General features: G+C 42.7%; 3 protein-coding genes across 4 annotated transcripts; all 3 read left to right on the top strand.

The window, feature by feature from the left end:
• Positions 1–1090: 1090 nt before the first annotated feature.
• On the top strand, positions 1091–16311 carry HOXA3 (homeobox A3). The gene is made up of 3 exons (XM_081080236.1): positions 1091–1173; positions 12486–13131; positions 14517–16311. Exons 2-3 carry the CDS (start codon positions 12606–12608, stop codon positions 15320–15322), a joined length of 1332 nt encoding a protein of 443 aa, XP_080936362.1. The 5' UTR covers positions 1091–1173; positions 12486–12605; the 3' UTR covers positions 15323–16311.
• A 4298-nt stretch (positions 16312–20609) lies between these two features.
• Positions 20610–24006, top strand: HOXA2 (homeobox A2). Its single transcript, XM_081080237.1, has 2 exons — positions 20610–21368; positions 22013–24006. The coding sequence occupies exons 1-2, from the start codon at positions 20987–20989 to the stop codon at positions 22750–22752; spliced, it is 1122 nt and encodes a 373-aa protein (XP_080936363.1). The 5' UTR covers positions 20610–20986; the 3' UTR covers positions 22753–24006.
• A 3195-nt stretch (positions 24007–27201) lies between these two features.
• HOXA1 (homeobox A1) lies at positions 27202–30005 on the top strand. 2 transcript variants are annotated; one of them, XM_081079392.1, is made up of 3 exons: positions 27305–27660; positions 27861–27955; positions 28478–30005. In XM_081079392.1, exons 1-2 carry the CDS (start codon positions 27307–27309, stop codon positions 27918–27920), a joined length of 414 nt encoding a protein of 137 aa, XP_080935518.1. In that variant the 5' UTR covers positions 27305–27306; the 3' UTR covers positions 27921–27955; positions 28478–30005. The 2 variants fall into 2 exon arrangements, with proteins under 2 accessions (XP_080935517.1, XP_080935518.1); XM_081079391.1 differs by having other exon boundaries at positions 27202–27955; positions 28478–29999.
• Positions 30006–71490: the final 41485 nt, after the last annotated feature.

Consider the following 71490-nt stretch of genomic DNA (forward strand, 5'->3'; position numbering starts at 1 on the left):
CCCTCTCTTGGCGCTATCAGCAGGATTGCTTGGGTGCGGGACACACTTCCAGGGCTGCTTTGGGGCTGGCTGGAGTCTGAGGAGGCCATGCGAGTTTGGGTGAAGGGGTTGTAGGGGAGGGATAGGGAGGGCTGTGGGAACAATCCATCCGGCAGAGGCCCAGCCCAGCGGATAACTTCTTCTCCCAGCCAGGGCCCATCCCTCAGGACTATTCTTTGCCTCTTCCCCAATGTCTTCCCCCCACGTCCCCAGTTGGCTGACCATTTTTGCTAGAGAGCAAGAGGGGGTTGCAAATATCTTGAGGGACCAGGTGGCAGCAGAATTAGGGCGTCAAGCGGCTTGTCATCACTGCACAAGGCGAGGCTGGATAGGACCCCCAGATCCAGTATTGTCCCATGCCCGAATCCTCCCCAGTTTCCCCTTATTTCCAGCAGCCATAGTTGGCCTGCTGTGAGGGACTGGGCGCTGCCGTAGTCCTGCCAGCCCAGTGGGACGGTGAAGTGACGAACCTAAGGCTTGAATGAAGCAGAAGACAAAACCTCTCAAGGCTGCTCCCGGCCCATGGGCTGAGCCGGGCTCTGATTTCGCGCCAAACAGAAATGAACACTATTAGTGAGGTTTCAGGAGAGTCCGTGATTGAATGCTCCCGGACAAGGCATCCCTTTGTTAGCAAAAGAAAATAAAGCGTGCATTCACATTCCCCTAGTTGAGGTGTTGAGGAGCTCTCCCAGCAGAGCCGGCACCAACATCGAAGCCCCTTCCACCTTCCTATCCGGCTCCGCCTCGTCCATTTTCTTCCTCTTTCCCTCCTTCCCACCCCCTACATAAAGAAAGAAAAAGAAGAGTGTGGGTGCGGAGATGGAGTATGTATTTATTTTACAAAAATAAATCACCATCTTCAGGCCATTTGTAGACTGAAACCTTTGGAGCAATGAGCGCGCCGCATGGACGAACGCCCTGGCGACTCCTCCGTGCCCGCGTCACCCCGGGGGCCACCCTGGCGCCCGCGCCGACCGCGCTTTCAACTCCGGTCCTCCAACTCCTTTCCTCCGCAGCCACCGTTCACCCTCTGCTGTTTATTTGTCCGCAGCGCGCCTGGACACCGGAAAAGGCGATTCCCTGAGCTCTCGGAGTTGGAGACAATTTGGGGTTCAGTCTTAAACATCTCTCCAGGTAAGCGCAGCGTCCAAACTCATCACCGCGCGGAGCTTTGCTCCCGGCTTTGGGGAGGAGTTTGCTCTGCCGGGTGGCTGCAGCCCTTTGAAAGAGGTTCTGGTCAATTTTTAACTTCGGAAGAGTTTGGAGTTGGATTCTCCTCAGCTGCACGCTCCGCGAATGCGGGGTTTCAGGCAGACAAAGACGGGCCGCAAAGCCGGCGTGGTGCAGGAGGGGCTGTCGCAGAGACCAAAGATGTGTGTGCTTGGGGGGTGGGTGTGTCAGAAGGGTGTATTTGTTTCTTCCGGCAAGTTCCAAACAAACCACTACAAGGAACAGCAGGGCAAAAGCAAGTAGAGGCCACGGGCACTGCGGCCGCTGCGTGGGCCGCTCTCCTTGTCCACTATTCGCCGCGCCTTCGGAGACTGTGAGCTGGGAAATTGTGGTCAGTCCCAGCTCTGCGTTGAGGAAACTTGTCTCGTCGCTTGCAGTTTTTCCTTGGCATGAGGGAAGTTGCTGTATTTTCCAAAATGTAGACCGTCACAGGCCGTGGGGCTCCTGGGTTCCTTTAGCCAGGCTAATCCGCTGTTCTTCCTATGAGAAAAGCACAGTTTTTCTATCTCCACGTTTTCTTTTCCTATTTTGAACAAGAGGAAAGTCTTTAAAATTCTTTTCAAGTTCTGGCTTAATTTGTTCTCTTAGTTTGGGATGCAGGGAGGTAATTACTGTGGTTTATTACCTTGTAAAAGAACCATAAATTTCGTGCTTATTTGGGGGAGGGTCTGCTGGATTAGCTTTCAGAAGCTTAGTATGAAGGAATGGGTTTGCTTTGTTCTTTCAAGGGTTACTTATTTTAAAAAGTTTTCTGATTCCCTTTCCTATTCCCTAGGCCTCAGTCTTCCCTAAAATTTGCTTCCCCAATAGATATCAGGTTGTTAATTAGTTGCAACATGCTATTCACTGATGCTCTAAGGCTGATAGGGTGTTCTGGATACAATTATTATTTTATTAGATAGGAAGTAAAAAGAGTAATAATAAAGTTGGGTTGCTTTCAGCTACTGTACATCTTTATATCAAGTATAGATGGAGCATTTCATGAATTTGCAACTCAGTGTGTACATATGATTTGCATCTCAGCACACAAAAGAAGCACTGCATATGTAAACAGTTGCAGGAGTTTGAGACCATGTGTATAAAATGATATATACATTCATATGTATCCAGAAAACGGAGCCCATTTGTACTGCAGTTGTACCCACAGGAAATATCTCATGTTAAATAATGATCTAGAACCTACACACACACACACACACACACACACACACACACACACACACACCAGGCGAAGAGAGCCTTACTGATGTAGAGTGGAAAAACCGCTGGCGTTAACTAAGGGGAGAAAAATGTTAAGTGTATTTTTGACAGAGAAATCAGATTGCAGTGTTTGAATACAGATATATCTAATCTGCCAACAGCCTTGCAAATATTGACTAAAGCTCTGTATCCTGGGTCACCTGCTCTTTTGGAGACAACTTTCCGCCTATTTTGGCTCTGGAGGTATGGAACCAGGGCCTGTGTCCGCAGCCCTGGCTGGCCAGGTTGGGGGCTGGGGGAGTGAGGAGAGCAGGCCTGGCAGCTGGGTTTCCCAGCCTGGGCCTACATACTTGAGCATCTCTATTCTTGTTCTCTGGAATGGAACTATAAAAGGCCCAGAGCCTTGCTCCAGGAAGGCGGATTTCAGAGTGGTGAAGGAGGACTCTCAGCTGCTGGTTCCCTGGTGGCTTGCCCAGACCAAGGTCTCTCTTAGGAAAGCCATTTTCACCTCCAAAGTTAAATTTCTTTTGATTCACCTCCAAAGTTAAATTTCTTTTGACTTCCTCAGATTTTTTTTCTTCACATCTCACCAAGTCACCTCATCCCACCCCAAGTCGTGAACGTTAATTGTTAAACAGCAGTTGGAGCATTAACTGGGCTGTTAATAGCAGCATGGAGGCTCCTGCCTAGAGATGGGATGCCTCTGGGCCTTGCTGGCGTTAAGGCATTTCTCTGAAGCACTACCAAAGACTTCTCTCATTGATTTATGGCCTTGGGAATTTCGATTTGCTCCAGACTGTTCTGAGAGTTCTGAAGGGGGCCCCTTCTCATCTTTGAGTAGAAGAAGCCTCTACAGAAACTTTGGTTGGGGGTGGTATGTGGAGTTTGCCAGCAATTCAGGACAATAATTCTAGGTCCTTTCTAGGCTATCTGGAGAGCTCAGTGTGAAATATTTGGTGGTGGGGGTGGGGGTGAGGGTGGTTAAAGGAGCAGAGGACAGTGTATTAGTGATCTGAGTCCTTGAGGGGACTAGAGAGTGCTATTTAGAAACTAGTCTTTGCTCCTGTCCCCCAGCCCCTACCCCCAAACCTGAGAGAAATAGGCTTTCACTTTGGGTTCTCACTTTCCAGCTTGTGGCTTAGGTCAGAGCTGGGAAAGCTGACATAGTTTCTCTCCCAGGTATACCACAGACAGAACCTTATTGAAATATTGCCACCAGCTTAGGCAGGGACTCAATTCCAAGGGATTAGGTCTCCTCTTCTTTTATTACCCTTCTGATTTGGATACCCCCATGTCCCGGCCCCCTTACTGAGGGCCTTACGGTCTTACCAGGCCTCTTCTGTTCCCCTGCAGGGGAGGCGGGCAAGGAGGGGAAGAATCATGCATAGCCTCCTAAAGCAGCTACAAGTGAGTCCTCATAGTGAGAGAGGCCTAGCCAGCTGAAGACCTACTCTCTCCAGGAAAAAAAAAATATGGCATGAGGATCCACTACCTCCGAGCACTTTCAAAATTCAGAAACTAAAACCTGAAAAGAAGAACTTTTCAGACAGCTGGTGAGAGGGTGAAGTGTTGAAATCAGTGTCACTAAGCAGAAGGCAGGAGTGGGGGTGGGGGTGCTTATTTGTTTCAGCTAGGTTCCTCCTGAGCAGAGTTGGTCCAGTTTAGTTTCTGCTGCTGGCCACAAAGTTTTCTTAGGGGAGGTGCACAGACCAGTCAGCAGAGAGGGTCCCAGGTTGTCTTGTAGGTTAATTCAAGGGATGCCAGCCAAGGTTCTTTTTTTTTTCTCCCTCTCTTGCAGAGACACTTAGATCATTTCCCCTTACATTTTTCATCATTAGAAACCTATAATTTTGTGTATCACTCAGCTATGCACTGAGGAAATGCATAAGTGCAGGTTTGGCCAGGGCACTGGGTCCTTCCAGGTTTTGTAAAACCCTGAACCCACCACTCTAGAGCCAAGCACTGCTTTCCTGGGGGACTCCCTTCACATAAAACCAACTGGACGTGGAGGAGGTGCTTTAGCCTTTTGTCAGGTAATCGTGGGCTCTTTGGGGTTTCTTCAGTGGCTGTGGTGTATGGTGTGGGTGTTAGCAAACTCCACACAATGGCAGGCAATGAGGGCGTCGACTGACTAGGCTAATCATTACTGGGTTTTCTTCTGGAAGCACGGCCCGGGCTTTGCCTTTTGATGTATTTGCCAGAGGGCCAGAGAAGACTGTAGTGTGTGGGTGTGCTGGGTTCAGCTGGTCCCTGAGTGAACCAGGGACTGTAAGAAAAGTTATGTGCACTCTACGAATGGGGACAGCATTGTTGTTTCCTTGTGTTTGGATAGAGTGTAAAGAAATATAAGCGGAGATAACTGGTCTTGTGTGGCACATGTTGTGTGTGCGTGGGGGGAGTGAAATGCCCCCAGTGTCCTATTGCCCTGGACCAAACTCTTCCCTGCTGCTGGTCAACGTCCCCTACTTCCCCTCCCCCAAAGCTCAATGTTCTGCTTGGAAACCTAGTTCCTTCAGTGATTCCCTATTTCAAATAAAAGGATTTAAGTTGACGTATGACCACGTGAGCACATAATACAGCGCATTATTGTGGCATTTGGAGCGGAGACCCGGACGGCTTCGCCTGTGATTACGTTTTCTAGATCCTCTACAGAGCGAGAGCTTTTTCCCCCACCCCCACGCACCCACCTCCTCCTTCTTCTTCCCCTTCTCCGTAGAGCGCTCTTCTAGCGGGTTGCAGTTTTCAGTGCTCATGGAGCGGTTCTGGGCCAGCTAGCCGATGGGACTCGAGGCCGCACCAGGAGGATGGAATTTATTTTAAGGTATTTCCGTTGATTGTTCCTATCTAGAGTGAGTTATGGCTGTGAGAGACAAAGGTCAGGCCAGGAGACCCTGGTTCAGGGACCGGACCCCAGCCACTCTCTTCCTTTGTTTCTCCTTTAGAACCGAAACCGTTTGAAACATTCTCCAGTAGCGCCTCAGACTGAGTTTAATTCCCTGGAAAGTGTTGGGAGGTGTAAAGGAAAGGGCACTTGAGGGCTACTCGGTGGGCCTGGTGGCCTCCAGCACTAGGGTGGCTTTGTCCACTATAGCAGGGCTTGAGTCTCCGGAGCTGAGCCCCAGGCAGAGGGAGGGTTGTGAAGTGCCCTCACAGGCTAACGTGGTGGGCACTGGGCGACACTGCCTGGAGGAGATGGGAGCTGGGTGAAAAAGGGGAATCACTCCCCGTGTTCTCTGTTTGCTGGCCAGGGGTGGAAGCTAGGGCTGACCTGGGCAGCCAGAGCAGCTGGGAGAGGGAAATCAATGAGTGTGCAGATATGCTGCCATTTTATTGATGCTTTGGGCCACTTTGTTCAGTGCTGGGTTGCAGGACTCGCTTTCTCACACATGGGACGTAAGGAGCTAGACCCGGAGGACGCGCCTTTGTTTCCTTGAGCACCCTCTGCCCGGCAGGGGTGGAGGGCAGCTCAGATCTAGGAGAGGCTTGGGGAGGGGGTGAGCATGCTGGGTGCCCAGAAGCTCAGTTATTCTAACATTCGGGAGACCGAGGAAAGAGGGAGCCTGTGGTGGGTTGGGGCTTCATAATACGCGTGGTCTGGCCACCCCCTTGTATGGCCCCAGCCGGCTTGGAGAGTTGGAGAACTGGCCGGTGCACCCTGGGCTGGAGAAAAGTCTGGAGGCAGAGTCTGCAGGAAACAGAGGCAGACTTTTCTCCAGCTTCAGAGCTCCAGAAATGGTGCTGTAGCCAGAATAGAGGAAGATGAGAGTTAAACTGTGTGCTTCCAAATTACTGGGAAAGCCCTAGCTAATTGGGCTTTGGGGACTCAGTACTTACTCCTGGGAAGGAGGGAAATTCCCTGAAAAGATGAAGGAAACTTTGCTTTCCTCTGCTCTTGAAGCAATCGGAGCAGACGAAAGGGGTGCCTACCAGGAGTCGGAAAGAAGATTTGCTCCATGACTTTTTTTTCCCAAATTGTATTTCTTTCTGTACTTGAAAAAAAATCAAATCAGGCTTCCCCTACTAGAGTGCAATTTACTTCCCCAGAATGGAAGGGTTGCTCTGTCCTCCCCCTTTGCCAGCCTCGGCACTAACAGTGTTTAACTGAGGCAGTTTCAAGTGCTCTAAAACACCCCTTGGAAATAAAATGTAAGCTTTAATTGCTGTTCAATTACTTGTCAGCATTTCATTTGATTTATGACCCAGTTCTGGCGCATTTTTGACCCAGTTAAAGACTCATAAATAATATAGTTTTGCTAGAAAGAATGAGAGAGGGAATAGAGGTTTGTTAAAGGCATCTTTTTATTGTCGCTTCAGCACCAGCAAGCGGAATAAATATCTAAGGAGGACTCTCCAGCTGGTTCTGTATAAAACTGTGCACAGTGAAAAGAAGCCAACAGTCACATTTATAGGGCGCCGGTTGGCTTTTCCTTCAAGGAAAGCTCTAAAGCCACTCTATTATAGCTAAACTATAGCTATAAAAAAGACTTCATCCCCTTTTACCCCAAAACGTCAGCTTCACCCTCACAGTCAAGTGTATTCCGTCCCCGTTCTGGGATTTTGATGCCTCTTCTTGCCAACATTTATTCTTCACCTTCGCCCTTGGCTACACAGCCAGCCAGCCCCCCAGCCATTGAGGCCCTCTGCGACATATTCACAATAAAACCCCTGAGAAGGTTAGAACGGCACCAGCGCACCTTCGTTGTTGCAAATATTCTTCTAATGCTGAGAAAATGTTTTCTTGTAGTCCCTATGGGCGAGAGATCGGGAAATACAGGGGCTTGGGGGAGCCAAAGGGTCGTTTCCGCAAAGAAAACCTCAGTGGTTTTGGTGGAGCCGGGTGCATGGCTGCGGGAGTTGCCTAGAAAGGGCACGGGGGCAGCGGCGGGTAATTTCTCACAGTGAAAATCGACAGGCGGCTTTTTTCTCTTAAAAAACAATAACAAACAAAAAAACCTTCAGCTATTACAAATTATTATTATTTTTTAAATCAGCTTGCCTGCTTTGCCCCAAAAGCCAGCCCTCTGGATTTCGGCAGAGAGGCCTGAACCCCGGCAGTCTGCGTGTCAGGGCGCCAGACCCCAGCCCTGAGGCTGGAGCACGGCTTCTGCCCGCTGCAGCTTGCCGCCCAGAAGCCACCTAGTCGGGCGGGCGGAAGCCCCAGCCCCAGCTCCCGCCCCAGCTTTCCCACGGCCCCCCGGTTCGGCGGGTCCAGGCCCCGAATTTTGCCCAGCACGGTCTCCGTGCTGGTGGAAAGGTGTGCGCCCCAGGCGCTCCAACCCTCACCTCGGCGCCCTCGGCCCTCTCGGCCCTGGCCGTCCCCTTCCCTGGTAGGTTCTCACGGAGAGCTGGCAGCCCCTGCAGCTGGCTTAGCTGCGAAGGCGGTGAGAGTAGCGTCAGCAGTTTGGAGGAGAAAGTGCGGGTTGATTATTGACCCACGCCTTCTTCAAATGCCACAGCCGACCCACCCGGTTTGAAGAGAAAATGCCGCGGAGCGGAGTTTTGCTCCGGCTCTTGCCTCCTACGCGGCCCCGTCCCCCTTTCAAGTTTCGCTGCCGCAATATGCCATAAGGAGCAAGTGTTTGCTGTTTTGTGCTCTGTTTACAGCTTTGGGGCGCCGAGTCATAAATCTTGCCCAGCCATAAATGACAAAAACCATTGGTATGCATGAGGCCACCCTGGCCGGGAGTGCTTTTTGATTTCTCCCTTTTCCCTTGGCTTTGTTTTTGCTCTAAGGTGACACTTTGGCTCCCTGACAGTTTAAACATACTACTTATATTTTTAACACCTTCCTTTGAGAAGGACCAGCCGTTGACACCTTGGAATTACACGAAAGCTCCATTTCTCTCTTTTTGCCACACACATACCCTTACAGAATTCGCTTCTGAATCTCAGGAGTTGAAGGAAGCGCCAGGAGAGAGAAAAGGCCATCCTCCTTAAAGCTGTGGAAATATTACCGGGCACACGCAGGCCTTTCCTTTGCTCAGGGTCCCTGTATACCACTAATTGGGGGTGGGGGGGAATACCGTGGATATCGGTGGGTGTTGGGGCCAGAGCTTCACTGGTCTTTCCCGTGAGTGAGCTGTGTGTTTGTGTACTGTGGATTCCGCACACAAGAGCTGGAGGACCTGGGCTTCTAGGCACCCTTCGGTGTACCTGAGCCCAGAGCACCCCCATTTCACTGTCCGACCACGGTGCGGCTCCCCCAGGCTCCTCTCCTCCTGGCTGCCAGGATTTCAGGGTTTCTGCCTAAAAACAACCAAAGGCAGCCCCTCCTGCTCTTGGGGAGATCTCTCCGAAAGGAGGCCCTATCCCAGCCTCCCCCCACCCCCAAGAGTGGCTTCGAGGTTCTTGGATTGCGGGTGGCAGGTGAGGTCAACTGCCCAAAGTCCTGGGAAATCTCCTTTCCTGGTTCTCCATCCCCTGGACCCTCGACTGGAAATATCCGGGGCAGAGGGTTACGTTGTTTCTCAAACGGATTCCTAAGAAATAGAGCCCGGCAAGAGATCCCCTTTGTGAAAGCCGTTTGTCCTCATTAGCATAATTTTCCTGGACTTTAGTGACGCCCAGGAGCAAGGAGAGGGAGGGCATTGAGGGTTGGGGGGAGGCTGCCCTCCTCCCGCCGCCACTGAGCTCTCCCTTCGCTCCTGTCCCTCCCCTCACCTCAGCCCCATCCCCCACGCCGGCCCGCGCTTCCCCGGCAGCCTCGGCCTCCCCTCCCGCCCGCCCCCAGCACCCCCCAACGCACCCCCGACCAGCCAATGCTCCTCGTGTAATATTCATAAGAAACATACCCAAGTCGGTGCCACTAGCCCAGGCAGAGCCCCGCGCAGCGCTAACGCTTATCTCCCAGCCGCGGCTGCTGCCCTCGGGAAGGGCAGGGGGCGGGGGTGTGGGGGAGGGGTGGGTGGGTGGGGTGGGTGGGAGGGGGGGTCCAAGCCGCCCCAGTCCGCCCTGGGCGAGCAGTGCCGGAGCAGCGAGGCGGCCACGCTCTGCGCCGCGGCGTCCGGACCTCGGGGTCTCCCTCCCGCCCGCCGTCTCGGCTGATGCTGAGGGTCGGTGCCCATCCCGCGCCGAGGGGACCCGGCCGGGCCGCGGAGCCGGGCCGGGGGCCAGAGCCCGAGCCGGAGGCTGCGCTCGCGGCGCTCGTCAGAAGTTAAGGTAAGCAGGGCCACAACCGGCCGCTCTCTGCGCTGAATGGCGGAGTTTACGTCTCGGTGATTTATGGCCGCAGACTTAAATCTCGGTTCAAGAAGAGTTCACAAGCCGGAGCTTCCTTCCCGGCAGTGACTGATACCCTTACACTTCGAGTTCAGGCCGCTTTCCCATCCCCGCCCCCACCTCCTCCCTCTCCCCTAGCCCAGCCGCAACTTTTCTGGGTCGGGGAGGACTAGAGGGGTGGGCAAGGGGACGCGGGGGCTCTTACCCGATGTTCCCGCTTAAACTCGGGGCGAGAGCAGGCTGAGGAAGGTGCGGGAGTGGAAAGACGGAGCGGTTTCTGAAGGAAGGAGGTTGAATTTGGGCATATCTTCCAGAGAGACAATAGGGCTTGCTTCCTGCACTCAATTTAGCCTCCTCAACTCTCTTTCAGCCCTTGCTTGCACCTGGGGGTTATTGTCCGGAAATGGGTCTCTTTGGAGGAATCTCCTTCCATCCCCAACCCTTGTTTGGGGGTGCAAAGCAAAGTTTCCTGGCTGGCAAATCTCCAACTTCTTTACTAGGTTGCAAACTTTGGGGGCTGGTTGGGGGGGGCGATTGTGTGGGTTCCCAGGTGGTTATCAGCTGACCTCAAACAATAGGAAGCACTTTGGTGGGATCTCCAAAGTGAATTCATATTTTAAGTTTATGAGGGTTGTTGTTTGCTCTTTGATTTTTAAAGATTTTTGTTATTTTACAAGACAATGCACAACTTGATGAAAAAAGACTTAGGTAAACAGCAGGCCAGTGTAGCTTGTGATAATGGATTAGCAAGTCACTTGAAATACTGCACGTTCAAAATCAACTTAATTTTGTTTTATCTAATATCTCGCTGTTCAAGTGTCTGGAGTAATTTTCTTAACCTGTCGTTTTATTTTACACAAGCCTAGTATCTTAAAAATTTATAATGGCAGACATTAACACTGCCAAACGTAATAGGAACTGTTTGCAATGAAAGAACAGGAAACTGAAACGTTTTAAGTGCTATTCAGTTTTAAATTTTATTTTATCCTTTATTTACTTTTTATCATGGTGTGTGTAGCTTCCTATCTATTTCCAAACGAGAAACAATACTCCAGGGCTCAAGATCATGCACAATAACTCCGGATGAGGGATGCTGTAATTTTTAATTGAGGTTCTGGAAAATTAATTGTGCCTGTTTTCCAGATGTTGGTCAGATTGTTGGTTTCATAATGAAATCCAAAGGAGTCCATTATTAAAAACAAAATTACAGTATAACCATCCACTGGTAGATACTTATGTCATTTTTTCTAGTTAACAAAGTGTCTGCTATTCCTGGAAAACTTGAATAACTCCAGAACTCAAATACACATAGTTGGGGTGTGAAGTGTAAATCATTTTCTTCATGAATTTGTCATTGTAATTTTGTTAAATGGTCCAAGAGACTAGCATTCTCTCTGTGTCTTTGAATATATGAACTCACACGGAACTTTTCGAAGTGAAACCAGAGTTTGACCATACAGAAGTTGAAAACAAAAATAAAACATAGATTTCACTTCTGCAAACTGCTTTCTAAATAAAAAAAACATATTTGAGAAGGCTTTCCATTGCTTTTTAGATTTCCAAGGTTGCCCTTCACTTGGTGTTTCTGAAGCAGGTAAATAGGCCAAGTAACAAATATCAACAACAACAACAACAGCAGCACACAAAGATCAGAGAACTCTGGCAAGATTTTATGGCTTGTGCTTCCATCCCTCGTCCGGAGCCAAATGACCCCCATACATCAAATTACATAGCAGTTTCTAAGACAGAACCTATTATCGTTAAGTTGGAAGGAGAGTTCAAGCCGTGGTCATGGAGATGAACGCTGGTTTTTCAGGTTCCTGGTGGGTTGTTTTTTTCTCTAATCCATCATGTTTTAACAGGTAGAATTTGATAGTTGCCCTTAATAACAGCACCTCAGAAAGTCCAAGGCAGGAGGGTCTGGAGACCTTTTGTAACAGGGGAAAAGAGGTGGGAGAGGCTTGCTGGAACATGCCTAAGAAATAGGAAAAGAAGAGGAGTAAAAAAGCTGTCCAGGATTTGAGTTTGACTTGCTGGAGAAGGTGTTGTTGGTCCCTCCTCACTCAGGATGTTCCATCTAAAGTTTTTTCTGTCCCCGTCTAAGCTGCAAAAGGTCCATTTGGAATCTACCCCCTGCACAAGGGTAGACTAACTGCTTAACAAGCTCAGCTTCTGAAACCCAGTAGGGTCCAGTAGGGCAATTGCGTGAAAAAAATTGTGCATACCTCTCTTGGATTCTGGAAGGTCCAAGAAGGGGCTGGATGGGAAGTTGTCCCGTGTCTAGGGCCCTTTTGACAAATATCAGTCCTAAAGCTAGGACTGGAGAAAAAATTGGCGACTCAAGCTCCCCTTTGCCTCCTTGGCCCTTCCCCAAAATCTCCAGAGGGAAGGAGTTGCGGGACCCTGTTGGACGAGGCCAAGGAGCGGAGGCGAAGGGACACCCCGAGTTTCTTTTTCCTTGGAAAAGAAGGATCCCAACCCGGTTCCTTTCTAGCCCATCAAGCCTTTCTTCTTTTGAACTTCAGCTCCCGAGACCCGGCTTCCAGCCCTCACTCACTCTTCTCCTCTCTCCCCGGAAAACCCCCCAACTCCAGACGCAAGTTAAGCAAATATTTGTAGCCGTCAGTAAATTCCAGCGGCTTTTTATAGCGGGGCTCTCTGCGCCCGGGGCCAAGTCGTGCTGCTAAATATTGCTGACCACTTTTTCTTTTATGGCTTTCATGTCACTTAGCTATTGAGAGTAAGATGGATTTGCGCGGAGCCCTCACAGCGCTACGCTTCTCGCCCCCACCCCCCAGGTCTGCGCGGGGCAGCCATTGGCGGCGGAGCGTCACGTGACCGCGGGGGCGTGCCAATGTGCGCCCTCACGGGTGTCAAGACCCTGTCAGAGAGTGCGATCAAGATCGTGAAACAACGCGATGCAAAAAGCGACCTACTACGACAGCTCAGCGATCTACGGTGGCTACCCCTACCAGGCAGCCAACGGGTTCGCTTATAATGCCAGCCAGCAGCCGTACCCAGCATCAGTGGCACTGGGCGCCGACGGCGAGTACCACCGACCCGCCTGTTCACTCCAGTCACCCGCTAGCGCTGGGGGGCACCCCAAGGCGCACGAGCTGAGCGAGGCATGTCTGCACACCCTGAGCGGCCCGCCCAGCCAGCCTCCAGGCCTGGGAGAGCCACCCCTGGCCCCACCACCACCCCAGGCCGCGCCCCCGACCCCACAGCAGCCGCAACCACCACCACAACCCCCTGCACCAGCTCCTGCCGCGCCCCCGCCCCCTTCTTCAGTCTCCCCCCCTCAGAATGCCAGCAGCAACCCTACCCCCGCCAACGCGGCCAAGAGCCCCCTACTCAACTCGCCCACTGTGGCCAAACAAATCTTCCCCTGGATGAAGGAGTCTCGGCAGAACACAAAGCAGAAAACCAGCGGCTCCAGCTCAGGTAAAGGGGTGCCTTCTGGAGGAGGGTCCTCTGGCCTGGCTCCCAGTCCTCCAAGCCACCTCCAGCCATAGCCAGCACCGTCTAAGATTGCTGGAACATTTCCAAGAATTCACCTCTTCTCTTTCCACCCTACAAAGGGTTCCAGAGTCTTTGCAACTAGGGAGGTGACAGGAGTCTGTGTGCCCAGGAAACCTCAGAGAGACCTGATGGAAGTCTCTCTGGACTTCTTAAAGAGCAAGTGGGGCCTAGTGAATTTGGAATCCACTCTTGGAGTTAGGAACTTTTGGGCAGAGCAAACTTGAGCTCCACTTTTTTTATTTTTAGTACACCTTATTTCTAATGAAATAGTGACACCCATCCCACACTGAAATGTAGCAGAATAAAAGCAGGCCTAATCACCCTCCAAATCAGAATCAATGCTTTGCTTATAATTAGAGCCTATTTTTAATTTTTTTGCTCCAGTAGATGGAGTGGCTGCCTTACCTCTGGGTAGGCCCTACTCAGACTATAATGAAGACAGCCAGAGATCTCCTGGGGGAGGGGATTGGGACTTGTCATCCTAATAGGAAACACATGGGCTTCCTGGAACTGGCCTCTAGTGGAGGACAGGCCCTGAGTCTTGGGCTTCCCAGTATCTTGGTTACCCTTGTCCCTGGCTTCTCCAGTTACCAGTGCTCTATTCTGATCCTGAGCATCAGGGACCTTCCTGGGCCAGGCTTTGGGGGGCCAGAGAGGACCGGAGAGCACAAGATTAGTGGGCAAAGGTGGGACAGGTTGCTTGATGACATGGATAACCCTAATTAATAGGACCCAGCATCAGAGGCCTGGGCCTCCCCACCAGAAACGGGTACTTTTGATAGGATCTCTTCCTTTGAGAAGAGAAGGCCTTCCAGATTGGGGCTTCCACTCCACCCATCTCCATTGGGGAGATTAAATAAGTGGCCAGTGGAAGCAACTGTCCAATTTTTCAGACAGAGAGGGAACGGTGTACTGAGCATATCTTAGGTGGTCTACATTCCAGTTACTAGCAAGGGAATGAAGATGGTGAAGATCTGACCACAGGGAGCTTGTAGTCTGCTAGGACTGAGTCAGAGAGTGACTGGCTCCAGGAAGGAAATGCACACCAGGAAAGCAAATGGGGTGTTAGATTTTTCTGTCCTTTGCCCCCCTGGAGGAGCCTATGATTTACAATGTAACTGGATGAGGGGCTAACTACCTAGGACAGGACAGAGGCCAGCACCCAGTTCCCCCTCCCCTTTTCTGGGCCCTGACAAATGGAGGACTCTTTGGGGCCTGGAGCAAGGAGGGGCCTCGCTGGGTCAGGGGCTGGGCGGGGCTGCGGGCAGACCCTGACGCCGCTCTTCCTCTCTCTCCTGTCCTGACAGGGGAGAGCTGCGCCGGCGACAAGAGTCCGCCTGGGCAGGCATCCTCCAAGCGGGCGCGCACGGCCTACACGAGCGCTCAGCTGGTGGAGCTGGAGAAGGAATTCCACTTCAACCGCTACCTGTGCCGGCCGCGCCGGGTGGAGATGGCCAACCTGCTGAACCTCACCGAGCGCCAGATCAAGATCTGGTTCCAGAATCGCCGCATGAAGTACAAGAAGGATCAGAAGGGAAAAGGCATGCTGACGTCATCAGGGGGCCAATCCCCAAGTCGAAGCCCCGTGCCTCCTGGCGCTGGTGGCTATCTGAATTCTATGCATTCGCTGGTCAACAGTGTCCCCTACGAGCCCCAGTCGCCCCCATCTTTCTCCAAGCCCCCCCAGGGTGCCTACGGGTTGCCCCCCGCCTCCTACCCTGCACCCCTGCCCACCTGCGCGCCCCCACCGCCCCCACAGAAGCGCTACACAACGGCGGGGGCAGGGGCGGGGGGCACACCCGACTATGACCCGCACGCGCATGGCCTGCAGGGCAGCGGCAGCTATGGGACCCCACACTTACAGGGAAGCCCCGTCTTCGTAGGGGGCAGCTATGTGGAGCCCATGAGCAACTCTGGGCCGGCCCTTTTTGGCCTAACTCACCTCCCCCACGCCGCCTCGGCTGCCATGGACTACGGGGGTGCTGGGCCGCTGGGCAGCGGTCACCATCACGGGCCCGGGCCAGGGGAGCCTCACCCCACCTACACGGACCTTACCGCCCACCATCCTTCTCAGGGAAGAATTCAGGAAGCCCCCAAGCTCACCCACCTGTGATGGTGGGCTTGGGGCTGCGCGCCAGGAGAGTCCCCCCACCCCCACCTTTCTTCACCGTTTGCTTTTTTTTGTTTTAAGGTTTTCCTGCCCCTCCCTTTTCTCTCTGTCTCTCTGTCTCTCTGTCTCTCTGTCTCTCTGTCTCTCTCTCTCTCTCTCTCTCTCTCTCTCTCTCTCTCTCTCTCTGTCTCTCTCGTCCACCCTCCTTTCCCTCCCCCCACCGTTTTGTTTTCTTTGGTAACGCGTTTTTATAGTTTTTGTGACGTAGCAATCTTGGTTGCTGGAATGGCTGTCAGTATCAGTAGCGATATTTATCTCCTCCTGCCCCTCGCTCGGCCGCTGGCCCTGCACCCTTTACCTTCTCTACTCTTTGATCAGAAACAGGGTATATGAACAAATTTTCTAGCCGAGTTCTTCAATGTGAATTTGTTCGTACATTATGGCTCCCGAGGGGAAGCGATTACTTTTTTTTTAAATTTTAGTGTTTTTTTTATTGCACTTCTTGTAAAGAGCGAGAAAAAAAATCAAAGGCGCTTTGAAACAGGGCTCCCTGTGCAAGGATGACTAAGTGTACGTCTTTCCGTGTGTGTATGCTGGTGAACAGTCAGATTTATTTATATTTTTTTTGCAAGCATTGAATAATCTAAGTTTTAAATATTATTTATCCCCATCCGTTCGTATTTATATTAAAGAAATTCTGTACCCTGATTGTTCAGAAGGTTTCTTGGGCCTTTTGTTCAATAGTGTATTGGCGTACATAGGAAATTTTTTTTTATTTGAAAGGGAAATGTAATTCCTTTATAAAAACGGTAATGATGCAATAATACCAGAGAGGATCCAGCTTTCGAAAACAGTGATTTAAGTTTGTAACATCCGGCGAAACTGAAGAAAACCTGTAAACGAGAAAAAGACTAGATTTGTTTTGAGAGTTCTACATTCCTTGCTGCTCACACTGAGAAACAAAACAAAAAAAAAATAAAGTTTTTATTCTGAATAATATCCGCGTTCGGAAGAGGTTCTTTGGCCGAAGATGGGGGTCTGCATGGAAGTGAGGCGGAGGCGAACTGGCGGAGCAGGCCGCGGCCACCCTGCAGCTCCAGCTGGGGCCTGGCCGGGCGGCTCGTCCGGGAACACGGCGAATTCTCGGTAAAGCAGCCGGAGCTCCTGGCGGCCGCAGCTTTGGAGACGCCGAGCGGCCAGCCCGCTGGGCTGCCTGGTTCCCAGCTGCCACGGAGGCCGGCAGCGGGCGCAGGGGCTGCGGAGAGCTGAGAGCGGGAGACACAAAGGCAGCCCGGCCGAGGCGCGGCGGGGGGCGCACAGGTGCCGGACGGCCCCGCCAGGACCAAGGCAGGGCGGTCTTCTGGTCCACGACCTTCCTCCGGTGAAAGCGAACCAGCCAACGCCTTAACCCGGGGAATCGCCAGCCTCGCGGAGGATGTTGAACACTTTCTAGAAGCAACTGGGCTCTCCGCGGATGCTTCGAGGCGAGGAAGAGACTGAACTGCTCACCCAGGTCTACAGCACAAGCAGCACTGAGCTCCGAGGAGCCTCCGTGAACCTTCTCTGGAGGGCTGGAGTCCTAGCTTCGGCTTCCTCTCGGAATTTAGGATTTGCCATTCTCTGGATTTATTTCCTCTCCTTCTTCCCTCCCCGCTTTCCTTTTATGGCCCCAGGGGGAGGAGAAGAGAACAAGGAGATTAATATCTTTCTAATACAAATGCAATTTTATAAGTACTTCTTCCATTTGATGCTACAGTAGCTAAACATTACATTTCTACTCCTGGATTTAAGATAGGGCTGCCTACGGGCTGGCTGGCAGAGGCGAAGGCAGGCGCAGGAAAGGGAAATTTTTTCATCTCCAGCGGAACCAAATTCAGAAAGTGCAAACCTCAGAACTGCATCCCCACCAGCATCCTTCCCCCTGCCAAAGCTGGAAGTGAGGAACCACCTGCACCTGGGGATCAGGAGCAACCCATGTGAGAAAGAAATCCCCCTTCTCCCTGGATTGTATCTTTCTGATGCAGAGATGGAAAATGTCGCCATTTTGTTTTCAATCCAAAATATCCATCTTCATGGCCCCTATCTTCCCCCTGAGAAGCTCCCTCAGACGATCTTTAGAAACAGGCACTGGAGCCATTTCTGGGTACCTGCTGGGTATGCAGGAGCTGCTTTTAGGAAACCTCCTCACGTTTTAAGCAAATGAAAAGGGCTAGGAAAATGCAAAGCCAGGCAGCTTTAAAGATCTGGGTGTTTTCTCTCACAGCCAGAGGTGCTTCCGCCACATGTATCCTGGGGCTCCTGGTGTGTGTGTGTGTGTGTGTGTATACATACATATATACATATGTATGTATACACACATATATATACATAAGAATATATATATTCTTTTTTAAAGAGTTTGGGATGTGGAAGATGTATATTTGCTCCCTATCCCACGCCAAGCTCCCTGCTGAAATATGGCGCACCTCAGAAATGCAGAGGCTGGAAAACCAGTCTTTGTGAGGACTGCAGCTTCCGCCCTTCTGGTTGTTCACATCTGAACTGAGCAAGCTGAGCAGATTCAGGAGTCTTCTTTTAAGTAATAGTTTTAGAGAAGTGCATAAAATTACCTGGAAAAATAAGCAACACTGAGGTTGGGGGAGAGGGAGAGAGGAGAGAAGAGAGGGAGGGGGGAGAGAGAGAGAGAGAGAGAGAGAGAGAGAGAGAGAGAGAGAGAGAGAGAGAGATCCATCCATTCAGAGAGGAAAATTTCCCAACAATACCATTTCTAAAATTTACTCTTTAGCTGACCAGTTTGGAGGCTCGGAGGCTTCCTCTTTCCCTCAGGGCGGAGATTTTTAAATAAGATTCCAGTATGATTTCCCACATCTTGCCAGTCAAGGCATACATTTTGGCTTTCAAAGAAAAAAATATTGATCTCACCCCCAGCTTCCTAGATGTTAAAAAGAAATCCTTATTAAAATATCTCCTGAGTTAAACCAATAGATTTGGGCAAGATTTCAGTGTTGAATGGTCAAAGAAAAGGGTTTTCTTCCAGATGGTATTTGAATTAAGGCCGCTGAGGCAGCAGAAAGCTCTCACCCACGCAGCCCCTGACAAAGCCGCGGAGATATGGGAGCAGCACAGCGCTGCTCCTTCTCTGTAACTCCCCCTCCCCTTAGTCCCTCAATATTTTCTGGTAAAACCAAATGCCAAAAGCTGCCATCCCGGAGTCCGCAAAGCACCTTTCTTAAAAGCAGCCTTATAACTCTTTACTCTGCCAAAAAATATCTTTAAAAAGATATTTTCCTTGTTTACTTGCGTTTCCTGCTCTCCTCTTTGCTCGGCCACATTTGATCTTGGAAAGAGCTCGAAGCTGAAATGTGTTCTTAAAGGCCAGAAGCTGTCAAGGCTTTTGGTGAACAAGATTGATCGCGCCCAGACTTCCTTCAGAGCTTTGTTTGGAATAAAAGCAAGAAAACTGAAAAACCTCACATTTTCCAAAATAGCATCTCTATCTGTAAGGCGATGCTCTGGGCTAGTCAACGATGGAGGCCACTTTATATTTAATTTCCAACCCACGAGCCCTTTGATGCTGGCCTCAGAGATGGAGTCCTATCCTTGTGCCCTGCTCGGCCTTTCTTGTTTTCTACGTAGGTTTTTCTCCCCCGCCAACCTCTCTCTCCCTGGCCGTCAGGATGATTTATTTTTCTGCCACCGATGCCTGCCAGCCTGGGGAGTCTGATCACTTGGTCCATTTCAAAGGAAGCAAAAGCGAATCATCATTCTCGGGGTTTTGGGGAAAAGAGATACCTTCAGGTTTCTCTCTCAGCCTCCTTCCCTCTTTATGGCTTGGTGGATTTTTAAAAAGTTATTGTTTGGTACCCAAAGGTGTTATCTTTTGAACCCTCCAGCACAGTCCAAGATGCGCTCAGTCTCAAGTCTCCGAATGGAAAAAAAAGAGAGCGTGAACAGAGAAAGAGAACCTTTATGATTCATTCTTGGGTCACCCTGTCTCATCCGCAGTGCTGCTTCCCACAACAGAACCCGAGTGCAAACATCCTTGGTGACCAAGGAGCGGGAAGGTGCGGGAGACAATTCGGGCTGCCAGGGAGCACTCACTGCATCTGAATCAACAAGCCCCAAATCAGAGACACGAGGAGAAGAAGAGGAGGAGGAGAGAGAGAGAGAGAGAGAGAGAGAGAGAGAGAGAGAGAGAGAGAGAGAGAGAGAGGAACAAGCGCCTTCTCCCTCCTGCTAACTTCCAACAGACTTCCTGGAAATCAGAAATACTCACCGCACCCGAGCCCTACGGGTATGAAACCCAGAATGCCAGGAGCCGCACACGCCCGCTCGGGTCGGCATTTCTTTGGCTGGCCGCCGCCCTGGCTACAGGGATTTGGACACATGGCCCTGGGTGGTTGTCTCGCTTGGCACATGCATCTATTTCTCTCGAGCCACTCCTGAAAAGTTGATGGCGCAGGAAGGTCGGGAAGCTTCGAGAGCCGCCTCCCGTTTTCCGCTTCCCTCTGGAGCCAGACGCATAACTGCCATGGAAAAGCCGGCTAACAATGGGCCGGGGTCCGGGTCCGGGGGGCGCGGACTCATAGCAGGGCTTTGGGAAGGGGGTGAGGGTCGGGGGATGAGGGAAGGAGAGGTGGACAGAGGAGATAGGGAGGGGGAGAGGGGAGAATAGAAAAAAAAGGAAAAGTAGGAAAGACAGACAGAGGAAGGAAGATAGATCAGTTCTGAGATCCAGGAACTGGTTTTGGAAAAGGCGGAGGAGGATAAAGGAAATAAGGGGGGGGGGGAAGAATCCAATCTCTCTCTCTCTCTCTCTCTCTCTCTCTCTCTCTCTCTCTCTCTCTCTCTCTCTCTCTCCTCTCCTCTCCTCTCCTCTCTCCTCTCCTCTCTTCTCCTCTCCTCTCTCTCTTCTCCCTGTGTCATCTCTCCTCTCCCTCTGCTCCTTCCTCCTGCCTTAGCAGAACTTATGTGGCTGGGATACGGGCACTCGGGTGTCAAAACTTTGAAGATTAATGGATTACTTTGTTAATGACTGCAGGCGTCAGACTGAGGTGCTTAAATGATTTGTGAGGTGCGAGGCGTCTTCCCGACAGTCCCAAACAATGCGCGGAGTGTGCGGGGGAGGCAGAGGGCAGCCGCCGGCGGGACCAGCAGCAGGGCTCACACTCGCACACTCTCACACTCGCACACGCATTCTCAGGCGCACACACCAGGTCCTTGCTGATCGGAAGGCAGGCAAGCACCCTCGCCCCCACGCACTCCCGGGCATCCCCACCCACACCCACATATATGTATTTTTGCCATGAAAAAAGTGTAAATAAAGCCTCTCTGGCCCCCAATGAGGCGTTCCTTCCCGACTTTTTTGGATCAATCAAACAGACAGTGGCTTCTTTTGATTAAAGCCCAAATTGTCATTGGGCAGAAGCAATCATGTGACAGCCAATTCGGTCCAATTTCAACCTTGTCTCCATGAATTCAATAGTTTAATAGTAGCGCGGTCCCCATACGGCTGTAATCAGTGAATTAGAAAAAAAACACCCCAGCAGCGATCTTCTATGATAGATTTTTTTTCCCTCCGCACTCGCCTTTTTCCTGGGCCTCGCCCCCCCAAAGCCCCTCCAGAAGAGGGAACTTTTTCTCCGAGGGGGCTCCAAGGAGAAGGCCATGAATTACGAATTTGAGCGAGAGATTGGTTTTATCAATAGCCAGCCGTCGCTCGCTGAGTGCCTGACATCTTTTCCCCCTGTCGCTGATACATTTCAAAGTTCATCAATCAAGACCTCGACGCTTTCACACTCGACACTGATTCCTCCTCCTTTTGAGCAGACCATTCCCAGCCTGAACCCGGGCAGTCACCCTCGCCACGGCGCTGGCGGCCGCCCCAAGCCGAGCCCCGCGGGCAGCCGCGGAAGCCCAGTGCCCGCCGGCACCCTGCAGCCGCCCGAGTACCCCTGGATGAAGGAGAAGAAGGCGGCCAAGAAAACCGCGCTGCCGCCCGCCTCGGCCGCCGCCGCCGCCACCGGCCCTGCCTGCCTCAGCCACAAAGGTCAGTCCGAAGACTTGGCCCCAGGTCCCGGGACCCTCTTTCCCTTCGGGGCTGCCCCAGAGCGGTTCTGGGGAGGGGGAGGGGAGCGTGGGCTGGGAGAGAAGGCGGAGAGGGAGAGATGCTTGGCTGCCTTCCCTTCCCCTGTGGGCTCACAAGTGGGTTTGATGGAGAGAAAAGGCATCCTGCGCTCCACAATGAGACATATATATTTTTAAGAAGAGGGGGGGAAACTTTCCCTAACTTGTGTAATGTGGGATGATTTATTTGAGTTGGAACTGACCTCCTCTTGTCTAGTTGTCCTAGAGTTTGGCTTTTTGACAGTAATGAAGAGTGATAGATCGCTCTTGCTCAGCTAAGCAGCTGATGCATTAATTATAAATTGTGGTGTGGGTAATATAAAGTTTGCTCCCGGATGGAGAGGTTGGGGGGAGCTCCAGGCAGGAATCGGATGGAGGTGGAAGAGATGGGGTCTTCCCGGGCTGGGCTCCCAGGAAAGGCAGCACAATAGCTCTCCTGCATCCAGGGGCGGCCATTTTGTTGCCGTTGATCTTTTCTGCTATATTTATTCTCCAGTGGAATAACCCCGCTCGGACCCCTCCACCTCCAACTGTGCGTGTGTCTCTTGTTGGTTTCCCTTTCCGCAGAATCCCTGGAAATCGCCGATGGCAGCGGAGGGGGCTCCAGGCGCCTGAGAACTGCTTACACCAACACGCAGCTTTTAGAGCTGGAAAAAGAATTTCATTTCAACAAGTACCTCTGCAGACCCCGAAGGGTGGAAATTGCAGCGCTGCTGGATTTGACTGAAAGACAAGTGAAAGTGTGGTTTCAGAACCGCAGGATGAAGCACAAGAGGCAGACCCAGTGCAAGGAGAACCAAAACAGCGAAGGGAAATTTAAAAGCCTGGAAGACTCTGAGAAAGTGGACGACGACGAGGAAGAGAAGTCGCTCTTTGAGCAAGCCCTCAGCGTCTCCGGGGCCCTTCTGGAGAGGGAAGGTTACACTTTTCAGCAAAATGCCCTCTCTCAGCAGCAGGCTCCCAATGGACACAATGGCGACTCCCAAAGTTTCCCAGTTTCGCCTTTAACCAGCAATGAGAAAAATCTGAAACATTTTCAGCACCAGTCACCCACTGTTCCTAACTGCTTGTCAACAATGGGCCAGAACTGTGGCTCTGGCCTAAACAATGACAGTCCCGAGGCCCTCGAGGTCCCCTCTTTGCAGGACTTTAACGTTTTTTCCACAGATTCCTGCCTGCAGCTTTCAGATGCAGTCTCGCCCAGTTTGCCAGGTTCCCTCGACAGTCCCGTAGATATTTCAGCTGACAGCTTTGACTTTTTTACAGACACACTCACCACAATCGACCTGCAGCATCTGAATTACTAAAAACATTAAAGCAAAACAAAGCATCACAAAACAAAAACCCCTTTGACCAGGTGGTTTTGCCTTCTTTTATTCTGAGTTGATTTTTATTTTATTTTCTTCTTGACCTACTCTCTCCCTCCTCTAAATGTTGAAGATTTTCTGTTTAGTGATTCCCCTGACCCAGTTTCAGAGGCATCTTTTACAGATTATTTTGGAGTTTTAGTTGTTTGAAATCTAATCCAACAACCCTCTATGTGATTTACTGAAAGCAATATGAGGCCTGCAAGAAAGTGATCATATAATTGTATCTTCACTTTCTTTTTATTTTTGTATTACATTAGGATGCATTGTCATGCGTATTTTTGGTAGAATAAATTCTCCTTTGCTATAAGTAGCTTTCTTATTTTTTTCTACCCCTCTTTCTCAAGGCTCCTAACGGTTTCTTTTTCTTCTTTTAGTCTAACTTGGTAAATAAAATTCTGGTCACAATTCATCTTCTTTTTCAATTTTAATATATTTATTAAGGGGGCATGTTCAAAATCTTCAATAGACAGCAACAAAAAGAAAGAAAGCCAGAAAATGGTGAGGGCTTTTGAAAAGTGTTTTTTTTTTTTTTATTTAAGGGAATGGATTTGTTTTTTCAGTGTAGAGGTTCAAGCCATAGATTTAAATTGGTAATAGAAACAGGATTGGGAAGCCTCAGAGTTGGGCCAAGCCCAAGCTTTTGATAGTGGAGAAATAAAGTGCCTATAGAAACCCCTAACTCCAGGAAGAAGGAACGCGGAGTTTCTTTAACAAGCTACCAATCTCCAGGTCAATAACTAAGTTATCAAGAATTCATTTATTTATACACATTTGTTTCAAACATCTACATTGCAACCCCTCCCCCACAAATCCCCGAACATTTTCAGTGTGGTTGATTAGTTTCCCAGCTGCTGATGGCTCCAGGCAAACAGACCTAAAAGATAGAGAAAAACAAAAATAAAACAAAATGATGGTTACTAGCCGGAAAATGCACTTCAGAAAGGGTTCTTTCCAATCCTCTGGTTCAGTCATTGTAGGATTTTTTTTTTAAGGGTCAGAAAAATCAATATTTCATTCTTAAATCTGTTTACATGGCAAATAATGGATCATTAAAGCTTTGAAGTCAGGTTAGCAAGTTGAGATTTAAAATGGAGTATTTCTGCACCCTAGGTTATAAATTAATCCAGTTTCTAGAAAGAGAGATAAAGCACTTTAAATGAAATATCAATAAAATGTGATCTAGGATATGTTACTGGGTTGTTCTGTTTTTTCCCCCCCTCCTTATGTCTCCCCATATTTATTTTTCCCTTCCTGAGCTCTGTTCTGACGGCTACTTACCGTGAGAAAACGCAGCGTGTAAGCAACATGTGTGGGGGGCGGGTTGATTTAAGAACCCAGCTCTTAATAGCAAAGGCTTGGAAGTTACAATGAAATCATGGTCTTTCTCCAAGGGTTTGCTATCTACCTTCCCCCACCCTTTTACCCCTAAATTCCAGCAGCGGCGGAGGCGTGTGAGGACCCTGGCGGGTCTCCTGCCCCGGGCGCGGCGCGGAGCAGGGCGGCCCGGCAGCGGCCAGGGCTGAGCCGCTGTTTGCGATTCGTCCTACGCTCATAAATCAAACGCTTTCTATGAATGAGAATGTCATCAAAGAGATCAATTGCAGGAACACATGCACAAATAAAAATCCTCTTACGTATTTGCCGGGGATCCCCGTCCGAAAGCATTAAGTTAGAAGGCGTTTAGTCATAACTCATTTTTATTGCTCTTTTAAAACAACAGCTTGGCTGAGCCGCGTATGCCAGGAACAGCTCGCGGCCTCCGCAGCGGCGTTTTGTCTCCTCGCTCCTTCCTTCTCTAGTAGAAGAGCCCCGAAAGAGGCGCTTGGAGCCCAGCAAGCCGCTTGCAGGAGATCATTTAAATAGTGTCCAAGCTCGCTTTCCACCCACTCTCCCCGGGCGTTTAAAGGGACTTTAGCTCGAGTCGTAGGGCGCTGGCCTACTTGCCCAGAGGACCGAGGGTCTCCTACCGGGCAGAACGAGCCCCAGGATTTCGTGGGGGTGGGGAGCTACGGAAGCCTGCGGGCTCGAGGCCAGGGAGGCCGCCTTTGTGAGCACCGGGAGAGCAGCGCTCAGGGCGGCCGGCCGGGGCGGAGCGGGCTCAGCTGCGAGAGCCCGGCCTGCGGGGAGAGGGTGGGTGGGCAGCCGGTTCAAGTGCCTGCCTGTGTGCCCGTGCAAGCTTGTGATCCCAAGAAATACACCCACCCCTGCTGGCCCTGAAAAGAGCCCGGAAGGGAGGAAGAGAGGAGAGCAGAGGTCGAGAACTAGCGGAGGAAGGACAGCGGTGGTGGCGGGGTTGGCTTTGCGGCGCGAGCCTTGCGGCCTAGGGCGTCGCGTAAACCCCGGGCGGTGGAGGCCCACAAAGGGGGCAGGAATAAGGCAGGGGGGAGACCATACCGACGAGCTTCGGCTCGGATTGCAGATCGTGCGCAATGCCAGCATGCACCCCCTCATGTACTGCCTCCATCCCCATAGTAGCCCCTTCTCTCGCCGGCGCTGGAGGCCTTTGCGCTCCCGAGGAAGCCACCTCCAGGAGGGCCGCCTTGCCTTTTCCCTTCCTCAGGTGCTGAAATTGGGTCAGGAGTGACCTTTCCTGCCTGTGCTCCCTCTTAACCGTGATTGGGGATGGGTCAAAAGTCACAGAAAAATAACTTTCCAAAAAGAAATGTTTAGGGAAAATGTTTCTTTGCCACTGAGGGAATCCACAGTCAAATGTCTGCAAGAGTTTTCCCTCTTGGGAGGACACGTTTTGAGGGAACTGTATATGGAGAACAGAACTCAGAACACAATCCTTAGATAAATTTCATGTGTCTAATTCCGATGTGGTAAACATGGTCACAGTAAAATCTATACAGCATTGGCTGCAAACCTTCCTGGATGATCTCTGGATTTCTACCTAGGAATGCATCAATTCTCGGCCTCTGTTTGGCCTTTTCTCTCCACAAGCCAAGGGTTGACATGAAACCTAATAGTAAACAGCAATTAACGACCCCGTCAGAATCAGGGTAGGATGAGGGTGATGGAGAACAGGACCCCTGGCCTGGAATGACGCTCAGATTTGCACGTGTCTCTCTAGGGAAAGATCTGAAGGTTCACACAAGGAACTACACAGTTACAAAAGGGAGGAGGTGTTGTGGGGGAAGAAGAAAATGTCCCGTCCACCGTCAGCCATCTGTCCACCGCCCCTCCCACCTGCCAGCCCCCATCCCCAATTCAGATACGCAGTAGAATGGAGGGGGGGTGAATAAAGGACGCTCTATCAACTCCTAACATTCTCCCTCCAGAAAACGAGAAACGTTGCGCGGGGGTGTGGGGTGGGAGTTGAGCGTACTTTGTGGGAGCTGTAGTCTCGCCCTTTGAGGGCTCAGCCGCAGCGCGCCGGCTCCTGGGTCTCGGGGAGCCGGCAGATGGCCTGCAGCGCATGGCCCGGCCCCCACGCTGGCCACGTCCGCTAGCGTCATCTTTCTCCCCCGCCTCCTAACCCTCAAAATCTAGCGGCCGAGCTGCTCCGGATCCCATAGGGCTCCCAGAGCAAAGCTGAGTGGGGAGGAGAAAGGGGCGGAGAGCCAGGAGAGAGGGAGGGCGGAGAGCCCAGCGGCCCCGGCCTTTTCCGGCGAGCTCAGCTCCTAGGGTTCCGCCAGCTCCCGGGCGTCAAATTACCGAAGCTCCTCACACCCAAGCTAATAGTCCGTGGGGGAGGTGGGGTGGAGGTTAGACGTTTCGGAGACCTTCCTTGGAGAAGGGAAGTTTCTTTCTTGTCCTTGTCTCCTCCACGCCCTCCCAGCCAGCCCTCTGCGCACTTCCTCTCCATTCCAAGTCTGGAGAGCTGGTGGCCCATCCTCAACCGAAGCCACTATGCTCTGTGCTCCTCACTGCCCCAAGGCACCACAGCAGGGAATGTGCAGCGAAAGCTCCGGGGGAGCTTGGGCTGCCGTGCCGGCCCGGTCCCTACCCTTCCTGCTCGGCGCGCTCCGATCTCCGGCCCACTGATTCCCGACCCAAGAGAGCACGGAGCCCTCTTCCCTTCTCACCTCTTGCCAGTTCATCTTTCTGAGCGCGGTGGGGAGGGGGCGGAGACGAGAAAGGGATGCCTCCCAGCCCCCACCTCGGGTGGGGGGAGGGCGAACGGAGCTGGCGCGCGGAAGGCAAGCCTCTGCTCCCCTTCGCCCCAGAGCTCGGAATCTGCCCTAGCAGCCGCCGCAGCTGCTGCCGCTGCCTGGGGGGGCGACTGCGCGTCACCTAGACTGAGGAGCGCCGGGGATTTAAATGCCACTGAAACGGTGATCCATCACTGCGGGAGCCAGCAAACTTTCGCAGGAGGCTCTGCCATTGGCTGACACAGTCACGTGTCCCTCCCGTAGCGCCCTCCACCCTCCCGCCCCCCCTCTTGCGCACTGTACATTCATATCATTTTTCTTCTCCGGCCCCATGGAGGAAGTGAGAAAGTTGGCACGGTCACCCAGGGCTTCGCAGGACCCGGTTACTCAGTGACAGATGGACAATGCAAAAATGAGCTCCTTCCTGGAATACCCCATCCTCAGCGGTGGCGACTCGGGGACCTGCTCAGCGCGAGCCTACCCTTCCGACCATGGAATTACAACTTTTCAGTCGTGCGCGGTCAGTGCCAACAGCTGTGGCGGCGACGACCGCTTCCTAGTGGGCAGGGGGGTGCAGATCAGCCCGCCTCACCACCACCACCACCACCACCACCATCACCCTCAGACGGCCACCTACCAGACTCCCGGGAACCTGGGGGTGTCCTACTCCCACTCGAGTTGTGGTCCAAGCTACAGCGCGCAGAACTTCGGTGCGCCTTACAGCCCTTACGCGTTAAATCAGGAAGCAGAAGTAAGTGGTGGGTACCCCTCGTGCGCTCCCGCTGTTTACTCTGGAAATCTCTCATCTCCCATGGTCCAGCATCACCACCACCAGGGTTATGCCGGGGGCGCGGTGGGCTCGCCTCAGTACATTCACCACTCATATGGACAAGAGCACCAGAGCCTGGCCCTGGCCACGTATAATAACTCCTTGTCCCCTCTCCACGCCAGCCACCAAGAAGCCTGTCGCTCCCCTGCATCAGAGACGTCTTCTCCAGCGCAGACCTTTGACTGGATGAAAGTCAAAAGAAACCCTCCCAAAACAGGTCAGTCTTGCCATGCCATGGATGTCCCTTGATTGTGGAAGGAGTTTGTATGCTTAGTTTCCAAGGGATACATACATACATATATATAATAGAATTATATATATATATATAATTCTATTATATATATATAATTATATATATAATTCTAAGTTCTTGCTACACACCAGTGTTGTAGGACGTGGGGAGATTGCCCTGGTGTGTTGGGGCAAAGGAGCGTCTGGGACTGTTGTGTTTTCAAAGGGGCTGAGGGTTAGAAGTTCTGGAAGTAGGAAGTGGGAAGGTGTGTGTGCTGGGGGAATTCTGTTAATATCTATAGGCTCCATTAATCACGGGTCTGACCACGCTGATGGTTGGCTTCAGATTAACACTTTACACATCATCACTCACCCTCCCCAGACTGGTGTGTGTTGTGAAATTCTTGATCTCCTTTTTACCTGAATATTGTTCTGAAACTGTAGGGGATCTCATATTGATTGTAAAAATTGTACCTTTTTCTCTCGTCGTTTCCCACCCTGTCCCTAGGGAAAGTTGGAGAGTATGGCTACGTGGGTCAACCCAATGCGGTGCGCACCAACTTCACCACCAAGCAGCTCACCGAGCTGGAGAAAGAGTTCCACTTCAACAAGTACCTGACGCGCGCCCGCAGGGTGGAAATTGCCGCGTCCCTGCAGCTCAATGAGACCCAGGTGAAGATTTGGTTCCAGAATCGACGAATGAAGCAGAAGAAACGAGAGAAGGAGGGCCTCTTGCCCATCTCTCCCGCCACCCCGCCGGGAAGCGAGGAGAAGGCCGAGGAATCCTCAGAGAAGTCCAGCTCCTCGCCCTGCGTTCCTTCCCCGGGGTCTTCTACCTCAGACACCCTGACTCCCTCCCACTGAGGTCGGCCCAGCCCCAGACTCCGCAGCCCAGGCTCCTCCTGGGCTGGGACTTCTTACCCAAAGCACATTCTTAGCTTATCTTTCTTTCCATTTGCAGTCTCTCTCTTTCTGATCCTATCTGGGGAGCTCCTGGGCAGGATAATGTGTTTCCAGAGAATTCTTCACTTGATTTGGGGGGTGGGGTGGGGTGGAGGATGTTAACTCCTTAATGCAGATTGGGTGCCAGCATCAATTTTCTGATGGCTCCTAACACCCCTCCCTACTTTTAGGCAATTTCCGCAGAGCCTTCTGTTCCTTTCAGATGCCCTTTGGAAAAGTCTCCTTTGCCAGCAGAAACATGTCAGAGAAAGGCCTCTCACCTTTTATCTATTTGTATATTTACAGTTCTCTCCTACTTTGACCTCAAAGAATGATAGAGAGAAAGGAGAGAGTCCAGGAGCTCATGAAGAAGAGATGCACTATGAGTGTGTTTACACGATTCGTTTTTTAATTTAATTCAGTTTCATGTGTGTGAGTTTGCTGGTTGTAAATACTTTGTTCTGAGAGATTTATCTTTATACAGATTTTTTTAGAAATGTTTAGATTAAGTGACTAAAACAGGGTGGGCAAACTCAAAGCTGGTACAATTTTATATGTGATTCTAGGTTAAAGAATAAAAGGCCTCATTTCAACTCAATCAGTTGCCTCAGAAGGTAGCCTCAATTTGTTCTTTTAGTGAGTTAAGAAAGCCTGCAGAACACAAGGTTCAGAAACCTTGCTTCCTGTGCTTAAGTCTCCCTTCATCCCCACCCCTTTCTTGTTTCTCTGGCCACACCACTCTATTTCAACTCTGTGCTGGATTATTCAGAACCTAAAGGTATTATTCAAATGAGCTTCTTCTTTCTACAGTTATCTTAGCTGGACATGGTGTATTTTCAGCTCAATTGTTAATGTGATGGATGGCACAATGAATGTATATTTTGTGTGATTCGTGAATAGTCTTTTGCATGTCGCACAATGTTTTGATGTCCCTGAAGTACCACACTGAGTTCTATCAGTTATCCTTTGTGAGCCTATGATATTCCCCATTTCCTGTACAATCATGAGCAGCTCTGAGATCCAGGAGTGATGTGATCCAGAGCAGAGTTTACGGGTCTTAAGATGTCTGTAATAAATACATTCAAGTTTCAGATATGCTTAAGCATCTGTGTATTTGGCTTGGCTACTATTTGTTGGTTCCTACAAAGTTGGCTCATTTCATGTGGGAAAGGGGAGACAGGTGGTGTGCATTTTCAAGGAGATGGGACTTCCCTTGAGAAAAAAAGTGCTTTCTAATACGTAGGTGAAGCTTTCCCATGAGTGTAATTGCACCTGACCAATGTCAACAAGAGGCTGATTTTCTTTAAAATAAGAGAAGCTTCTTTATTATAATCGAAGTTCATAATGGAAAAAATAGTGAAGAAATTTGTGAAGCAGATCTATTTTTGAAACAAACATGGGTACTTCCTGGGTCAAGTGCTAACCTTTTCACCTCCAACTGAATGTTGACGTATATATAAACAGAACTCCCTTCAAAAGCCAAAACTCTTCAGTCAGTCTTTCCTCACATCAGTGAACCAAGAGCTAAGACATTCACATTTAATTAGCTCCAGTATAAAGCTGTTTGAAGATGGGGCCCCCATCCCATGCTTCTTCCTTGTTTTTGGATTATCAGTGTTTCAGTATATTCTGCCCTTCAAATTGAGTGTGGTCTCTTTCCAGTAAACCCTTGTATACCTCCTCGCATTGCTCCTGTCCATATCTGTTCCAACCTGGCACCCTCTACATGCCCCCCCCCCATCTCCTTTAGGTTACACATCTCCTTGCCAGCATATTCAGCTTTGATTTCATAGACCTCATGGCTGTAATGGGTCCTCAAGTTCTAATTCCATGCCACATAAGCCTGAAAAAAAGTTTTTATTTTCTTCTCTGCGCTCAACAGGTTTTTCCAGGTGAACTTGTGGAAATCACGCTGAAGTCCATTTCAATATTCATGTCATTTATGACCAAAGCATGTGTTTGCTCTCAAACAGAATGCCAGCAAATCAAAAAGTTCCAAGTGGCTCGCCTAGATTCCTTAACACTTTTCCTTTACTTTCACACATTTTTAGAGGTTTTAATTTTAGCCCCAAGGGTAGAGCAAAAATTTTACAGCATCACAACAAATACAGACATATGACTTCCTTCCTCTCCAAAGGGTATTTTACAAAGGATGGGCTAACTGTAGGAGGAGGAAATCCTACAAAAACTCGAAATTTGCAGGCCCCCTAGAACACCCATGAGATTTCCTGTACTTCCCTGTCAAAGGGGGCAAGCCTGGACTTTGCAGGCACACTTGCTGCGGCCATATCAAGGGGAACCGGTGCCCGCCCCTCGGCTCCTGGATTCTGGGGTTGCCTCTAAAAGACTCAAGTGGATGGAGAAGAACTTCAAAGTAGGCCAACTCTTTGTTTCATTTCCCCTCCCTGGCCTTATACAGTATCTTTTGTTTATTAGTGTAAGGCCACACAGCAAAACAGATGGCTGGTTTCCAAATACTTTAATGTGCTAAAGTGCCATTTGCATGCCACTGCCGAGATTTCAATATCCAAAAGCAGGGCCCGACGTGCTGGAATCCCGGAGATTCCAATCTTCAAGGTGGTGGTTTTAATGTAGCTCGGAGAGAAGAGAACGATAAATTATGGGTAAACATCTCAAGCCTTCTTTAGGTCATGGAATAAATCAGTTAATAAGCAATGCATTTAGGAAACATTAATATACCTTTCAACAAGAAAAACATTTGTATCTTTTTAGTTGTTCCAATCGATTAAATCAAAGGCGTTTAACACATCCTAATTTCAAGGTCTCTCTTTTTCTGTTTTGGTCTCTGAGGAGCACAGTTAGCTCCTTGAACAATGACAGCAATGGGAAAACAGAAAATAACATTTATTGATACATTATAAAAAGACAACAGTCTCAATTAGGGATTTGGGATAAGTACAATATAAAATTCCAGTTTTCAAATGCTTTTTCCTCACTTCCTTCACATTCATGGAAAGTACTCCCGAAATTCAGGGCATCCCCAAACTAGGCTGAGTTAAGATTTTGCTGTAGCTCTGAGGTCTGCTCTCGGCTTCACCTTTGAAAGTTTACTTTTGGAGGCTATTCAGATGCCGTGGTGTTTTCCTCTGAGGCAATCAGATTCAAACTGATCAATATTTACTCAGTCTGAAAGGGTTGTTGAAAAGGCTGCTAACAACAAACTGCTTAGCTGCTCACCCCTGTTTAATCTCAGGTTCACAGAAAGTTCAAGAAGAGATGAATGCAGTGATGGGTCACTTTAGAATGAGTCCCAGCGGTTTATCTGAGCTCTCCGCTAAAGGCAACAATTATAGTTCCATTCCTCTTTGGGAAAGCGGCAACTTTCCTATTATTCTTTTGCTAAACAGTGTTTACTAGAAAGTTAAAACACTTTCATCTCCCTTCCTGGCTCTTGTTTTGGGAGGGGGGAGAGGAGCTTCCAGCTGCCCTTCTCTTGCGTCCTCCTCCAGCTTTTTGCCCATCCTCTAGATTTCCTTTGACTTAAAATAAATTACATTGAATATTTAAAAAAACGTTAAATTAGCCTGACAGAAACGATCTGATTTATTTCAGATGCCACCAGCTATGAAATGAAGCTCTTTGGGCCATTAGAGTTTATCTTCTTTGCAAAAGTACAGGGCAAGATGGAATTGAAATCCATTTGCGTTTGAGTAATATCGACAATCAGAGCCCCAATATCCATTTGAAATGGCTGTTTAGACAGGAATGGGGGTGGGTGAGAAGGAGGAATTGACTTGTGCAGAAGCAGATACCTCAGGTGGAAAGTCAACTTTAAAATTTTATGCCCTCCTAGTACTCAAATTACTGGGATGAAAAAGGAAGACCCAAGGAAGCCAGTGGGGAATGGTGGGAGAAGACACTGGACACTCAAGCTAATTGCTACAGCTCTTCAGAGGTCAAAGTTCATGTAATCACTGCATAAATGCATACTAAATAGGGATTTATTAAGCTTTTCTGATGGCTGAGCACGTCTGTGGAAAAAAAACAAAACAAAACGGTCACTGCTGTTTGTGTTTCTTCCTGGAGAATAATTATTCTTGCAATAGAAGCTCTAGGAGTCTGAGTCTTTAATTTACTATTTTGAATGACAGGCAAACGTTCTGTTTTAAAATTTTGAAATTAGTGCGTGGACAGCATCTTTCCTTTCTATTGGATGGGACTGTAAAATACATTTCTAACGCTTAGAAATACTATGGCTTTTTCAATACACACAAGGACACAAGTTAACATGTCCCTATCAGATAAGCTACTCCTAGATGGCTAACTTTGGTGACTCTCTGCTGTAGATGAGACTACTTTTGCCTGAATCCTGAGAGTACACAGAAGTTCTGCCTTAGGACTATTTGTGCCTAAATGTCCGGAATTGAAAGGGACCCATTATCCAATCTTTCATGTTAATAAATCAGAAAGACAAGGCACCCAGAGGTGGATTGATTTGGCTTAGAGCCCATAGTACTTATACTTTCTATATCAAAATCAGGGTGGCTTAGAACCTGACCATGCACTTCTTAATTCTAAATTCCTGATTTGATTTTGCTCCTCATTTATTCTATGTGATTTGTTTCAGGCTGGATATTGTTTATGTTTTTCCACTTTGGGTTTACTAGCCACCCAGAGTCAAGTCCTTGATTTTGCGGCCATCAGGATTAATGATCTTTAAGACAACCTCCTAGTTGAATCTTTCTGCCATCTTGCTTGGACAATAAAATGTTGGTCTACTTGCTGTGAAAGACATATGCTCTTAAAATATGAAAACAGAGAGAGAGAGAGCAGGTAAAATTCAATACATATTTTTGTTGTTTTTAAATCTAGACTAGGGAAGACTAAATGAAAGAAGAGAGGCCTGCACACGAGTTCAACCTCCATTAAATTGTCAAGAGATATCAGCTAGAAAGGGCTTAGAGATGCAAGAAATATCCAGGAGGTGTCTTAACCCTGAATCTTTTTCTATTTGTTTCTGTTTGGTTTGTGACACAGCATAACCTCCTGAATTGTTATGGTCCACATTTCTTAATTTTATCCATGACCTACTCATGTACCTAACACACACACACACACACACACACACACACACACCAGACAAATGCCAGCCAAAACAATTAAAGTTTTCTTACAACACAACTTTCTACATTTTCCTTCCTGGTGGGGTTCAACTAATAATCTCAGCAGAATCTGCTGCCCAAAGGGACATTTATGGCTGTCAATGTTTGAAAAGCTGAGCTGGAATCCCTAGAGTTTTAGAGCTTTGTTTTTAATAACATCAGTCATCAAATATAACTGACTTTTGATTGCAGAATTGCAAACCAAATATCAATTAAGCAACTGCTCCGCAGACACTAGCTTATGAACTTTTTTTTTTTTTTTTAAACCAATTTGAAACCCCAATTACGTCCTACAAAATATTCTGGAAAGATTACATTTTGGATTTATTGGAAATAAATGAAAAGACCAATGTCTCTTTTTCAACATTTCCAGACACAACAAAAATATGTCTCCATTTTTTAAACAGCCCATTAAATTTTTTATTATTAAAAATGTGTTTGTAAAACGTCTAGTCACAAGGCTAATCTCTAGAAACCAGATTGTTTTGCGTTTTCGTTTTAGGCTTGGGTTGTTACTTTAGGAAAAAAAAATTGCGCAACTGCTTGCAACAGAAAATAAAGGAAAAATTATTGAATGAGTTTTCTTTCTCTTTAAACTGAGATACTTTTTTAACCGCGCTGGACAGTTCACAAACGATGGCTTGCTTCCTTTGAAAAGAAAAAAATCTTCTCATTTATAGATGATGTAATACAGAATTGTACACCTGAAATTATGTAATTTCATTAACAATTGTCACCCCAATAAATTAAAAAAAAGAAAAAAAAGTCTTCCCAGTACCATAACGAGAATGCAGAAAGCAATGATTTAAAACGGGAGCCCCTCCCCCCCCGCCGTAATATCAGCAATACGGTTCAGGGAAATTTTCCATCCCGAGGAACAAATGGGGTCCTTCCTTCAGGACGCGCAGGGGCAGCGGCCGGAGCCCGGGGAGCTGGCTCCGTGGGTCCGCTCTCGGGGGCAGCGCGACCGCGCGAACTCGGGCGCCGCCGGCGTGGCGTGGGGCGCGGCGATCAGCGCCGGCCTCTCCACCGCCCGGCGGTGCCAGTGTCTCAGGAGGATGTGTCGGTCTTCGCGGCCCCACGGGGTGGAGGGGAGCCCCGACGCCAAGGTGAAGACGACTTTCCTGCCGTGGCTTCCCCGTCTTTTCTCTCCGAATTCCTCTGCAAACGCCGCCTCTCCCGGCCTCACGGCCCCGGCCCCACGCAGAGCCGCGAGGGAGCTGCATCCCGGCCCTTTCCGGTGTGCGGTTGAACATGGCTGGAGCTTTCAGTCGGGGCAAATCCGCTGAGGCTCCGAAGGGCTCCGCTTTGTCTCAAGGGATCACTAGGCCTCTCGGTTCCTTATTCTTTTCCCGCCAGCATCGCCCTGCTTCCAGGTGCCCCGGGGAAGGTAAAGCAGGAACCGAGAGGTGCGGCCTTAGGGGGCTGCCTGGCTCCTCCAGGTGAGGGCCTCAGGGCTTCAAATCCCGTGAGCCCAGCATGGAGGACAGAACCTTCTTCTGGGGAGAAGAAACCCAGGTCGGATGCCTAGCCCCCAGTTCACCTCCTTAAGATTTGAAACGGGGAGGGAGGTTTTACTTCCAGCTTGGTCCCTCCTAGATATTTTCAAAATACATTTACTTGAGTACCATTCATTTCCCTTCTAGTTCAACTTAGATGTTTTGAAGGGTAGAGGTGGGGGTTGCAGGTGTGATGAGTAGAAGTTTCTAAACATTGGATGTTCCTAGAGAGGCTAGTGCTTCTCTAGTCAGGGAAACGTCCTTCTCAAATGCCCTATCATTCAATTGTAGAGTCAAACCCTGCCTTGCCTCAAGTCTCACTTCTTTCTAGAAAGTTTTCTGTGCTACTTCTCAATCATTTAGCTGAGTGTCTCCTCAGAACTCCACCGTTTACACAGGAAGCTTTGTTACATAACACCTAACTGGGATTGTGAACTAGTCTTGACTCCCTGGAAAGGATCTTAAGCTTCTTGAGGGCAGGGCCTTTGACTTCCAGTGACATGGAGAGATAGTCCCTGTAGGATACTTAACCTTTCTATACTTTCAGATTCTTAAATTATAAACTAAGGTGACTGTTCTTGTTGACTTTTAAAATTTATGTGGTTTTATGGTTTTTCAGTGTCTTCAAAATCTGGTTCTAAATTTTCGCATGGTTTTTCAGTATCTTGAAAATCTGACTTATTCAGGGTTACTCTGAGCCAAGTAATGTCAAATACTATGTCAAATACTTTACATACATTAACTTATTTAATCCTTACTCAGCCCCAAGAATGAGGTATTTTTATTATCTTGATTTTACAGATAAGGAAATGGAGGGGTACAAGGTTTTAAATAACTTGTCCAGTAAACCCAGAGCCCAAACTCTTACCCACTCTGTTGTAGTGCTTCTCCGCAAGGCCAAGAACACAAGACCTCTACAAAGAGTTATCAAGCTATCATTCATTGTTTATACAGGTACTATAAGTGGGTAATTGCTTACTGGTAAAGAATTAGAGAGCTGGAGAAACTGTTCAATAATCAGAGTTATATGCAAACTGTGGCTACACATTCTTGGGAAAATAAGCAAGTGACAAATATTTGAGTGAAAACAAAGCTAAAGAGAGGTCAAATTTAACAATAAAGTCAATAAGAGGACTACTTTAACAATAAAATACTTTTTCCATATCTGACACTAATTGATTAAGGGAATTCTTTGCAGACAGAAAAAAGATATCCTTTATATTCACAAGTTATGTCTGTGGCATGTCCAACATGTGGACAAAAATGGAAATATTCAATATAAAATACAGATGTTTTATCTCTATGAAAGTCAGCATCCATATGGTTGGAAACATTTGAATACATGATATTTCACACACATCGCCCCCACCAGTTTTCATTTGGTTATTTTATGTACTGCAAATCCAGTCACAATTTACATTAGAAGAAAAAGGATGAGAATAATTCCTGTTCACACAAAAGTAGTAAACTAGTCCTCATAGTTTACTACTTAGCACTTCTTGACTACGAATAACCAGAAGAACCAGGTTCAACAAGAATTTGAAGGAATATATTATGAGGCCTAAAAAGAGCCAGTCTTTAGAAGCCAATTATTCTCAGAACTCAATTTACACAGTCAGATTAAGAGTTGTACGTAGAAGAGCATACTTTGCTTTCTCCTACTTCTCTAACTTTTATAAGAAAACAAGAAGTTGGCATAATTACAAACATAAAAATATTACTAATATTATTTAGTTATAGAATGGCCGAAAATAGGACAAGAAGAGACATTAGAAGTCATCTAATCTGGGTTTTCTATTTTACAGGTGATAAAACTTAAGCCCAGAAAGGTGCTAGCAGCAATAGTGGTAAGAAAAAATATTTACTTATATCTTTAATATAAATGTAAGTGGATATTAAAAATGGCAGACAAAAATTAATCTTGGACTAGATGTATTAATAACATTAATAATTAATTACTGTATTAAGTATAATAATTACAGTAATTAATTACAATAATAATTAAATACTGAAGATCTAAAAGTTATTATTAATAAGCAGGTTTGAATAATGAGTTATATGGCCAGAGGGTTTCTTCCTACCTGCTTACCTCCATGAATCCTACAGAGAAACTGGCTGATCCATTTTATTTCTCCATTTCAAAAATTCTGTGTGTGGTTTGAAAGATGAGACAGAAAAATCCAAGAAGAAAGCCAAGCTTCTTAATAGCCCTGCCCCAGCCACTCAAGGGGATGTTAGCTCCCTGGTTGCTGCTTGATTCAGGCACCATGAAGCTGAGGGAGCATTCTGGCTTCATTGATCTGTTCCCTATAGACCACAAGGACTTGCAATTCATTATCTTAAATTAAAAAATATTCCTTCTGTGAGAGATATCCAGACTTTACCAAGTTGTGACAACTTATTTTCTTAAATTTGTTTTTTCAATTACAGTTGACACAATATTGTATTCTTTTCAGGTGTACAACATAGTGATTAGACATTTATATACCTTATGAAGTGATCACCCCCATAAGTCTGGTACCCATCTGACACCATACACAGTTATCATATTATTGACTCTATTCCCTGTGCTGTACTTTACATTCCATGACTGGTTTTATAACTGGCAATTTGTATTTCTTAATCCCTTTCAAATGCCGCATGATTTTACTTATACATGAACAAAATAAAACAAATAAATGAACAAACAAAACAGAAACAAACTCATAGACACAGAGAACAAATTGATGGTTGCCAGATGGGAGGGAGTTTGGGGGGATGCATGAAAAAAAATGACACCTTATTTTTTTATGTTAACATTAACTGAAGGCTTTCTTTGTAACAGATGCTGAGCTAATAGTTTTATGTGCATTATCTTGGTATAATCTCAGTAGGCTGTGCATAAGTCTAGCAATCTTATGATGTAGGTTTTATTATCCCATTTTACAGATGGAGAAACTGAAACTTAAGTATTTTCTATAAGTTTCTCACCATCACGTAATGAGCGAGTAATAAAGTTGGAATTTGCAGCCCATGCATTTAATCCTTACATTTTGAAGCCTCATATCTTAAGAATGTGAGTATAATGCTTAAGAATGTGTATATCTTAAGAATGTGAGTATAATGCTGTAATTAGGACTAACCGTAAATTTAATTTCCAATTGAAAATGTTTATATTTTAGGAGATGTTAGGCTATAAATATGTTATATATGTACACTATGAATTATCTTAATTGCTTAAAAATAAAAAAATATGAGAATATATAACTATACACATACATAGAAAATGGTTTATTTTTCTATCTGGGGTTTTACTGCTGACAGAATTGAGGCTTTCAGAATAACAATGACTGTCTTGCAGTACTCATGGTGTAGCAAAAAGATAGAATGGTTGTAAAATATAAAAATAAAATTATTATAAAAAGGAAAAAACTCACTTACCATCACATTCCCCCAAATATAGCTGTTTTCCATAGTGCAGTCTTTGTCCCTATGCTTTTACTTAAAAGCAGTTATTGTGTGCCACAATTTGAATTCTACTTTTTTCACTTATGTTATATCATAACATTATCTGTGTTTATGTAGCATATTTTTTATTTGATGATTGGTGTATGTACCAGTACTTATTGCCTCGGATGACTTTCTTATATTTCTCTCTCTCCCTCTCCCTCTCTCTTCCTCGTCTCCTCTTCCCCTCTCGCTCTCATTTTTTCTTTCTCATTTGAGAATGACATGAAGGCATCCAGTCCAGTCTGTGATTGAGCATTTACAATTGGGTGAGGTGTGTGAGTGGCTCGGTACCTATCCACTGCAGGTGCCCTTGAGAAGCACCTATAAATTTGCTCTCTGGCTCTAGGAATTCTTTCTGGCTTCACCTCTTCCTGACCTCCACTAATTCTGTCCCTCCCCCCACTTGGAAGTTCTGCTCTCATCTCCTTACTCTGGTTTCTTTCTTGCTGCCTTATGTTTGAATCCAGTCTCATGTCTTTGTCCTTCATGAATGAAAACATTTATTCAGGGATGATGTAAAATTTTACAGAGAGAAGATACCTTCCTTTTTGAGGAGTGTACAAATCATTATGACACATGTAACCTACTATATAATTTATTTCATATCACATTATTCTTTCATATTTTATTAGAATTTACTTAGCCATTTAAACTTTTAGGATTTTATTTTAAAAGTCCTCCTAGAGAGTAATTGGGGGTCATATGCTTTCTCCCCAAAAATGTGTAACTTGAAAGTAAGCCTTTAATTCCAGTTGACACAATGATCATCACATGGTTTGTGTTGTAAGATGACTTTTGCTGCAGAAGACAAGGTGTCTGGGAAATATAATATAAACTTCATGTCCCCAGTTTGTGAAAGCCAAGAGAATGGAAAGAGAAGAGGGTGAGAAGTATAGAAACTTGGGGCTTTTCAAGTGTGAGTCAGGAATGATGAAAAGGGAGGATAAGATAGATGGAAATGACACTGGGGAGATTGTGCGCTGAGGGAAAAGGGGATCTAATTTTGGGAAAATTTTGTAGATGGAGTCTAAGGGTGCTACCAAGTCAGACAATGTCCTTAGGATTTCAAGGTGATCAGTTTTTCTAGGTCCAGTGCTGCAATATATGAGACACCAGAGGAAGTTTTAAAACGCTAAGAAACCCTAACAAAGACTTTGAAATTTGAAGGCCAAAAAAAACAGAGCAAAACCAAATGATAACTCTTTTACAGGATGTGGATAAAACTTATGTTCCACCGATGCATCCTGACACAAAAATAACATTTTGAAGAAAAACAAAAAAACATTTTGACAAGTGTAGGCTGAGTATGGAGCTTTATGACAATGCTTGCACCTGTCCTCCCCTGTAAGTGGCTAAGAGCATCTTATTAAAGCTTGTCATCCACTGACCTCACCACAGGACTGAAGATGAGAGGAAACCTAAACTGCCACAGCCTAAACTGTCTTTGTGTGTGTGGCTGCAGGGCTTGGCCTGAGACTCTGCTGCCTTAAATTCCCTCCGCACACAAAAAGGTAACCATTCCTCTCCCATCGCCCCTTATATTTGACCAAACGATTAGGGTACCCATTTTGCCCCTGTCTCTGCTTTTCTCCCAAACGCCTACAAGCTGAGTTCAAGGGTCTGTCCTTTGTGAAACCTGCCCCAGGGAGAGGGAGAGTGAATCCCTGCTCCCCTGTCCTTCGTTAGCATTTTCTATTTGTCAGACCACTTCACACTTTGGGACTTTAAATTCTATTAACCTGTTTGTGACTTCTTTGTAAATTATTCCAGGATAGAGACCATATCTTATTAATCATTGATTCTTTTATTTTTTAATTAAATTTATTGGGGTGACAATTGTTAGTAAATTTACATAGATTTCAGGTGTACAATTCTGTATTATATCGTCCATAAATCCCATTGTGTGTTCACCACCCAGAGTCTTTATGCCTTGTTCAATACCTGGCACGTGGCAGGCACTTGATAAATGTTTGTTGAATACGTGAATGAGTGAATGAGTGAGGGAATGAGGGAGAAATTTTTTGGGTTCTTTCTATAGTTCTCAGCTATTCTAAGGTGGTTCATGATTCCCTAAGGCTAGGAATACAAAGTGTGATTTTAAGTTCTTCCTTGTTTCCAAAATATTTTCTTTCTTCTTACTGAAGTCAACTTGAAGTTCAAAATTCGTCAGTGGAGAATTGATTTGTCATTATACAATGAGGAGTAAAATGGTTTAAATGTAAATGTTCCTTGAATTAACATACTGACTAAAGCTCATTGAAACTAAAGTGCAACCAATCAGTCAATCACAAAGTGTAAATAACTGATACTAGAGTCCTTTCTGTTTTGACAGGGGGATGGAGGTCAGAGAAAAGTTAGTGCCTGGGCCTTAGTGGGGATGGGAGAGGATGGGAGGTCAAAGGGTCACCTAGGTAGAAACAGAGCATAGATAGCGGAACTAGGGGCCATTGATTTAGCACTTCCTTATTGTCTTAGTTTTAAAGAGAAGTATGGGTCATGTTTGCAATTTTGTGACAACAATGTTGGGAACTATATTGCACGAGAACACTGCTTTATAGGATTTGTTAAGATCTGGGTATTTTTTGTGCATGTATGCACTTTAAAAAGCTGATTTTGTTGCAGAAGAACTACATTTTTCAGAGGAGTTAATTAAGGTTACATGATCTAGATTGTACCCTAAAGTATCTCTTCCAGTAGTAGAACCATTTAGGTACTTAGCAGGACTGACTGAATGATATTGGAGATGGCCCTGGACGTGGAAGGGTAGAAGTTATGGCAATATTTGATTTTGAGATGGAACCACCTAATTGGGCGCTGCCATAATCTACATTTTATGGTAAATTGCTTGTTATCAAAGGAACTCTGATACCTCAGATTATTCATGTGGAGCTGCTTAAATAGCTCAAGGCACTTTGGAAACTTCTGGTTATTTCTCTCAGTACCTTTGGAAGTGGAGAGCAAATATGTGCAAACAGAGGCCCAATGTTACACAACTGGTTGAAAACTGGCTGCGCGTGCAGTGCCAAATGATCAGTCTGACTTTTTTTGAACCTCCCTCGAACTGGAATTGAATTAGAGTATTGGTTTAAGAGCCAGATGTCCTAGGTTTCAGTTTCTAGCTCCACACTAAGTAGCTGTGTGACATATCACAGATCACTTCTCCTCTCTGGGTCCAAGTGAGACTATATAAACGTCAGGGCTCATTCCAGACCGAACCCTTTCTATGTTTCTACTCAGTTGCAATCACTAGGGTATTTGACATAACAGACCAGTAGCCAAGTTTGGACTGGAATGCATCTTATAACCCATTTAACCTATATATATATATATATAAAAAATCGTTTTATACTTTTCTATTGACTATAAGTGCATAAAGTGCACTAATTGTGTACAGATGGTTGAATATTTTAAAAGTAGGTATTGAATTATAATTTAGTTATAATAAGAGTCAACCTTTTAAAATGTATACTTCAGTGAGTTTTGATAACTGTGTCCTGTTGTGTAACACCACCACAGTCAAGATACAGGCCATTTCCATCATCCCCCAAAGTTCCCTGTGTTTCTTTGCGGTCAATCTCCTTCCACCACAAGCTCCTGGCAACCATTGATCTATTCTCTACCCCTGTAGTTTTGCCTTTTCCAAAATGTCATATAAATGAAATCATACCGTATGCAGACTTTTCTGTGTGAATTTTTTCTATAATGCTTTTAAGATTCATCACATACCTGTATAATTGCCACCTAGATCAAGATATGGTACTTTTTCTAGCACCCCAAAAGGTTCTCTCCTGTCCTTTTCCAGTAAATACCCTCCTCCCACTATTCTGACTTCTACTATTTGTATCAGTCTTATCTGTTTTGTATGGAATCATACAGTAGCTACTGTATGGCTTTTTTTCCTTAATGTAATATCTGTAAGATTCACTCATGTTATAGCTAGTGATACTGTATTCTTTTTAAAAATCATTGTGCAGTATTCCACTGCATGAATACACCACATTTCATTTATCCATCCTACTGTGATGATCATAGGCTAGGCATGTGTTTAGCTTTATTAGATGCTGTCAAACAGTTTTCTAAAGTGGTTGTACCAATTTATACTCTAGCCATCAATGTATGAGAGTTCCAATTACTCCACATCCTTATCAACACTTGATATTGCCGGTCATATTTTAGCCTTTCTGGAGAGTTGTAAAGTTACCAATAAATTTCCCCCTATTTCTTTTTATTGTGGTAAAATACACATAACATAAAACTTACCATCTTAACTATTTTTAAGTGTACAGTTTATTGGTATTAAATACATTCACAATGTTGTGTTACCATCACCAGCATCCATTGGTGTCCAATAGTATGGACATTTTTGCTACCATGTTTCCCCAAAAATAAGACCTAGCTTGACAATCTGCTCTAGTGTGTCTTTTGGAGCAAAAATTAATATAAGACCCGATATGATATGATATGATATGATATGGTATGATATGATATGATACCCGATCTTATATTATAGTAAAATAAGACTGGGTCTTATATTAATACGTGCTCCAAAGATAATCAGCATTAGAGCTGATTGTCCAGCTAGGTCTTATTTTCAAGGAAACACGGTATGTTAATTCTTCTATTCATGAACACAGTATGTGCTTCCATTTATTTGTATCTTCTTCAATTTCTATCTTTAATATCATAATTTTCCAAGCACCGGTATTTTACCTCCTTGGTTAAATTTATTCCTAGGTATTTTTTGATGCAATTGTAAATGGGATTGTTTTCTTAATTTCTCTTTCTGATTGTTTGTTATTGGTATATAAAAATGCAACCAATTTCTGAATATTAATTTTGTATCCTGGTACTCTACTGAATTCATTGATCAGTTCAAATATTTTTTTGTGTGTGTGTGTGTGAAATTTTTGGGATTCTCTCTATGTAGTATCATGTCATCAGCAAATAATGGCAGTTTTACTTCTTCATTTCCAATTTGGATGCCTTTTATTTCTTTTCCTTGTCTGATTGCTGTGGGTAGGACTTCCAATACTATGTTGAATAAAAGTGGTGAAAGTGGGTATCCTTGTCGTATTATTGATCTTGAGGGGACTACTTTTAGCTTTTCCTTGTTGAGTATGATGTGGGGTTGTCATATATGGCCTTTATTATGTTGAGATATGTTGCCTCTATTCCCACTTTGCTGAAAATTTTTATCATAAGTGGATGCTGGATTTTGTCAAATGCTTTTTCTGCACCTATTGATATGATCATATGATTTTTATCTTTCATTTTGTTTATGTGGAATATCATGTTAAGAGATTTGCAGATATTAAACCAACCTTGCATCTCAGGAGTAAATCCCACTTGGTCATGGTGTATGATCTTTTAAATATATTGCTGAATGTGGTTTGCTAATATCTTGTTGTGGATTTTTGCATCTTTGTTCATCTGGGATATCGGTGTATAGATTTTTTTTGTGTGTAATGTTTTTGTCTGGTTTTGGGATCAGGGTAATGGTGGTCTCATAGAGTGAGCTTGAGAGCCTTCCCTACTCTTGAATTTTTTGGAATAGTTTGAGAATGATAGGTGTTAATTCTTTTTTGAATGTTTGGTAAAATTCACCTGTGAAGGCATCCAGTCCAGGACTTTTGTTTGTTGGTAGTTTTTTGATTACTGATTCAATTTTGTTAGTAGTAATTGGTCAGTTCAGATTTACTATTTCTTCTTGATTCAGTCTTGGAAGATTGTATTTTTCTAGGAATTTATCCATTTCTTCCAGATTGTCCAATTTGTTGGCGTATAATTGCTTGTAGTATTTACTTATAATCCTTTGTATCTCTGTTGTGTCCATTGTCACTTCTCCTCTTTCATTTCTGATTTTATTTACTTGGGTCCTCTCTTTTTGTTTTTCTTGATGAGTCTGGTTAAAGGTTTATCAGTTCTGTTTATCTTTTCAAAGAACCAACTCTTGGTTTTATTGATTCAGTGTATTTTTTTTTTTTAAGATCTATTTTGTTTATTTTGCACTCTGATCTTTATTATTTCCTTCTACTCACTTTGGGCTTTCTTGCTGCTCTTTTCCTAATTCCTTCAAGTGTAAGTTTCAGTTGTTTATTTGAGATTTTATTTTTGATTCTTGAGGTAGGCTTGTATTGCTATGAATTTTCTTCTTACGTAGGACTGCTTTTGCTGTGTCTTATAGATTTTGGGTCATTGTGTTTTCATATTCATTTGTCTCAAGGTATTTTTTGATTGCTTCCTTGATCTCATTGTTAACCTATTAATTGTTTAGTACCATGTTATTTAGCCTCCATGTGTTTGTTTGTTTTTCTGTTTTTTTTTTCTTGTAATTCATTTCTAGTTTGATACCATTGTGGTTGGAGATGCTTGATATGATTTTAATCTTCTTAAATTTATTGAGACTTGTTTTGTGGTGTAACATGTGGTCTGTCTTGTAGTCTATCTTGGGAAAAATATATTCTGCTGCTTTGGGGTGGAATGTTCTAAAAATATCAATTAAATGTATCTGGTCTAGTGTGTCATTTAAGTGTGCTGTTTCCTTGTTGATTTTCTGTTTGGAAGATCTGTCAATGGGCTGTTAAAGTCTCCTGCTATGACTGTATTATTGTCAGTATCTCATTTTATGTTGGTCAATATTTGCTTTACATATTTAGGTGCTCCTGTGTTGGGTGCATAGATATTTTCTAGGGTTATATTCTCTTGTTGGATTGATCCCTTTGTCATTATGTCATATCCTTCTTTGTCTGTTATTTTAGTTATTGTTTTAAAGTCTATTTCCTCTGGTATAAGAATTGCTATTCCAGCTTTTATTTTCATTTCAATTTGTATTAAATATATTTTTCTGTCCTTTACTTTCACTGTATGTGTGTCTTTCAATCTGAAGTGGGTCTCTTGTAGACAACATATGTATGGGTCTTGCATTTTTATCCATTCAGCTACACTATGTCTTTTTAAAAATTTTTCATTGGGGAATATTGACGAACAGTGTGTTTTTCCAGAACCCATCATCTCCATGTCAAGTCATTGTTTTCAATCTAGTTGTGGAGGGTGCAGCTCAGCTCCAGGTCAAGTCATTTTCAATCTATTTGTGGAGGGCACAGCTCACTGGCCCATGTGGGAATCGAACTGGTGACCTTGGTGTTATGAGCACTGCTCTCCAACCACTGAGCCAACCGGTACCCTATGTCTTTTGATTGGAGCATTTAATCCATCTACATTTAAAGTGATTATTTATAGGTATATCATTATTGATATAGGTATACCATTTTATTATTCATATTTATGTTCTCCTCCCAACCCCCTTTTTTCTCTTAAAAAGTCTCTTTGACACTTCGTGTAATACTGGCTTGGTGGTAATGAATTCATTTAGCTTTTTCTTGTCTGGGAAGCTCTTGATCTCTCCTTTAATTTTAAATGATAGCCGTGATGGATACAGTATTCTTGGTTGTAGGTCTTTGCTTTTCATCACTGAAATTTTGTGCCACTTCTTTCTGGCCTGCAAAGTTTCTGTTGAGAAACCAACTGATAGTCTTATGGGAGCTCCCTTGTCGGTAACTAACTGCTCTTCTTTTGCTGCTTTTAAGATTCTCTCTTTGTCTTTAATCTTTGCCATTTTAATTATGATGTGTCTTGGTGTGGGCCTCATTAGGTTCATCTTGTTTGGAACTCTCTGTGTTTCCTGGACTTGTATGTCTATTTCCTTCACCAGATTAGGGAAGTTTTCCGTCATTATTTCTTCAACTAGGTTCTCGATTCCTTGCTCTCTCTCTTCTTCTTCTGGTACTCCTGTGATATGAATGTTGGTACACTTGATGTTATCCCAGAGATCCGTTAAACTATCTTCAGTCTTTTTTTTTTTTTTTTGATTCTTTTGTTGTTGTTGTTCTGATTGGGTATTTTCTGCTATCTTGTCTTCCAAATTGCTGACTTGATCTTCTGCCTCATCTAATCTGCTGTTGATTCCTTGTAGTGTATTCTTCATTTCAATTATTGTATTATTTCTGACTGGTTCTTTTTTTATGGCTTCTATGTCTCCTTTTATGCTTACTGTCTTTTGTAGAAGTTCTTACTAAGTTCCTTGCGCATCCTTATAACCAGTGTTTTGAACTCTGTTTCTGGTAGGTTGCTTGCCTCCATTTCATTTAATTCTTTTCCTGAAGTTTTCTCCTGTTCTTTCATTTTGGACATGTTTCTTTGTTTCCTCACTTTGGCTGCTTCTCTGTGTTCGTTTCTATGTATTAGGTAGATCTCTTATGTCTCTCAGTCTTAGCTTGGTGGCCTTATGTAGTCGGTGTCCTATATGGCCCAGGGGCACAATCTCCCTAATCACCGGTGCTGTGTGCTCTAGGAGTGTCCCTTGTATGGGTTCTGTGTGTCCTCCTGTTGTAGTTGAGCCTTGATTGCTTTTGGCATGTCAGTAGGTGGGATTGACTCTCCAGTTGACTGGCTGTGAGGATTGGCCTCGCCCACAGAGTATGAGTTGCTGTGTGTGGGCTGACCCCACAGAGGGGGTTCCTGTGCCGGTTGAGACCACCATTTGGGTGTGCTGCTTATGGAGCTAGTGCTCTGTTGTGGTCTCTGCGTATATTGATTCTGGGGCCTCTTGGGAGGGGCTCCAGTGCAGGCCATGGTCAGCTGCTGTCTGTGACTGGCCTGGGGCTATCTGATAGGAGCTATAAATTTATCTGCAGTTGGTTGCTGCCTGTTGTGGACCTGGAGGTGCTTGGAGGAGGCCGCACTGCAAACTGATGCCAGCTGCCACAAGAACCGGGCATGGGGAAGCTTAGCAAAAGGCCCAGGACACACTGAGGCCTGACACCACCTGCTGGCTGCCCGTAAGGCTCAGCCACTGAAAGAGCCTCAGTCATTATGTGGGTTGGGTGAGGCAGGGTCCCAGGCAGTCACCATGGTGAGGTGAGTGTTCACTAGTTTAATGCAGATTTAGGTTTGATGGCAGTGCTGAGCCTGACTTTGTCCATTTTTTTATTGGGCTATTTATTTTATTGTTGAGTCTTAGGAATTCTCTACGTATTCTGGATATTAGTAACCTCTACTTTTAAACAGAATGAAATTACGTGTGCAGAGGTGTGGAGAATCCCGAGTAAACAGTAATAAGACAACCAACAGACTCAAGCAGTAGTGAAGCCACCTTTTGTTGCCAGAAAGACCTGAGTTTTAAAAATACATGATTTCTATTATCACTAAGAAATAGTGGTGGTGGGAAGCCTTTCCTTCCTGATTTAATCACCCATTTAATAAACTGGGATTAATTTAATATTTAATCCCAGTTTCCTTGGCTGAAAGTATTTAGGGGATTAGTTGGTGAGGACCCTCCTCCTTCAGCCTTATCAGAAGAGATAGGTGAGTTTATTCTCTTTCGTTTGAGATGGACTTTGGAACCTCTGCTGAAGTCAGGATAATTAATATTCAAGAATGGCAAGGTGGCTACAGAGAATCCACAAATGGAGTGTGGGTACATGTACATGTACAAAATATGCTTTCTAGTGTCAAAGGTAGTTTCCAGGAAAAATAGTGAGGCCAAAGGGTCCATTTAAGATTCAGATGTGATTCTTGATATTGATAGCATCAGGCAGGTTTGAGCTGGTGGGCTATGGGTGGGCTTGTAGTATGATTGTTTCTAATAACATGCCTATGAAAGTACAGCTCAAACCACCAGAGTTTTTGTACTCTAAACTTAATGTAGACTTTTTAAGTTTTTGTGTGTACCTAAGAATCACTATGCATTTTAGAGTATTTCTGGCCACTCTACAAATACATGAATCAGAGTAAGGAATAGTCAGTCAGACTTGAATTAAATATATATTCCCATAATGGTGATTATCCTTTTTTTCTTGACTTGACATTATTATAGCAAGCTAAAATAATAGGAGATAAGTAGCTATTATAAATGAACCATTAAAAGCAACAGTATGCCAAAGTTATCATTGATCTCTCTCTGTCTTTTACTTTATAAAAGCTAATGTAGTGAATTGCCATGGAGTTACCTACTTTAATAATAAATCTGTTGTGTCAGGGCAGTGGCCTGATGTTTTCTTTTACATATAATTTATAGTCTATTGATTTAATCCTTTGAATATCTTACCCTATTGGTATAGCATAAAACCATTTAATGGAAAGACAAAAGAAGCTTGAGATGAAACCACATGGCAGAATATTTTTATTGAAGATTTCTACTTGATCAATAGCCAAAAAAGTATGAACTTATTTTCAGTGACAGTTTCAAGTTTAAAAGACCAAAAAAGGAGATGCTTTGATTCATCATCTGTTTGGATAATCGATTTATAGATGTATTTAGAAATTTAGATTTTTTTCCCCACGGGCAGGGGAGGAAGGCTCTGGAGACATTTTTAGAAGACACTAGCTTCTTTTTTCAGTAAGTCATAAACAAGAATGTGGAAAATGAACTCAAGTAGCAGTCAGTTTAATGTGGCTACATAAAACATTGATGTTGGGCTGCTAAAGCTCTTCTCTCAACTTGTGGAAGAGAAAGCCAGCACTTTATGCTCTTCTAGCCAATGTCTGGCACCTTTCCATTTGGCAACACATGCCAGCATGCCAGGCGCCACACCACCACTCTCTCACTTGATTAGAGCTGCTGACTTCCTCTTATTGCCAGTTTTACATTTCTGGCAACAACTGCTACCACAGCGCTGTCATACCTCCTGTCTGAAGAAATCTTGAGTTTAGTGTCCAGCTCCTGTGCTTTTTTTCACTTGTCTCAGGCAAAAGTGTAATTAGTGCCATCAGATGTGGCTGAGAAACAGCAAGTATAATAGAAATTGCACACAGGATTAATTTGACAGAAGGCTTTTCTCTATTTTTGTCCACTCACCTATGTATTTATTTGTTTATTTTTCTTTAGATGTCACAGATCTTACCCAAGTAAGCTAAAAAAAAAAAAAAAAAAAAGACCATGCATCATTGTCATGTCACAGGCATAACTCAGTTTGGAAGGAAGCAATTTAAGAATGGCTATCCTATTACCATGCTTTAGTTTTCTTTACCTAATGCAGATATCTGTAGAGAATATGAAAGAACACCTTAATACTCACCCCTTGAAGAGAAAGCAGTGATTTTTTATGGTGCTCATAACTCATGCCATCAATTTTATCTGTGGTAGGTGCATGTCAAAATCAGAGTAATTAAATGGAATGACAATCCTGTTAAATGTGTTCATGCCATTGCATTGCAATAAAACATGTGCAAATTTACAATTAAGGCTTGTCTTTCTCCTTAGCCATAGAGAGTTGTGACAAATATTAAGTTGCACAGCCATAGGGATCCAAAAGGGTATTCATCAAAATAAAAACACCAGGTGGATACTCTCAGGATTATAATGTCTTCTTATGCAATTACTCTTTTTCACTGCATATTTTTTGACTGAATAATAATTACCTTTGCACTGAGAAAAGGCAGGATCAGCTAGTTTCTACTTGTTTTATTACAATGCCCCTTTTTAAAATTTTCAAGACAGCATAGAACCATAACTGTTTATTCAGATGAAAGTATATTTGTTCCAGTTCTTAGCTTTCAAAGGGTAACAGATTCTTTCAAATACAGCACACTGAGCTTTTAATACAGTCACTTTGGTGCTACGAAACACACCATTAAGATGCATATGGATAGTGTGGTTAATTTCCTAAGCCATCACTAGGAATTATCAATACAACAGAGATAAAGGAGACTTGAAACCTAGCCCAAGCAATGAATTGACAGCCATCTTTAACCACCATGACCTAAGAATGACCCTGTGCTCTGCTGAGTGTGGGAGTTAGACATGTTGCAGAGCACAGGAATCAGATATCTAACAAGCCTGGAGGCCCCCACTGTGCGGCAACTGCAGAATCACTTGCAAGTTCTGATACACATAGGTGACAAACAGTGACGCTAACTCCATGCTCTTTTATTTTATATTTTGAAATAGAGTTATGAGCATTTAATATTTATTTTAGCTGCTCCCTGCTTTGTAAATTTGTTAAGGTTCATAAAAGAACAATTAACAAGTTTTTATGTTACTTAAAATATTCTAATTTGACCATGTCTTCAAATATTGGTACTGCGTGTGCATTCATTCTGCACGTATACATATCAAGAATTAATTTTACGGCAGTAGAACAACATATCCGAAAGTGCTTAAAATCACACCTGGCCTTTTATGATAGAATGTACCCTTTGTTTTGTTTTTGGTAGCTCTTTATCCCTAAATCTTGCTTACATCTTACATTTCTTGCTTAAATATTTTTAAAAATGTATTGGGGTGACAGTGGTTAGTATTTTATTTTTTAATTAAATAGCTTAACTCTTTACAACTTGGTCAGTAATGATAGTTTAGGGGAAGCACACATACAGAGTTGTAAAATGTGGATTTAAGCTTGATTGTCATGCTCTCTTGTTGCAGAAATGCTATGTGAAGTGGTTATTTCAATAAAGCAGAATTATTAATAAGGCGATAGACTTTTAGAGGAGCTAAGCAATAGGAATGCAGGTTACCTTTCAGTGACTTAAGTGGAGTTTGGGGCTGTTTTCTCTTTTGTAACACTTCTTTTCCTAGGATTTTCATGAAGAAAAGTAGGTATACTCACCTTTAAAAAAAGATATAAGTTAAATTATTTGTGCTATTAGCATATGCTAATACATGACTGAAATGTTTACATATCAATCAATGAAAATGCAAATAAGGTGATAGCTGTACTGTCTCCTCCACGTGTAAAATACATGTAAAAGATTATTCATAAACAATAATCATAATAATCCTCTGTTTCTCTGAAGTCTCTGTGACTTTCTGGTTTTCAAATCCTACAGTAGCTTGCAAGTAGATCCTGCATTTGGCATTTGCTGGTCACTTAGGAAGTTCCATAGGCAGCACTGTGGGAACTGGACTTCCAGGTCTTTTTTGGGGGTTATGACCCTGAGGCAATGGTACGCAGGATAGAGCTGGGGCTTCCACCCTGACTCCATTGCCCTTTGCTTCCTATTTGCTGTGCTGAAAATGGTAGAGGTTTTGAATAAAATCTTCACAAATACTGAATTTTAGCTGAATGACCTTCTCTCCAGGGCCTTTACAGGATGCCAAATTCTACTGCTGCATTTACTTTCAAGCCCTTGATTTTCCCAGGATAGCATTTCATGGTTATTGTTCCTTGCTGTGCTTTTAATGAGAGAAACAGGTAGCGAGCTGCACATGCTAATTGGTAATGCTTCCTAATAATGTTGTAATCCGGGTTTATATAATAGCTTTTCTCTGAAAAGTGTGGTGGGAACTGTGGCTAAGGGAAGAGTATTGCCTCCCTGGCTCTGTGACAAATAAGGATTTTAATCTGATTCATAACCTTTTACAAACAGCTCCATCTTGACCAGCCCACAGTATTTGTGACCTGTTCAATTTATTAAGGTTTCACATTGGGCCTAAGTGCCTACAATGGGGAAATGACAACAAGTGAGTACCAGTGACCTCATTAACATGGCTAACACTGCTAAACGGATGGCTTGGCATTATGGAAGTTTGCCCTGTGGAAACCTTTCTACCTAAGGACAAAGATAGTAAGACACAATTTTTCTTTCTTTTTTTATTATTTATTTTTCAACTAAATTTATTGGGGTGACAATGGTTTGTAAAATCACATAGGTTTCAAGTGTACACTTCTATAATACATCATCTATATATCACATTTTGTGCTCACCACCCAGAAGACACAATTTTTCCGTTGGCTACTGCAGAGATTTGCATGTTCTGCTGCAATGCTCATCTGCATACACCCCAATGCTTTTTCTTTTATAAGTGCTACCTTTTACACCCACCTGCCCCCTCTGTAAATGGGATTCAATTTTGGCTTGAATTGTTTATCATCACAAATCTGTAATGCTTTTAGTAGAATGTTTCCTGGTTCAGTTTCAGGAAACAGAAACCATTCTAGCCTTTTAAGAAGAGATTTAAATCTAGGGAATTTTGTCCTTGTAAAATTGGGGTTGTGAGCTCAATGTTGGGCCCACAGGAGTGACTCCCGGAACAGTACTGCTAAACTGGCCTGAAATTTCAGCTGCTACCTGACCAGGAAGGTGGGGAATCAGGAATCTGCCATCTGATGGAATTCAAGAGCTCCACAATAGCCTCACAAAGCTAGTGATTAGACACTGAGCTCAGCTGCAGAAAAGCCCAATCTCTCCCCTTCCTAGCCCCACTTGCCACCAGCAAGAGAGAACAGTGGAATGGTTGCTCTCACCTCCCTTCCACCTCCAGATCTCATGTGATTGCATCTGCTTGGTGGGTCCTGATTCCAGAAGTCTTGCTTCAAGGGACTATAGGGTAGTATATGTTTTTTAGCTTTCTAGTCTCTGCAGTACTGGAAGACACACTAGAAGAGGATTAGATAGATGTTAATTGCAAATTCAATTTTCATCTCACAGCCTACAGAAGCAAAACTGTCTAACAGGATAGGAAATCTATCTTCTTTTCCTGATGTGCTTTGATTTTCATTTAGACAAGTGAATTTTTCACTAAAGTAGTAAAAATAATGATTCTACAATATTTTTCTACTGTTTGCCTGAAGTAGTTTAGTACCTTCACAGCCCTTTCCCACTTGTTGATTGAAGATGTAATAACCTGGGTCTCTGAGATTCTCCATCTTCTTCCATCTTCTGTTCCAACCAGTTACTCTTGATTCTTCCATTGGCTCCCACTTGTTCATGTCTCACCCCAAAATTATTGCCTTGGTGAGGTTGTGTTGCTTGGCTTCAGGTTTCTTCCTAGAAAGTATCTTTGGGACCTTCCTTGTTCTAGTCTCAGGAGCCAGGGAAAATCTTAAGCAAATCCCCACCCCTGTTCTTCTGACCCCAGCCTGGGTGTGTCAGTTGGACCCCCAGTCATCTGGGAGGGAGTGGAGCCAGCCACAGTTATGTTACTGAGATACTCTTAAAGTCTTGATATAAAATACTCAAACAAAGCTAGGTATGTCATTTGAGCAAATGAAACCATTTAGGGACTACATTTATTTCCCATTGCTGTGCTGCCCTGTGGAATTGGTACTGAGCACAGTCACAGAATAGGCATGTAATATTGGTTGAATTAATCACCGAATTTAGTGGTCATGAAGCCACATTTTCAGAACTTATTCATGTATTTTGATAAATAAGAATTATGCTTTAAGTTTGTACATCTTCCTGTGATGTGCATACCTTACAAAGTTCTATGCTGTCAAGCCATCTACTATATAGTGTGGTTTACTTATGAAAGGGAGCATATCAGAGCTCTTCAGGTAATTTATTGTACTTACATAGTTGAAAGGCCAGGGACAGTCTTCAAGAGCAGGTGGTTTGGACTCACATGATGTCATTAGAACCTATCCTCCTTTCTTTCACTTCCAGGGGTTATATGGCTACCTTCTGCTTCATTCAATTCATGGCTATACATCATGGCTTGAAGAACTACAAGAACACATCAACCTATCAAATCCAGTAGGAAAGAGAGTTCACTTTTCTCATAACACAAACAGAAGTGGAAGACCTGAGCCTCCTTAGCTCTGATTGGCCTGATTTAAGATACATGCCCATCTAGGAACCAATCGGTGTCTGGGCGGATGGGAAGCTCTGACTATCTTAGTGTTGGTCTTAAATTCCACTCCCAAATCCAGAGATAGAATCAGCTTCATCGTGGATTGAGAATGGGGCTGGGATGGATCCCCAAATGGAAAGTTAGGAATTGTCATCACAGGAAGCAGAGGAGATGCTACACAACAAAAGTAACATGTCTACCACAAACAGAAAGCAAGGTGTCTCTACTAAGAAGATACTGTGTCCCCAGACATTTAGAGAGGAGATATGAAGTCAAGAACCACCTTGAAATTTTTGGCTGTGTTTCAGTGTTCTGAGCCATATGTCCAATTGACCCTCTGAAAGCACTTTTTTTTTTCCACTCAGGAAACAAACGAAATCAAAGCTGAGAGCCAGCTTTGAGGATATGAGTCTAGAGTCAAACTGAGATGGCCCATGATGGAATATACCATGCAGTTCTCAAGAATAATTCAGGATTTTAGGCGCTATTTGTCTGGATGTCTGTTTTTTATCTAAAATTGTTTTTTGCAATAATATAACACAAAAATAAAAATAATGAAACATGCAAATGTAGAGAGATGGTGCAATGGACCATCTACTCACTACCCAAATTAAATAGCTACCTAGATTTTGGCATTATCTTCATCTATCATCTCCTTTTCCTCCTTTGCTGAAATACTTTAAAGCAAATCCCAGATATCATGCCATTTTACCCTTACCACCTCAGTATCAAATGTTCTTTTGTTACTTGTTTTGTTACTGTTATTTAATACAAGTAGGAATGACTTAGCTATAAATCCAAATATTATGGGGCATCAGGAACTTAAACTCCTTTTTTTTTCGAAGCCCACAGAAGCCAAATACACGTCTGACCCAGTATCAGGCCTACAGAGTACTCACGATACTGAAATATTGCAGCATTACAAACAATAAGAAAGGAATTAAAAAGACAGGTGTGTTCTATGGCTACATGGCCAGCATGTTGGCTGGCTTCCTGTTGAAGCAGTTGAGACATTTGAAAGGTAACACAGCTGCCAGCTTTGTAAATCTGACATCTTTAACAGTTGTCTTTTTATTTGAGAATTAAGGTTTTCTCGTTTGTTTGCTGGAAATTGATCTCCTTAGAAAACTACCTATAAAATGAGTATGAAGCTCAAAGTTTATTTTAATGTTATTAATACGATCTTGGGTTCAGTACACGCACCGGGTCTGGTTAGCTTGAGCCATTTTCTTATGTACAGGTTGATATGCAGGGATAACCAAGTTCCAAAAGAAACTTGTGGTTAGAATTTTTATGCTAAAAAATTCAATTGGGATTGTTTTCAGAGAGGCTATAAATCAAAGGTGAGACATATGGGTTACCAGTATCTCTTTAAGTAAAATATCTGGTATAGTTTCTACAAAGTTTCCAGTGAATCTTGTTCCCTGAACCTATAATTCAGAAGGTCCCATGAGGCTTTGATCTCTGGCAGCATTTCCATTGCAATTGATCTAAGTGAAACAAGGCAGAGGTGGAAGGAGCAGCTGGAAATAGCTATTGATTGATTCATTTGACAAATATTTATGGAGTTTTTGTTATGTGCCTGGCACCGTGCTAAGTACTGTGGGTAAATTAAAGAATAGATGATAAGACCCTGGTTACAAGGAGCTTACAGTCTACTGGAGTAAGACCTTAACACAAAGTAGAACATGAAGTGTCGTAAAAGAAATGTGGGAATTCTAAACAGGAAAGTATTTATTATTCCAGATTCTGGCAGTTGAAATGAGCTAGAGAGTATATTTTGGATTTGGACATACAAATATGGGCAGGAAAGAAAATAAAGGTCCTGCAGACCATTACAAACTGTTGTATCTCTTACAGAAGAGCCATAGAGGGAGAGGGCTGCTGCTCCGGTCCTCAGATGTAAGGAGAAACAGTGGTATTGCTGTTTGTCAGCTTATGTTTTATATATCACTTATGCATTATGTATAAGTCACGTGTTGCTTATTGTAAAAGGGACAAAAGAAGTTACGTGTCAGATATTCTGCTGCTGCTATACCATATCAGCATTCTGTGAATCTGTTGTAGCTTTGCTTCGGTAACACCTCCAACACGTGGGGCTGCAGAGGGAGCAACATGTAGCTTCCATCAGTGTTTATTGTGAAACAACTTTAATTCATAACTGTGACTTCATTCCCCATATGTAAAGTACACAGAAAGTATAAATAAGAGGGGACAAGACATAATACACAACAATGATTAAATTCGATCTGTTTTATCTCTATAAGTCTCTCTGTTTTTCCTCGTGTTCCCTGCCATTATCCAAGTCTGGGTCAGTAGTTCTCATTTAGGACTCTCTGCTTTTAGCTCTTTTCTCTTCCATTCTATTCTCCATCCTGCAGAGTGAAATTTCTAAAACACCAATCTGATAATATTTCTGTTTGTTTAAAAATCCTTAGATGGCACTGCATTATTCTTAAGATAAAATTTGAATTCCATAATGGGCATTATTTGTAAGGCCCTCCACGATCATTTGTTAAGGGTTGACTGTGTGATTAAAGAGCATCTAAATATAATATAAGCAACTGAAAAAAAAAGTTGAATGGTATAGTATGGGGTAGTAAACAGTAACAGGTATCACATAATACATTTATTCTAACTATATCTTCTTTGATATTTTTCTTATCCTATTTCTTACATGAGCCATGTAGTGAAGCTTACCTTATAGAATAGATGAATTCTTTTCTCTGGAAAGTGAATTTCTGCATTTTCAGTCTTTTCCACACTAAATTTCATTATAGAATTAGAAATTGATCCTTCTGTAATGACTGTTGACCTTAAGATAAAAAAGAATTTAAATTTTCAAACATCATGTGTTGAAAGGAAATGAAAATATATTAATTTAATTCAAGTTTAAATATATAAACATATATTTAATATATAAATTTAGCAGTTAGGATTACTTCTGTTTTTGAGACAATGAAATTAAGATCATTCCAGAAAGATGCCAATGACTTGATTGGATATAATGTAGCATAGTGAATAATATTCATAATTTATCAATCTCCAAATTTTAATAATCTACAGCCGGATGGCATGTGATTTTCATAGTCTGATTCTTGGTACCTTTAGAAATTGTTGACTTTAGGAAACACAAGTTGATCTGGTCAAAAGAGGGAGTGAGTTATAGGAAAAAAGCTAGTGCAATGATTTAAAATGACAGTGACTTTAACAGATGGGATGGTACATTTATTGGTACTTATTCAAAGGAAAATAGAGTGACAAGAAAGTAACATCAAAAAGATATTACTAAAAAAACATAGCGCAAGAGGTCCTGAACTTTTGAACAGTCTATCAGGGTGCTGCTCCATTCAGTCATTAATTCATTCGCTCATTCATTCACTTATTCATTCAAATGCTTATTCAATGTTCATTCAAAAATACTTATTGAAGATCTCCATACCAGGCCTAGTAAGTAAGCCCTGGGGATGTAATGGCAAAGAAGTCAAAGTTCTGACTCTTAGAATTTTCAGTCTAGTGTGGGGATAGATGTAATGGGTGAGTGGAAACAGACAATAAATAAGTACATAATAAATCAGACAGTTACTTTTTGATATAGAGGTAAGTTCCAGGAAGGAAATAAGACAGTGGGAGGTGATAAAGACTGCAGAGGGAGTGGTTATTTTATGTAGGCTGATCAAGAAAGGATTTTTCTAAGGGCAGAGCAGAGACTTCTATGATGAGAAAGAGAAATAAAGGAATGGGAGAAGAGTGTTTTGGTTGAGGGGACAGTAAATACAAAGTTCTGGAGGGAGGATTAAATTCCGCATGTTTGCAAGAAATTCAGGGGCAAGGGAGAGATGTGAGGTGGAGAGGCAGGGAACAGACCACACTATCATGAGCCATGATAAGGAGTTGCGAGTTTTATTTTAAATGAAATTAATGAAAACCTGCTATGCCAAATACTGTCTTCAAGGAGTTCACAGTCTAGTAGAGAAGACATATAAAGAAATAATGACAAGTCAATGTGATAAATTTGGCAACAGTTGATTTCTACCTTCTATCAGTGGTTCTCAGCTATGGCTGCAAAGTAGAGAAAGACATACATAATGCCTGGTGCAATCCTCAAATTTTCTGATTTTAATTGAACTGAGGTGGGCCACCATATTTTTAAGAAACTGCTTCTAGGTGATTCTAATGCCATCAAAGTGTGAACTACTGCTGAGGACAAAGGCTTGGTTCCAGTGGGCAGATGTTGGCAGTTCCCAAACAGGTTCACTCAAGAAACCACAAGTATAACTCCCTGGAAATGTTCCTTGAAGATCAAGGCTGGAACCAAATAGCTTACGTAATGTCCAGAAGTTCATGTTCATAAAGAAATGTGTTCAAGGGATAATCACAAAGCACAGAGCAGGTAGCTTGATGAGTCTTGTGTACATTAAAAGAAAGAAAATTAAAAGAACAGCTTTTCAAAAGAACAATGATACCAAAAAAAAAAAAATTCAGAGCTAACACATATATTTTAGAAGAGAAATAAAAATGAAGCTATCAATTTGACAGTCAAATTACTGAGTCCTGATGGTTAGCCACTGTTTGATGTTCTAAATAGTATGAGACATCTGCCCTACAGCAAGGGAGGAACAAAGGGAGCTGTAGAAATGTTAGCTTTTTAATATGGAACCTTGGCAGATGCTGTCTTCTGCAATCCAATGATTCATCTCATGATTTGTAGGACTGTTCTTGGTACATTCACACAAAATACACAACAGCGTTTATCATTCTTTACTTTTTCTCTTATTGTATACTCTGAGAGAACTAAGGCAGTGAGTGATGTATCACATTTGGGTCAGTGTCACGATCCAAAATTAGAATTGGTGTACTACTAATACCATTTATAAAAATATTAAATAAATAATGCTATATCTTAGTGACTTGGAAAAATCAGAGGCAACACTTCAAGACTTATTCTTTTCTTTAGGGTTTGTGAGTAATAGAGAGTTGAACAGAATATGCGTAATGTATTGAGTTGATTCTGATATCTCAATTTAACACACACACACACACACTAACCTTATTCCTGAAGTGTGTGTGTGTGTGTGTGTGTGTGTGTGTAAGTAATTTGGACCATTTAAACATATCCTGCTCATTCTATTTGTTTTTCACATTTTCTGTATGAAATTACTCTATGGAGTAGTTTCCCTTTTTACATATTTTTAATTTTTTACATGTTACTAATTTACCTTTGCTAAAATCTATTAAGGAGATGCCAACAAATAATAAGCTCCTAATCTGTTACCATTATACTGCACCAATCTTAACCATTCTGCTACTTAGAGGCCATTCAATTGCCTATGCACTTAAATATATAATTTTCTCTAGATGACCATGATTTCTAAACTTTTGGATTTCATGTACTTGTAAAATTCAAAAATAAGTAGGGAAAATCATATACGGTTGCAAATGTTCTATTTTCCCAAATAAGGCCATTAAGGAAAATAAACACTGTCTAATAGACTTACCAGTTCATTAAGAAATGTTAACTCCAAAAAAGTAAGAAATGACTGCTTTAATATTCCTTCTAATTCTAAAGTTCCATTTTGAGTGCTGATTATATAGAGGTGATGATAGTTGCCTTTCCACATTCCTCTACAATAACCGTCATACTTAGCACAGTGCTAAATACATAGGCGGTGCCCAGGAAATATTTTGAAACCAATATTCTAGTTGTTTTAAACTCACATGATAACTGACACAGCAGTAGCTGCTTAATAAAGATTAATGAATGAGTCAGTGGATGAATGAATGAAGGTTCTTTGTGAGTTTATAGAGTTCAGACACTGATTCTCAGCACTTTGAGCAGGTAGAAGTAATCCCCAAACCTGATGCATGATTTCTTTTCTACGTCTATCATTGTGCTGCTGTAAATACACAGCTACAGTCAATGGAAATATAAATTTGATTACAACGGTTGTGTTTCTGCTATTGATTAATGAGCTTATCATGTAGATAATTTTTAATAAGTACTTAATATTTTCCAATTTATTTTTATTCTAACGCTTGAATGTGAGCTAATCATTAACTCTGCAAGTAGTTTGATATCTTTTATATCTTCTGTTCTATTCCCTAAGTACAATAATCTTTTCTTTAACTATCCAAAACTTTGATGTTGAAAAGTTGATGAAAAAGGTCAGGTAACTTCCTAGGGAAATGATACAGGTGCTTAAAATGGTTCTCAGTTCTGTTTTGATCTTCAGGCTGCATGCTTCTATGACTACTATTCGTAAATTGGATACAAGTGACTTATTATTCCTTCTTTGAAAGTAATAATAGCAGTTAGGATCAAGAAACCACAAATGGATCTAGGTCCTGTCCCAAGTTAAAGAAAAAAAAAAGATGTAAACATAGTATTGGCTTGCTGAAAATATAAAATTTGTACAGAAGTATTTAAAGTAAAAAGAGTCCCCTCCTGACCATCCCCTTCCCCTACTTCCAAGGGAAAACCCTTGTTAACAATTTGGTATTTATTCTGATACACACCCATACACGAACCAAACTTCTTAAAATTATACCTTTTAAAAAATTGGGGTTAAAAAACAGGTAACATAAAATTCACCAATTTAACAATTTGTAAGTGTACAGTTCAGTAGTATTAGGTACAGTCACATTGTTTTACGTACGTAGTATTAGGTACAGCAACAGATCTCTAGAACTTTTCATCTTGCAAAACTGAAATTATACCTATTAAACAACTCTGCATGTCTCCCTCAACTTCAGCACCTACTAACCACCACTCTACTTTCTGTTTCTATGAATTTGACTATACATTTTTAAAAAAACCAAAAATAGAATCAATCTATATCTACTGTTAGGTAATTTATTATTATTATTATTTTTAAAAATTTGACTATGTGTGAAGAGCTTTCTTCTACGTCCCCACTTTTTTTAAAAAAGTGAAATTTATTTTCTTTCAGTTCCTAACCCATTAATTTTTTATGATTACAAAAGTACTACATTCTCATTATAAAATGTTTCAAAAGTACTGAAAATGATTAAGAACAACAACAACAAAAAATATTCACCTACAGTCTCTTTAACCTAAAAGCTACCTCTATTATTATTTTGACACATTTCCTTTTGAACTTTTTTAAAATCCGCTTTCCTCTCTCCATTCCCATGTAGATCATAGAACACATACAATTTGTATTGTGTCTTTTTCACTTCACATTGTTTTATAATCATTTTGGCTTCTCATATAAAAATATTTGTATACGTACTTTCAAATAGCTGTAAAATATTCCATTCTTTCTATTATCATAACTTGCTTTAAGCATTCCCTTTGCTGGGCTTTTAGATTGTTTCCAGAATTTGCTATCATAAACAACTCTGGCACATCTTTAGGGATAAATAGTTAATATTTGCATTATTTCCTAAGGATGGATTCCCAGAAATAGTAATATTGGGTCAAAGGGTGAAATTATTTACAAGGCCCTTGATTCATATAATCAAGTTGCTTTCCTGAAAGGACCAAGTTATGTTCCAAAATGAAGTGAGCATAAATAGCCATTTCCGTGCATTCTGGCCAGTATTGGGAATGAAAACAAATTCAAATATTTTCCAATATGATTTTTGGATGTAATTTTTATCATTTTTAAATATTTTAAAATATAGAGATTGTTCTCTTTTTTCCACTTGTTCTTTTCTATATTGGCAAATATGTTTTATGTTTATCACATTCCCTACATAGAATCTAACACGTATGGAAAGAAAGCCAATAAATTTAAGATTTAAGATTCTTGAATGTAAATAATTTGTCTAAACTTGAAATAAGTAGCTAATTAATATTGCTGTTAATATGTGTGTAGCTGGAATGGAGTCTTCATGTATCAGATTGCAAACATTGTTAAATTACAATAACTTACTACCTCTTTACTACTCTCTATAGAAAATAAATTGTAATATAGAGATTTAAAAATATAAAAGCCATCTGAAGTGGCACAACCAGAAAAATTTTGTGTAAACTCCTATAATAAAGAAGCTAGTGAAAGCAAGTTTTATTGTGAAATAAAGAACAAGGACTTTTATTTAAATGGTGAAAACATTTCCATTCAATTTTAATGTCTTTAAATGACACATTCCCTACTGTTAATAGCAGTAATCCCCGTGGAGAGTAACGCTCTCGTTAAAGTCATAATAGATCTCTGTTCACTCATTTAACAGCTTGAGGTACACTTTTTAGACAGTAGAATGGTAATTAATCTTTGCTGCAATATTTCTTCCATGACTTGTGAAAAAGCAGGATTTTTGTAAGGGTATCATTACAATTGGTGAATCTGTGGAATTACTACTAGACATTTTACAGAAACTTAACGTTTTTAAATTAGAGATTACCGTTTACAAATTTAGAATCATCTTTACCAATCACCAATTGTTTTCTTTACAATTGTAAATCCTAACTTTGGGCTGTAGAAAGAATTATATGCCATTACATGTCATATTATATTTCTCATTGAAAATTTATGTCAAAATGTTCCGGTATTTAGCAAAGCATTTTGATGTACTGGTAGACTAATTTACATTCCATAATCAATAATCTTAGTTATAATCTGGAACATATTTCTATCAAATTAAAATTTCATGTATTATATTAGAAAAGTAGACCAGCTGAACTGCATCTTTATAATAGTTTACGTCCATTTCTCATTTTTCACTAAAGGCTCTTAATATACTTTATGGGTATTTTTCAACAATTATTATTACTCATTTTAAAAGAGAAACTGAGGTGATAGATGTTAAGTGGCTTGCCAGGGTCATAGAGCTAAGAGGAAGATATTAAGATTGCTGATTCAGTCCTTATCCATTAGACCAAACTGTTAGTATATAATGATATATAACACTTGTTAACCTTTTGGGGCCTTTGGAAAATACACGTGTGCGTATGAAAGGGGGAATGTTTTAAATCAATACACAGCTAAACCAAGATTTGAGTAAGGAAAAGCTCATTAAAATGGATTCATTGAAAACTACAGTGTTTTTCATTAAGTTATCTCAGCATACTTGCAACGTATTGTCTTATGATAAATAAGTATTACGATTTCCTTTTCCTTATCAAAATGCAAGAATGGATTTTTTAAAAGAAAAAAACTCCATAATTACATTATTCTGACTTAACTATTCATCTGTGTATAAAGCGCCTTGCTGTTTGTGGATTGCTTTTCAGGCATGGCTCATATGCATATTTTTTTTTACATAATTACAATCAGAATATACAATTTTTACTTTAGATTTTTATAACTTTATTTTACATTGAGGTTTAAGTAATTCCCTAAGGACCTATATGAATTGAAAAATGCATGAACTCATAAACAAATTCAGGCATTCTAATAATCTATCACATACTGAGACTATTTTGCAACAGGCTATTTTGTTAAACTTTCTTGACTTCCTACTGAGGAGCTGTCAGAATCATGTAAGTGATTCTTTCCGTATAGTTGTGAAAGGAGAACAGCAATACAGAAATTTTCAATGATCGTTGAGAATAGAGTCAGGCATGAACAGGCCACCTGGGACAGAAATGGCAGGGTGGGAAGCAATAAGACTGTAACTGAATTGAGGTTTTTGAAATGGTCCTTATGAGACTCTGGGTGGGTCTACAGAGGAAGTCCAAGCTGTTGGGAGAAAGATATGCCAATAAAATTATATGTATCTTGAAAGTTCCGTGTGGTTATAATGGTGTTCCTCAACAGGCAGGCAAAGCACAGGTACAGAGAATCCAGGAGCTTTTAGTGTGTGAATATTGTCATGGTCAGGTTGGTATCATAAAAACCTTCCCTCAGGACTTAGGATCAGCTGCAGGATTCTCTTCCTTGAGAGGGGCCTGGCAGGGTTACAAACCCCTGGGACTGAAACACCAACTCAAATTCAGGGAGTGAGATCGTCAAGGATTCATTTCTATAAATGGAGATATGACCTATGGAATGAGAACAAAGTCACTTGACAAAACTGGGCTTGTTGGGACAGTCAGAAGGGGTAAACTGGTAGCTGGGTTCCATAGTATTGAGTTAAAACCCATTAAATCATTATTGTCTAAGGTCAGGGTTGATTGTAGAGATGGGGTCAGAGTTGACCTCAAGGATGGAAGAGTACGGGAAAGGGATGAGGAGAAAATGGAATGCAGTTGAAATCAAGCAGATTGAATTATCTGGAAGGGTGGAAAAAAGATGGGGAACCTTTTCCCCTCTTCTAGCACCCCATGTTGTTTTTTTTAATGAGTTATAATTAACATATCACATTATGTTAGTTTCAGGTGTACAACATAATGATTCAACATTTGCATACATTGATCACTGTTATAAGTCTAGTTAACATCCATCCCACATAGTTACACACTTTTTTCTTGTGATGAGCACTTTTAAGATTTACTCCATTAGCAACTTTCATATATAATATGCAGTATTATTAATTATAGTCACCATGCTATACAGGACATCACCAGGACTTATTTTATAATTGGAAATTTGTACCTTTTGACCAGCTTCACCCATTTCTCCTACCCTACCCCCTGCCTCTGGCAACTACCAATCTGTTTTTTGTATCTATGTGTTCGGGTTTTCTGTTTGTTTTTGTTTTCTAAGATTCCACATATAAGTGAGATCTTACATATTTGTCTTTCTCTGTCTGACTTATTTCACTTAGCATAATATAATAATGCCCTCAAAGTCCATCCATGTTATGCAAATGGCAAGATGCCTTGGCTATTGTAAATAACACTGCACTAAACATGAAGGTGCGTATATCTTTTCGAGTTAGTGTTTTTGTTTCCTTCAGATAAATACCCAGAAGTTGAATTGCTGGATCATGTGGTAGTTCTATTTTTAATTTTTTTGAGGAGCCTCCATACTGTTTTCCATAGTGGCTCCACCAATTTACATTCCCACTAACAGTGCACAAGGATTCCCTTTTCTCCACAGCTTCGCCAATACTTGTTATTTCTTATCCTTTTGATGATAGCCATTCTAAAAGGTGTGAGGTGATATCTCATAGTCACTTTGATTTGCATTTTCCTGATGATTAGTGACGTAGAGCACCTTTTCATGTACCTCTTGGTCATCTTTATGTCATTTTTTGGAAAATTATCTATTAAATTCTCTTCTCATGTTTTAATCTGATTGTTTTTGCTATTGAGTTATATGTTTTAGATATTAATCCCTTATCAAATATATGGTTTGCAAATATTTTCTCCCATTTGGTAGATAGGTTGCCTTTTAATTTTGTTGATGCTTACCTTTGCTGTGCAGAACCATTTTAGTTTGGTGCATTCCCACATATTTATTTTTGCTTTTGTTACCTTTGCTTTTGGTGTCAAATCTAAAATATCATCACCAAGACCAATTCAAGGAGCTTACCACTTATGTTTTCTTCTAGGAGTTTTATGCTTTCAGGCCTTTAATCAAGCAATCATACACATAAATTTTTGTGTATAATGTTGGCTTTCATTTTTGTTTGGTTTACTTAACCAGATGATCTTAACTGTTGAGATCACCAGTGCTCTGACCAGACGGAAGAATTTCTTAAGAATTTTAAATGTGGTGACCACATAATTTCTGGTCTAAACTCGGACACTTATGAAAGTACAAGGGATGCTATTAATAAGTGAGCTGGAACAATAGGTATTAGTCAGGGCTGTTCCAAACAAACCAAGATATATGGTTATCCTAGTGTTAGGACATAATTCTCCTTGGTACTCTAACATTTCTTCATGTCTTGTGAACATAGCCACTGCCAACTTTTTGTTCAGGACTATTTTTTTAAAAAGAATGTTGCTATAGCAAATAGCTTTGGAAGAGAGAGTGCCTCTTTCTGGAGCAGAAGGTGAAAAATTGAAGTTTTCTAAGCTCAGGGTTCCTCTCCTTTAGCACAACCCACTGTGTGTGCAGGTGTCTCCTGGCCCTTGTTTTTCCTTGTGAGAATTGAGGCTTGGAGAAGTGGCACAAGAAAATGATGCTCTGGCTATTGCTATTCTGTAGGTAATAAAGTATCCTTTGTCTCTGATCCAAGAGTCTTGTATTTCCTGCCAGCATCCATGAAAACTGTGGCAGGTTGACTTGTTAGTTTGCAAATAGGGTAAAGTCTCAAACTCTTCACATTTCTTGCCACCTGATACAATTATACATCACTATACAAATGTAAGGTATTACTACTACTACTATTAATTCAGTTTAAATTTTATTTTATGCATTTAAGAATTTCTATCCCCCGAGATATTCTGAGACATTAACCGCAGCAAAAGTAAAAATAGGCATTATTGGATCTGGTCTCACTGATGTCTGGGTAGATTGTTTCAATCAATGAAATCAAATATATAACTATTATAATTAATAATTAAATCTTTGAAAGTAAATGCTAACTTTTCTTAATACATAATGGCTTAGTTGTACTATAAATTGATTTGTTAAAACTGTATAGCATATTCTGAACTCAAAATGTGTGTGGATAGAAATTTTTCTTCTAGCATAATGATCCACACTTTCAAGGAGAATATAACTTTTGTGTGTGTGTGATGATGAGTTTGGATTTATTATTATTTTTAATAAATACATACCATGCAATTCATCCATTTAAAACATACGGTACAATGGTTTTTAGTCTAAGAAGCATGCAACTTGATGTCACAAGGATATAATAAAACATGCTAAATTCCAAATTTTCTTTTCTTCTACTCTAACTTAGCCCATGTGCTTTTTTCCCCCTCTAAACTTCTTGAACTTTCCTTAACCTTTTGTATGTATTCCAGGAGTGAGGCACCCTTACAAGCCATACAATTTTAAGGTGGCAGATAATTGCAAAGAGATATACAATGCACACGGATGATAACATTTAGCACTTAGGCAGTGTGTTAAGAACATTAACCAATTACTTCGCACAGCACCCCCTGTGAGGCAGTAAGTAGCATCATCTCCATTTTCACAGTGAGAAAATGTACAGACAGGAGCTAGTTGGCTTTCCTGAGATACTAAAGCTAGTGAGATCTTAATAGAAATTAAAGCTCTCCTGTATTCGAACTTCTGAAACAGGCTTCATTCCTGGTAGTTTTTTGGGGGTCCTTGAAAAAAGTCTATTTTTAGGCTATATGTCTTGCATATGTTCATATTATTTATTTATTTTGCAAAGCATATTATTGAAATTGCTTTATCCAAAAAGTAGAAGTCCTTTTATTAGCCAAATGTTTTGAATTAAATAATCTTTCATAACAATCACAAGATTATTGTTTTCACAAGTGGAACTGTGTGACAAAATATTTCAGTTATAAGAAAACGAGACTTGGGTCAAATATTAGTTTATACTAGTTTAAGGATCAGTAGTTACGGTTACTATTTTGCTCTTATAATCAAGTTTAACATATTAAAATATTGGGATTTTCCATCAAATTATTGCACAGTTCAGTTATTATCAGTTTAATTTCTAAACAAATACTTTCTAAATTATCTATTTGCGTGGTGATGAATTATCTTAAACTGTTTCTGTCTCTGTGCTTGTCTGATTCTCCGTGTATCCATGTGAGAGATGGCTTGTTAGAACAAAATATGAAATTGTGACTAGAACAAAGCCAAAAGGCCTTTTTTGGGACTGACCCCTTGACTTCACCTCCTTATGCTAAATGAACTGCGCTAATTAGCTGCAGAGCCTATTGCAGTATGGTATAACTTAGCAATTGCTTTTTAATAAGTCAATTATGTTATTGTGTCACTGGTTTAACAAACATTTATTGAGCACCTACTACATGCAAGTAATGTGCTAGATGCTGGATATAAGAGGTAAAAGAGGCACACATCTTGTCTGTGAAAGATCTAGATGACTATATAGCTAGCAGGTAATTTCTAAGTCCCCTAGTTGTGAATCAAATATATGATTTTTATGTATTAACCATATTTTTGTTTAAAAAGGTATCCACAGTCAAACCATTCTCTAGGAATGAGCTACCTTGTCAGCTTGTCACTGTTTCTCCCAACTGGTGAACCGTAACATGTGTGCCAAAGAAATGGTGTGTTTTGACAGAATAGGATCTGGTCTAGCTTCAGTGCATTTTGTTTCCTCTTAAAATAGCACCGTTAGCAGCTTTTATCCTTGACCTGATTTGAGCACATGGTAAGGCATTTGGGTTAGTTAGATGTGAGTGGACAAATTCAATGAAAAAGCATATTAATAAAATTCACTTGGGAAGGAGCAATGACATAGTCAAATAAAGCAGTTTTCTTATTCATGTGCTCTACAAGGAAGGTTTGAATTGAAGATCAATTCAAGGGTTAGATTTCTTTCTTCCTTAGAAAAAACCATTCTCTATGTAAGTTAAGTCAGTATAGATATTACTAGAAAGAGAATGGGAATTACAACTTTCAGTAAGAGACATGCTTTAAAAAGTACGTGAAATATATATAGTTACAAGAAGCGGAGTACAGCATTAGGAATAGAGACAGTGGAAATGTAATGGCTGTGTGCGATGTCAGAGGGGTAGTGGATGGGGGGAGAGGGGTTGTCACTGTGTGAGGGATATAAATGATAAACGTCTAAGTATTACATTGTTTTGTGCACCTCAAACTAATAAAAAATTTAAAATAAAAATAAAGACAACTATTAAAAAAAAGTACATGAAAAGTACCTGAAAATGAGAAGCAGATACTTAGATTTTTATGTTTGAGGTAATATAAAATCACTTACATTTAAAATATGACTTTATGGAATGAGATTTCTGATGAAAAGAAAGTAGGCACTTTCTTTTTTCCCCCTCTTCTTCTCCTTTTTGAAAAAACAAACAAACAAAAATTTCCCCCGGTATGGAAACATTTAGTAGCCTGAACTACATTTGAAAAACTTGTTAACCTTGACATTTCATCATGAGTTAGAAAATTACTTAAACTTGCTGAACACATGGGCAAAGATGATTCATTCAAACAACAACTTCATTTAGGAAGTGAAATTCAGAAGTGAATTCAAAAGTGAAAGTAAAAGGTAGAATTGAATTCTGAAGCACTCCAAAGATAACATTAGCATGCCTTACTCATCTATAGAGTTAGAAGACACATTCTCACAGTGGTTGACAACATATCTGAGTAACAAAAAGGAGAGAATGAAGGAGTGGCTTTTTGTATTCACTGGTTAAAATTGTTGGGGTTATTTTTGAATAGAGACAGAATAAATGATTAAACTTTTTTCTTGGTTGTCTAATAAGCTTCTTAAAATACAACATATGAGGTATGATAAAAAACATGCTAAGTAAAATAAGTCAGACAGAAAAAGTTGAAAACCGTATGATTTCACTGATGTGTGGCATATAAATCTGAAAACAATCGAGGAATAAGACAAACAAATGAAGAAACAAAAACTCATAGACACAGACAATAGTTTGGTGCTTACTACAGAGGGTGAGGGAGGAGGGGGTGTTAGATGAGGGTGAAAGGGACCAAATTTGTGGTGATGGAAGGAGAACTGACTCTGGGTGGTGAACACACAATGTGATCTATAGATGATGTAATACAGAATTGTACACCTGAAATCGATGTAACTTTACTAACCATTGTCACCCAAATAAACTTTAAAAAAAATACGGTGAATGTTTAAATTAAAAAAAATTTATTACAGTGAAAGACACATTGCCATTAATCTCCCTCAAAATACTCCCCCTTGTTTCCAGCACACTTCTCCCATCATTCTTGCCACTTTCTGAAGCAGTTTTGGAAGTCCTTTTTCATGAGTGTCTTTAGTTGCACTGTCGTGGCTGCCTCCATGTCCTAAATCAATTCACTATGTTTACCTTTCATGGTCATTTTGACTTTGGGAAAGAGCCAGAAGTCGCACGGTGCCAGATCTGGTGAATAAGCTGGATGAGGACACACAGTAATGTTTTTATTTGACAGAAATTGCTGTACCAGAAGTGATGTGTGACACGGAGCCTTCCATTATGATCAGAAAATATGGTGAATACTGCCGCCGAGGGCCATCCAACAGAAACAGAGGGATCTTTAGTATGGGGTGGGAAGCGTCACGTGGAACCTTAGTAACAGTGTGTACAAGTTTCAGCTTTCTTGGTGCAGTCAATCAGATGTGAGCTATGGTTGAGAAAAGGTATGTTTTACAGTGTGCTGTAAATTATCCTCCATCATGACAGTGCTCTGTGTCACACATCGTGTCTGGTATATGACAATTTCTGTCAAATAACATTACGGTGTGTCCTTATCCACTTATTCACTGGATCTGGCATCGTGCAACTTCTGGCTCTTCCCCGAAGTTAAAATGATTCAGGACATCGAGGCAGCCAAGACAGCACAACTACAGACACTCACAAAAGAGGACTTCTAGAATTGCTTCAGAAAGTGGCAAGAATGATGGGATAAGTGTGTTTGAAATAAGGGGGAGTATTTTGAGAGGGATTAATGCCAGTGTCTTTTACTGTAATACATTTTTTATTTAAACATTCACCGTATTATTTGATCACACCTCATAGTCTAATTATATTAGTTTATTTTATTTAAGGAAATGATCAATCCCATGGCCTATATACAATAATAAATAATGCAATCTAAGGACACAATATTTATAGCTTGCGTTTATGTAGTTTTTTCACTGTTCAAAGTTTATTTTTCTTTTTATTTTCAAAGTAATATGTACTTATTATACAATATTTGGAAAATATAAAGTAATATAAAGAAGAAAAAATGCTCATTATCCTCTTATTCCCAAATAACCATTATTAGTATTTTGGTGTACTTCCTTCTAATCAGTTTTTCTTTTTTGAATAGATGTTTCTTTTTTCATACTTGTCAAATTAGATGTACTATTTTGGTACTCATTTTTGCTTTTAATACTTCATCTTAAACATTCTCAAGTTAGTTGTTACATCGTCTTTTAAAATAATTTTATTATTTAA

This window comes from Rhinolophus hipposideros, assembly GCF_964194185.1.
Source record: "Rhinolophus hipposideros genome assembly, chromosome: 18".
NCBI classification, from domain to species: Eukaryota; Metazoa; Chordata; class Mammalia; order Chiroptera; family Rhinolophidae; genus Rhinolophus; species Rhinolophus hipposideros.

Excerpts from the sequence above, each read along its gene's own strand:
- HOXA3 (XM_081080236.1), top strand. The coding sequence starts at position 12,606 with ATGCAAAAAGCGACCTACTACGACAGCTCAGCGATCTACGGTGGCTAC. Across the intron at positions 13,132-14,516 it reads AACCAGCGGCTCCAGCTCAG|GGGAGAGCTGCGCCGGCGAC; the intron begins GTAAAGGGGTGC and ends CTGTCCTGACAG.
- HOXA2 (XM_081080237.1), top strand. The coding sequence starts at position 20,987 with ATGAATTACGAATTTGAGCGAGAGATTGGTTTTATCAATAGCCAGCCG. Across the intron at positions 21,369-22,012 it reads TGCCTGCCTCAGCCACAAAG|AATCCCTGGAAATCGCCGAT; the intron begins GTCAGTCCGAAG and ends CCCTTTCCGCAG.
- HOXA1 (XM_081079391.1), top strand. The coding sequence starts at position 27,307 with ATGGACAATGCAAAAATGAGCTCCTTCCTGGAATACCCCATCCTCAGC. Across the intron at positions 27,956-28,477 it reads AAGAAACCCTCCCAAAACAG|GGAAAGTTGGAGAGTATGGC; the intron begins GTCAGTCTTGCC and ends CCCTGTCCCTAG.